This window comes from Peromyscus maniculatus, chromosome 22 (genome assembly GCF_049852395.1).
Source record: "Peromyscus maniculatus bairdii isolate BWxNUB_F1_BW_parent chromosome 22, HU_Pman_BW_mat_3.1, whole genome shotgun sequence".
Classification (NCBI taxonomy): Eukaryota; Metazoa; Chordata; class Mammalia; order Rodentia; family Cricetidae; genus Peromyscus; species Peromyscus maniculatus.
The window spans coordinates 5642655-5714743 of NC_134873.1; the positions used below are offsets into that span (position 1 = coordinate 5642655).

Genomic DNA, 72089 nt, shown 5'->3' on the forward strand with positions numbered 1-72089 from the left:
GGATTCTGATTCTTACAGAGGTCCCTATGCATTTGCAGCTCCCCAACAAAAGACTGAGCTCTATTACAACACCTATTCCCTTGTCTTATGCTCCTTCTCACTGACCTGCATAACTGTATTCCCAGCACTGGATGACACAATCAATTTTAGGTATTCAAAGCAATTCTTAATGTCATAGTACAAGGCACATTTGGCATAATGTGCTAGATTGTTACCAACTTGATATAGACTGACATCATCTGAGAAGAGGGAACCTCAATTGAGAAAATGCCTATAAACATTGAGGTGTAAGCTGGAGTTTAAGGCTATTTATTAAATAGTGACTGATGGGGGAGAGACCAGCTTATTGTAAGTGGGTCCAACCCAAGGGTCAGTGGTCCTGGGTTCTACATGAAAACAGGCTGGGCAAGCCATGGAGAACACCAGAGTAAGCAGCACTCTTCCATGACCTCTGCATCAACTCCTGGCTGCAGGTTCCTACCCTATTTGAATTCTTGTCCTTATTTCCTTTGATGATGAAAAGTAATAAGGAAGTGTAATCCAAATAAATTGTTTCCTCCCCAACTCATGTTTGGTCATTGTGTTTCATCACAGCAATAGAAACCAAAACTAAGACACCTTGCTCTAAAAATAAATACAAAACCAACCATGTATAAAAAAATCAAAATTCTTAATGATTGGGAGACAATGGGGAATAGAAGTAAACAGATTAGTTATCTATGTAAAAAAAAAATACAACAGAAAAAGGTGATACTATAGTATCTGAATGAGAAAGGCCCCCAGAGTCCATGTTTTAATACTTACTCATCCTGGAGTGATACTACTAAGGAGTTAGGAGGTGTGGCATGGCTGAAGAAGGTGTGGCCTAACTGGAGCGAGTGTAGCACTGGGGATAGGCTTGGAGGTTTCAAGAGCACAAGCCAGGCACAGTGCCTTTCTCTCCTCCTACTGCCTGCAGATCTGGATGTAAAACTATCAGCCATCATGTCTGCCTGTGTGCTGCCATGATCCTCACAATGATGATAATAGAATAAATATATGAAACTATAAATAAATGCTTTTTTAAAAAATACTTGCTCTAGTAATGTTGTCTCTTTACAGCTATAGAACACTGGACAAGAAAGAAGGTGGTGCCAGGGAACAGGGTACTGCTGGGGCGGGCCCGACCATGCTACTTGGTAGAATGTGATCTTTGAGGCTTTGGATTAGAAAAGTAGTTGAACACTTCATGTGGGACTTAATAGGTCATACTAGGAATATTAGGAATGTGGAAGTCAGTGGTACTGAGTGAAATGTAGATTATAATGGACCTGCTCAAAGGTTTTAGAGGAGAGTATTAGTAAGTGGCCTAGAGATACTTTGGCCAAGTATTTCCTGTGATACTTTGGCAAAGAATGTGGCTGCTTTCTGCCCTGATTCTGAAGGAGGGTAAATTTAAGAGGTTTAGATTAATTGCATTGTCAAGATAGCCTAATATTGACATGTCTTGTGGATTTTAGTGGGCCCTCTTGTGCAGATTTATAATGAAAGGCAGCAATCTGATCAAGGGAAAAAATTGTACATCTTGAGCAGCAAAGGAGAGACAGGAAGTATAATAGAGCTAGGTCTGATGCACAAAGAGATAAAAACTTTAAATAAGTCTGATGATAAATGGTCCAAAGGGAGTGGTGACCTCACAGCAAGAACTCACTTAGCTAGGCTTCCAAACTGTGAAAAGGGATTAAAGAGAAGCTTAAGCAGGGAAGGCAAACATCAATGGAAAGCTGGTGCAAATGTAACTGAAGGAGGAGGCCAAGTCCAGCCCTAGCAAGCAGCAGAACTTGGCAGATTTGGCTTTGGTTCTGGCTTTAAAGTCAAGGATATTGGAAAGGTGTTGTGGAATCTCCCTCTGAAACTGACAGCTGTGTCTGGGGTGTCTGTCCATGAAAGCCCACAGAAACCATCTCCTGAAGCTGTGAAGGTGGAGCTTGTATTGTGTTGGAGACTCCAAGAAGCTGGAGAAGCCAGAGTCATTAGATACCTGCCAAGGAAACCTGCTAACAGGATGTGGAACCAGTCCAAGGCAGAGAAGAGTGTTACTGTCAACAAAGCTGAAAGGAATTGGAGAGGTGAAGAGTGTTTGACATCAGACATGGAGATACAGAATGTGTTGTCTGCCAAGTTGATTTTTTGCCTTACTTTGTTCCAGTATTTCCTTACTGTGCTTCCATTCCACACTTTTGTTGTTGTTGTTGTTGTTTTTAAGAAAAAACAAATTATTCATTTTACATACCAATTACAGATCCCCCTCTACCCTCTTCCTGCCCCTCCATCCCCCCCCAACCCATCTCCCATTCTCTCCTACAACAAGGTAAGGCCTCCCATGGGAAGTCAGCAGAGCTTGGCACATTCAGTAGAGGCAGGCCCAAGCCCCTTCCCCTGCCTCCGTCCCACCATAGGTAGTGGGCTCCAAAAAGCCTGATCATTCACCAAGGATGGATCCTGATCCTGCTGCCAGGGGGCCCCTTAAACAGATCAAGCTATGGGCTGGTGAAGCTGGGTGAGGGACGGAGTGGGAGAGCCATGAAGGAAACAAGCCATAATGGAAGGAAACATCATGGGGATGGGGAGAGACTGGGTGCTAGGTAAGTTCAAGGAATCCACATGGATGACCCCAGATTAGACTGCTAGCAATAGTGGAGAGGGTGCCTGAACTGGCTTACCCCAGTGATCTGATCAGTGAATACCCTGTCATCATAGAGTCTTTCTCCAGAACTGATGGGAGCAGATGCAGAGATCCACAGCCAAACACCAGGCTGGGCTCCAGGAGTCCAGTCAGAGAGAGAAGAGGGATTCTATGAGCAAGGGGCATCAAGATCATGATGGGGAAACCTAGAGAGACAACTAAACCAAACTAGTGGGAACTCATGAAATTTAGACCAATACCTGTGGAGCCTCCATGGGACTGAGCTAGGCCATCTGTATAAGTGAGACAGTTGTATAACTTTCTAGATATAACATTAGTAGCACAGACACTGAGAACAACAATTAATAAATGGTACCTCCTGAAACTGAGAAGCTTCTGCAAGGCAAAGGACACGGGAAATAAGACAAAACGATAGCCTATAGAATGGGAGATCTTCACCAACCCCACATCTGACAGATCTCCAAAATATATAAAGAACTCAAGAAACTAAACATCAAAATACCGAACAATCCAATTAAAAAAAATGGACTACAGAGCTAACCAGAAAATTCTCAACAGAAAAATCTCAAATGGCCAAAAGACATTTAAGGAATTGCTTAAGTCTTAGTCATCAGGGAAATGCAAATCAAAACAACTCTGAGATACCATCTTACACCTGTCAGATGACTAAGATAAAAAACACTGAAAACAGGTTATGCTGGAGAGAATGTAGAACAAGGGGAACACTCCTCCACTGTTGGTGGAAGTACAAACTTGTACAGCCACTTTGAAAATCAGTATGGCGGTTTCTCAGAAAATTGGGAATCAATCTTCCTTAAGACCCAGCTATGCCACTCTTGGGCATATACCCAAGAAATGCTCAATCATGCCACAAGAACACATGCACAACTATGTTCATAGCAGCATTATTTGTAATAGCCAAAACCTGGAAACAACCTAGATGCCCCTCAACCAAAGAATGGATTAAGAAAATGTGGTACATATACACTATTCAGCAGTTAAAAAAACAATGACATCATGAAATTTGCAGGCAAATGAATGGAACTAGAAAATATCATCCTGAGTGAGGTAACCCAGACTCAGAAGGACAAACATGGTATGTATTCACTCATATGTGGATACTAGATGTAAAGCAAAGGATAACCAGAATACAACCCATAGCTCCAGAGATGCTAGCTAACAAGGAGGACCCAAAGAGGGACACATGGACCACCCTGGGAAGGGAAAATAGATGAGATCTCCATGAGTGAATTGGGGATGAGGAGCAGCAATGGCAGGTAGGGCATGGGAGATGAGAACATTCCATCCTTTTGTAATGGTAATGTTTATGCTGGGAAACTGCATGTTGGAAGTATGTGATCTGTTTCAGAGTGGCCCCTATAGGACAATATGTTTGCATGTTTAGTCATCATGGAATGCTTTGGAGGGATTAGATGGCATAGTCTTGTAGGCATGGATGTGGTCTTTTTGGAGGAAGTATGTCACTGTAAGTCGGCTTTAAGGTTCAAGTTACCAAGCTAGGTCCAGAACCTTTCTCTTTTTGCTGCTTGTGGATAGGATGTCGATCTTTAATATATCAGTCTGGTTATGTGCTGCCATGCCCCCCATGATGCCAAAATGGACTAAACTTCTGAAACTGTAAGCAAACCCTGTTAAAATGCTTTCTATTATAAGAGTTCCCATGGCCATGGTGACTCTTCACAGCAATAGAACACTGACTAAGACAGACACCAACACCTGGCTTTAAAAGGAGATAACAATAACTAATGCATATTTAGCTGTTGTGGGATATTTGTTCTCTGTGTGAAGATACATTGCTGTGGTTGGTTTAATAAAGGGCTAAATGTCCAATAGCTAAGCAAGAGGTATTGGTGGGGTGTCCAGGCACAGCAAGGACTCTGGGAAGAAGGTGGAGTCACCAGGGGTTACCAGCTAGACTCAGAGGGAGTCAGAGGAGCAGAATGCAGCAAAGGTAAAAAGCCACGTGGTAGAATATAGATTAAAAGATATGGGAAAATTTAAGTTATAAGAGCTAGTTAGGGACAAGCCTAACACAAAGCTGAGCATTCATAATTAAAAAGAAATCTGTGTCATTATTTGGGAACTGGCTAGCAGGACCGAGAAAGACATAAAACACTTAGTAATATCGAATTTGAAAAGAGTATAGCATCTTTTCTGGTAGCAAGAATACTATTAGTAATATAGTGTATGACCCCACCCTGTGTAAACTATTAGCTGGTGAGTGCTATATGCTGACACACAAGCCACAGCGAAATGCCCTGTATCTTAGCCCTCTTACCAGACTGAAGTGAGTCAATCAGGTTTTAACTTACCAATAAGAGAGAGTTGCCCAATTGGAAATTTCACTGGCAAAAGTAATCTCTCCAAACTGTACACCCACCAATTTTGTTTTCCTTCATTCATATGGTATGAATTAATGCATGCTGGGAAAGTACATAGAAAGTAACTGACAATGCTCCATCAGAGCATTCTTTCTAAGAGACTAGTAGAGCTCAATGACTTAATCTCAAACCATTTCTAATCCAGATATTACCTAGACTGTTTCCTCCTGCAGTGTACACAATAAACTATTCCTTCTATTCTGTCTCAAATGAAAACTTACGTTGCACACAAATCATTTTCGAGCTACTGTAATGAACAGCCCATTATGTGACTCAAAAGGGTTCTATTAAAATTGTCTGATGTTACAAACATTTAATACAAGAATTTAGGAAGTTGAGTCAGGAGAACAACAAGGTCAATACCGTTTGTGACTACACATGGGGATAAGGAAATATGAGTCAACATGAGTCATCATAAGAGACCTTGTTTCATAAGTATTTTTCTGAAAGGCTGAATATGAAGCTGTTCTAGATTTAATGAGCCTTCCCAAACACAAACAGCTTAATAAAGAATAGGCTCTTTAACAATAACAGCTCTCCAGAGCTGTATAATGCTCAAGAGGATCTGTCCAGGAACAGATTTGCTAATGCACATCCACCATAGGCTTAGGCTCTGCACACCTGCTATAACCCAGGAGAAATGCTGCTTTCTGCCCTGCTATCGCGACTTACTCAGTTTGCTTTCTTATACAACTCAGGATCACCTGCCCAGTAGGATAGGCCCTATTCCATTAATCATTACTCAAGAAAATACTCTATAGATTTTCCTACATGTCAATTTGTTGTAGGAATTAAGCAGAGTCCCTGTATCTAAGATAAACATTAGAGTGAATAGTTGTTTTTGAGAAGTGCTTTGACCATGAAAAAAATCATTGTGGAAATAATGATTGTTTTCTGTGATCTGTAGAATTGTGTTTCTGAGGGGTCATTACAGCCTGTGCAAATGATTTTGGTCAATAGATACTTCTGGCATACCTGAAGCTCTTGGATTACTGGGTACTGAATCCAGTACACATAATGACTAAAGAAGCAGGAGCATGATCCTTTCCTTTAGAGAAAATATAGATTAGGAACCTTTGTATGAGAAACTCGTGTGTAAGAATCCATAAATATGCCTGTCAATGGTGGTTTCAGGTTGAGTTCATAGATGAATGACATTTCTTTGGCCACACAGGCCTAAAAATTTCATCCTAGAGTGACCTCTTTCTTTTACCAATTCATCCAACCCAGAACACCCAAAATAATTCCAACTCTAGCTTCTATCAACCTACCAAATCCAATAAGCATACCTAGAGAGTCATCTTGACTTCGAAACACAGATTTTTTTAAACAAACATCAACTCTCTTAACACTCACTTTTCAGTGTGTGGATCTGAATGCACACACACAAAATTTTGATAATCTGTCAAATTTGGGACTGTAGAGATGGTTCAGTATTTAAGTCTACTTACTCTTCTCATAGAAGACATGAATTTCATTTCCAACATTAACACTGTGGTACACAATCATGCCTACATCCTGTTGTAGGATCTGATGCCCCTTCTCTTCTATGGGCATCAGACATACAAGGAAGCAAAACACACATAGAGGCAAAATTAAATAAATATAGTAAATTAAAAAACACTCCCATGTTTCCTTTGTCATGATGAACAAAACAGCCAGAAATTACATAGAAATGTTACAAATATCTGTAGGACTATGCTATACCCAAGCACCTCATTGGGGATTCAGGCAGAGGCTTCAGCACTAAGAAATACCAAAAGATTGTCATTGGGTTTTCTAGACAGGGTACTTATCCATGAGCCACAACAATGATCTCGGGTTTCTTTCAAGATTGTACAGCATGCGTGTTTACTGCCATAAGTGAGTTTCAGGTCCAGAAGCTCAAACTGTCTTCTGACCCTACCCGCCAAAATGTTTAGTTTCCCCTAAGGTCTAATAGTATGCCAATAGTTGTTTATAAGGACCCGCAAAGGCCCCTAAAAGCATCCATATCTGACATTAACACTCCACGTATCATTGGTATGCCAGTCCAAGTAGTATAGAAGCCTGCACAGCCGCCAGCACCTGTTGAATAGCCTTCTTCTGTTCCAGGTCCACATAAGCCAAAATAACACGCCCAAGACAGCAATGTGCTATCTCCAGAATCCAAACAGGCACACTAAGTATTGTGCTTCTTTTTCGTTGTGTGAGGGGCAGGTGCAATGACTTACCTTTTACATTAGAAGTAGTATCTCTGTAAAGCAATCATCACTGGACTCCTAAAAATATCAATGAGATTAGACCTTTGAATTTTGGTTGAATTTATGACCCATCCTTGATGGGCATATGTGTTACCAATGAGTTCAAAGTGGTTGCTACCTGCTGCTCACATAATCCAATCAACATAATACCATCAAAATAATTCATCAATGTGATATTTTTGTGAAGAGACAGGTGATTGAGATCCCTTCTAAGTTATGACATTTGGGACAGAAAGGTAATAAATTATTTATTGATGTAAAACTGTGAAGGAAAACAGTCCAGTGCTATCTCTTCTATAGTTTTAAGTAGATTGGTTAGTGCATAATTAGAGGTTAAACATTTTGATTTTGTTGAAATTGCACTTGGAATAACTGTGGTTCATGAAGTTCGGAAGGACAATTGGTAAATGAAGTTAGCTTTTTAACAGACTCTCCTAAGTTCTTATCGAAATGTAGAGAATTCAAGAGCAGATTGATTAGTAAATTACTCAGCTCATGATTCAGGGTCTTTTCCAGAACACAGATATGTCTCTAAAGGAGGCTCCAGTAAGGGAGCTAAGGGAGCTAGCACCTGCATCCATGTCAGTAGTGCTTTGCTCTCGATTTTGCCTGAACAAAAAATTCATCTTTACCTCTTTTACCAATTTTACACTTTTGTCATGAAGTTTATATTCATTCCAAGAACTTGATTTCACCTCTTCATGATTAGTATCCTCCTTAATATTGTGACAACAGTCCAAGTTAAGGACCAAGTGACCCCAAAATCAAAAGGGATCTTTTCCACCTTCTTTATATGTCTTTTCATTTTCCTTCAGAACTCTGTCCCATACTACTTCACCTAAATTGCCTTCTTCTGGAACAGGAGTTAAAAACAATTTGCACACAGTATAATAGTTATGTTTTTAATACTTGTGCTTCTACTTATTTTTAAAATGATGCACGTCCAAAATAAAGCAAAGCCTTCTCTGGTTTCTGCACCATTATTCTCACTCACCTCCTTCTCTGAGAGTGCTTGCTTTTTCATTTCATCAGCCAATTTTTGGTCCCTGTTCAAGAAACACTTGTCACCATTGTAGAGATGGAGAGCCCAGGGATAACTGTGCTGATAAATGAGGGATACTAAAGACTCATCCAAAAACCTACTTTATTAAGAGCCCCAGATAATTTATACTCTGGAGTTTAAGAAAGATTATGTGAGTAAAGTTTGATTATGTGTTCAAACTATACAATGACAAAAGCAATCCACATGGTACAAAAATGTTTTCCCACGAAGGTATATAAAGCATAGTTCAACTGAATAAAAACAAACAATGATGAGTAATGTGAAGTAAGCTCACTCCTGTTATATTGTGAAGAACACGAAAACATATTCCAAGAAAAATTCTGAGTTTTGAAGAAACTGAAGTCACAATTGCCTTGTCCTGTTTTTTTGAAGTGTACACACAAGCACTCAAAATTCTCCTCACATGACTTCATTCCAGGTCAATATTCCAACAAACACATGAACAAAAATAATTTTAACAAAAGAAACATAACATATAAAGATAGATCTTTTTAAATATGGAGTCTCTCTCCTATCACACACACATACACACACACAAATAATGATATGTGTATGTATATGCATATATCTGCCTTTATTCCATTAACATACCTGGTGCCCAAGGAAGGCATAAAAGTGAGTCAGACCTCTGAACCAGGATTTACAGATACTTCTGAGCCACCCGACGTAGGTGCTAGGAACCAAACTTGGATAACCAACAGCAGCGGTGTGATGGGTGATGTTGCTCTGCATGCTGTGAATGTGTTGCTCTGATTGGTTGATAAATAAAATGCTGATTGGCCAGTAGCCAGGTAGAAAGTATAGGCGGGATAAGCAGACAAGGAGAATTCTGGGAAGAGGAAGGCTGAGTAAGGAGTCGCCAGCTAAACACAGAGGAAGCAAGATGTGAAGGCAGAACTGAAAAAAGGTGCCAAGTCATGTGGCTAAATAAAAATAAGAATTATGGGTTAATTTAAGTGTAAGAGCTAGTCAGTAATAAGCTTGAGCTAATGGCCATACAGTTTATAAATAATATAAGCCTTTGTGTGTTTCTTTGGATCCAAGTGGCTGTGGGACCAGCTCGTGAAAGAGATTTGTCCTGACTGCAGGCCAAGTGGGACACAGGAGAAAACTTTCAGCTACAGCAGTACTACTGAGTCAACTCTCCAGGTCCCAAAGATGTCATTATAGTACAAAAAATGAAGATGCTTCTGACCCTTTACCCCTTCTGCCTTCCATCATTTGCAGGTGATGAAAGTCCTTGCTACTTCTTCAGTGAAGATTTCAATCCCTTTGTGAATGGACTCTGCACATTGCTTATTTAAATTGTTAACGCAATTCTCTTGGTGTGAATGACCCCAACAAATGACTTAGCTGAGTAGAAATGAGTCCACATTATGCTAGAGAAAGTTACACTATGTGACAAATACTTTCAAAAATGATTACTTATTTTTCTTTTATATCAAAAAGTGTTTTGACTGAATGTATGCCTGTATGACCTGTTGTATCCCCTAGAACTGGACTTTAAGACAGTTGTGAGCTTCTACGTAAGTGCTGAGAATTGATCCTGAGTCCTGTGGAAATGCAACCATATTTCCAAAACCCTGTTTTGGATTTTTTGAGAAAAGATCTCTATTTATAAAAAGGCCATCCTGGAACACAATATCAGGGAATCAGGCTTACCAGCAATCAAATTTGGTGATAAAATTCTCTGCCATTAATTTTTGTTTCTGAGAATATGATAAGAAAAAGTATTTAGTCCTCAGAATACAGTAACATGATCTAAAAATAATGATTGACAATATAAATATTAGTTTCATTTGAAAATATATTTTATTACTGAAATTATCATGTTTCTGTATTCTTGGAATACAATATGTTAACAACTTGAAAGGGACAATATTTTAACTAAGGAGAGACTCTACTAACTCAAGCACCAGTGAGACAGCTCAGTGGGAAAAACATGTGGACTGCAAGGCTTGACTCACTCATTAGGTTCATGGAGATTTTCACCAGTATGAAATTTTTCATGATTTTGAAGGACAATGCAACATGGCAAGACTTTACCACACTGACTACATTCATTGGGGTTTTGTCGAGAAAAATCTCTTTCAGGATTGTGAAGATAATTGTTCTGTGAAAAGTCTTTACCACATTGATTACCTTCATATGGTTTGTCTCCAATAAAGGTTATTTCCTTTATCTGAAGGGGACTGTTACATGCAAAATCTCTACTGTATTGATTATACCCATAGGGTTTCTCTCCATTATGACATCTTTCATGACTCTGAAGATGGGTTTTACGTGCAAATGCTTTATCACATTGGTTACATTCATAGGGTTTCTCTCCAGTATGACATTTTTCATGCCTATGAAGATTACTGCTACGTGCAAAAGATTTCCCACATTGATTACATTCATAGGGTTTCTCTCCAGTATGAATTCTTTCATGACTGAGAAGATGACTCTTCCTTGCAAAGGCTTTATCACATTGATTACATTCATAGGCTTTCTCTCCTGTATGACTTCTTTTATGAATGAGAAAATTCTCCAGTGTAAAGGCTTTAGCGCTTTGATTACATAGATAGAGTTTCTCTCCAATATGTTTTCTTTCGTGACTAAAAAGATTACTCTTCTGTGCAAAGGCTTTACCACACTGCTTACATTGATACGGTTTCTCTCCAGTATGAATTCTTTGATGACTACGGAGATTACTCTTCTGTGCAAAGGCTTTACTGCATTGATTACATTCATAGGGTTTCTCTCCAGTGTGGATTCTTTCATGACTTCGAAGATCACTCTTCTGTGCAAAGGCTTTACCACATTGATTACAACCATAGGGTTTCTCTCCAGTATGACTTCTTTCATGACTGAGAAGATTACACTTCTCTGCAAAGGCTTTACCACAGTGATTACATTCATAGGGTTTCTCTCCAGTATGAATTCTTTCATGAATGAGAAGCTTATACTTGTGTGCAAAGGCTTTACCACAGTAAGTACATTCATAGGGTTTCTCTCCAGTATGACTTCTTTCATGCCTGTGAAGATGACTCTTCTGTATAAAGGCTTTACCACATTGATTACATTCATAGGGTTTCTCTCCAGTATGAATTCTTTTATGTATTTGAAGATAACTAGAACATGCATAGGCTTTATCACATTGAGTACATCCATAGGGTTTCTCTCCAGTATAAATTTTTTTATATATTTGAAGATAACTGGGACTTGCAAAAGTTTTATCACATTGCTGATATTCATAGTTTTTCACTCCAGAATGAGTTCTATGTATTGGATGAAGACTGTGACATGTTGAGACTTCATCACTTTGATTATATTCATAGGGTTTTTCCTCCAAATGAGTAATTTGGTGTACTTTTATAGAGGAATCATATCTAAAGGTTCTATCATGTTGATTACATTCATAGAGATCCTCTTCATTATTGGTTGTTTTATGTGTTTGCAGATAACTGTGATGGCTAAAGTCATCAGTACATAGCTCATATTTATCACTTCCTCTTCCCATATGAGATTTTTCACATCTTTGAAAAGAACTGGAAGAACTCAGAGTTTTACAACACTGATTGCATGCATAATATTTTTTTATACTGTGAGGCACACTACATGCGCAAAGTGAATCAGTACAGACAGAAGAATTTCCATATTCCTTGTACTCATAAGGGTTTTCTCTAATGTGAGAGTATAAACTTGTATCACAGTCATCATGTCTTCTCACAGTGGGGACTACTACATATCTTCTAATTGTTCCAGGAGAAACAGAGGTATATTGCTTCTTTCCATATCCCTTATGCTCACATGAGTTGTATGAACACTGACAGTTGATATACCTATTAAAGGAAGAACAACAAATAAAAGATTTTCACACTACATTCATACAGTCTAACATTTTGTGCCTCAGAGATGTGGTATATGGATTCATGTTTCTACACCACAATTAATTCCTTGTCTCTCATAAAGTTCTCCTCTCACTAAACTACAGTAAGTCACTCACTACAAATGTATGAGGAACACTAGCTTTAATATGGAAGCTTTGCTTATAAAATGTCTTAGACATACACTAAGCCCCTTATCAATGTATATACCTTATGTGATGATTGAACGGCATGACAATTCTACACCATGCCTCTCATATGGCTATGATTAAAATTGTGACATTTGTTATAGCATTGTTTCCTTGTCTTATCCTTAATGGAATGCTTTCCACACAGTGATTGGCTACCTGACATTGGAGTACATGGTGTCGTGAGAATTTAATAAACATCACATAGCTGTGCTAATTTACACTGTTGCTTTTCTTTAAAAGTTTAGGGTACATTAACATTTCTTCCAAGGTACATATGTATTAGATTGCACATGAAAATTACCTTCCATGTCTTCTAGAACCTTGATAATATTCTTCAATATTGTAGTCTTCCCATTTGTAACCTAAAATACAGAACCAGAAAATATATGTGATATATTACTGGAAATTAGACACAACTGAAATTACTATCTTTCATGAATCTTTGAACAATGCCTGATTTATTCACTAGATCCTTCCTCTTTCACATTTGAAATGACAGAAGAGCAACAATCTCCAAGAAATGCTTATGTCCTTAAGTTAAAAAGTGACAGAATGCTCACATTCTTACCTATAGAAGTAAGGTTCCAGTAGGTTTCCAACATCACATCTTTGTACAGACTCTTCTGGGAAGGATCCAGCAAAGCCCACTCTTCATGAGTGAAGTTAACATGCACATCCTCATAGGTCACTGCATCCTAAAGGATCCCATATATGCACATAATAAAAATGATGAGACTGACTGCATTGCAAATATACATTTCATTGAAAATATATTTACATAATTCATTCTGCTCGTTATATTCTATCTCATAGGTCATAAAATATCAAATGCAGTCACCATCACATTTTAAAAGGAAACAGAAAAGGTTAATCATGCCTTCCATTTGTGCCCTCAAAACAGAATAGAGCATTGCATAAGAAATGCTTAGTAATATATACAGAGAGACATGCAAACAGATTAACACTATGTAGTATACATTAACAAAGTATTATCAAAATTATTAACTTCAAAAAACAATAGACAATATGGGTGTGGTGGTGTCAATCTTTAATCTCAAAACTCAGGAGGCAAAGGCAGGTAATATTTCTGATTTCCAAGCCAGCTGGTCTGTGTAGAGATTTCCAGGACAGCCAGAGGTACATAGTAAGATCCTGTCTCAAACAAACAAACAGAATGCACTCAGAGGCTCACTTGAAATTCCTCCATAGCGTTAAAACATTCACTACAATTCTGTACTTCTCAAACATAAACTGGAGTAACCCCTGATAAACTGCAAGGCTAACAATTCCTAGGAAGGAATGCAGTTTCAGTAAGTTACTGGCAGATCAAAGAGGTCTCAAAAACATTAGTAAAGTAAATGCTGATCTTAAAAAAAGTAATAAAAAATGATAGATGTGTCAACAGATAAGATTGTCTGTTGCTTTTAAAGAGGTCCTAGATCAGTTCTCAGCACTCACTTGTGATTGCCAACTATTACTACCATTAGTCCAAGAGAATTCAATGCTATCTTCTAACTCCAGTAAATACCAGGCAGACAAGTGATAGTCACTCACAACCAACTGTAACTACAGCCCTAGGGGGATCTGGCTCTTTCTGGTCTCCATGGGCACCAGGCAAACACAGTATACACAAGCATATAAGTAGGCAAAACAGTCATACATAGCAAAATTATAGTTTATATCCTAACAAATCAAAAAGAATAAAGGGGCTGAAGATGTAACTCAGTTGGTAGCATTCTTGCCTAGCATAGATGAATCTCTCAGTTCAATTCATGTTTCATAAAGGGGACAAGCCTGGGATGCTTGTAACCAAAGCTCTTGAGAGGTGGAGGTAGCAGCATCAGAAATTGAAGGTCATTCTTTGGGGACATAGGAAGTTTGAAGGCAGCCTGGGCTATATGACACCCCGCCTTAAGAAACAAAAACACAAAAAGAATCACAAAAGAATGTCCCAGGAGAAAGAAGAAAAAAAGCATATGGGACACAAGTTACTAGAGAGTTATGAAAGGCCACAAAGCTGGAATAGGCATTGACTTCAGTCATAGTCAGCAGAAATGGCAACCTGGGTGTAGGAACTGAACTCTTTCTCCTGCAAACTTCATAGGCACACTTCCACTGAGCCATCTTTCCAGTATCTAGAAACTGTTTATGCACAATATAGCTTCAGTTTCTGACTTTTATTACCAGCAGAAGACATATTTATCTTGGAAGAAGACTTTTATTTGCCCCATCAATAGCTATATCTAAAGGAAACAGGAATTTACTGCTCATAAGCAAGAACTCATAGGACGAAATGAACAGTCATTGTTTGTCAAGTAATAACCATCACATCCTGATATAATTATGTATGGCTCTGAAAATAAAATATTGAAATTTAGGCTAATGACTGAAGCCTACAGAAGAGGTCTCCATAAAACTAAGTCTGGAGTAAAAGGTCTTTTTCAGATAGGCACGAAGGCCTGACACCGCTGGTCTCACCAACTGGGAGGTAGAAGCAAGAACATCAAGGCCAGTCTTAATCCCATGAGGTCCTAAGTAAAAAAAAGAAGGAGGAGGAGGAGGAGGAGGAGGGGGGGGAGGAGGAGGAGGAGGAGGAGGAGGAGGAGGAGGAGGAGGAGGAGGAGGAGGAGGAGGAGAAGAAGAAGAAGAAGAAGAAGAAGAAGAAGAAGAAGAAGAAGAAGAAGAAGAAGAAGAAGAAGAAGAAGAAGAAGAAGGTGAAAAAACAAAGTTTAAGGAGACACATAAAGGTCAAGATCATATACTCACAGTATACCACAGCATGGTCCAGGCCCTCCTCTGAGGAGCACCAAAACATTGACTATCTAATGCTTGTCTGACCAAGCACCAGGCCCTACTTACTGGCTCACCCAAGTCTAATTTGAGAAACCCACCACCATCAATTCAGCCATCCTCATGCTTGATGACATAGATGCTCATCCATGAGTGTCAGGAGATGTAAATGAAACCAGGTATCTTGGAGCATCAGCACTTCCATTAACTGAAATAATCTGGGCCATCTACAGAGATTTAGCCCCTGTGAGATTATTCTTGAGAAACTTCCCCTACTGCTTCCGAGGCTCAGAGACAAACAACTGGCAAAAGTGTCTAATCCTTATTTTCTCAAGGCACTAGAGGCACTCTAGTTCTCCATAATGGCTATTCATTGGACTACTCAAGAGACCCAGCTGACCTCCGAGTCTACCACCAATTTCCCCTCATTCCAGTCCAATGATACTGTCTGGTCAAGAGAGTAGGCAAGGACACCAGATCTAACCTGGAAAGGACCCTAAAACGTGATTCTCTCTACTCTATGGCAGTGAAGATAGCTGGCATTGTATCACGGACACACCACACCCAGGTCAAGAATGCAGAGGTCACAGATGCTGCTAAATGGAGTGTCTCTGCACAATGGACTCATTAAAATTAATGTTTCATTGGGTCCCCAAGCCCTTCCACTCCATATCCCTCTAACTCCTCCTGAGTCTTATATTTTGCATGAATACAGGGTCATGCTCCAACTCCCACAGCTCTTAGGCCTGAACCTGGGAACTAAAAAAGACAGACAGAGGAAGGTTTTATCTAATTTAACTATAGACCAGCAACTCTTATTCATTTTGATCTTTGCTCACTGAAGCCCATTTTAAATGTCTAGTTATATTTAGAGAAAGAAAAAGTATGGAGGTTTATCTTTTGATATAGATATATATAGTCTATAATTCTATGAATGCCCTGTGGCTGGGTGCCCTGATTTCCAGAAACAAGGGAATTTCCATTACAAAAAAAAATGGATTTGTGAAACTGAATCCTCCAGAAAAGTTCACAAAAAAGATTCTAGATTTTGTGAATCATACTCTATGCCACAGGAAGGAGCCCTGGGGATGGAATTAATCAGTCCAAACCAGAAATTGACCAGAATTGCTGGTTAAGCTTAACACCTGGCCCCTGTCATACTACACAGGAATAGGAACTACCCAGACTATCAGTCCATTGACTGATGAAACTCACTGTGACTGGGGGCAGCCCAAAATTAATGTCCTGCTTTATGAGTTAATTCATCAGGATAACAATATTGCTGAATCCCAGAGATGGTTTGGTTTGCATGTAGCAATGGTTTCACTATATGTGCCTCTTCCAAACCAAGTAGACAGGTTGATCAGGACAAGATGGTATTGAAAGTTTCCATTTCTGAATTAAAACAACAGTTAGATTCCCTTACAAAAAAATACATTACAAAATCAAAAAGACTTAGACTTACTTCTCATGAGATAAAGGAAAATATGTATAGCTTTGGAAGAAACCTGCTGTTCCAATAATAATTGATCAGGAGTAATTTTTAAAAAGTCATGTTTAAGGAAATAATTGATACCAGTCTCTGTTCTCTTGGTCCCTCTGGCTAACTACTCTGCTATCAGTACTGACTGGGCCTATAATTCTCATTCTGATTGGATTAATGGCAGGGGGCTCTGCATATTAAACAAAAACAGGATGAGTCCATGATTTGATTTATTCATTTAGTCCAGGGGTGAATGTAACAGGCCCCAGAACTCAGTAGGCCCAAGATCTTAGAACAATTGACTCAATAATGGAGGTGGCATTCTGGCTGCAATACTCAGCAGTTAAAAAACACCATCTGCCAAAAATATAAACAAAGGCCTATTCCATCCAAGTCTGTATTTGTGGGAATTCTCTAAATGTACTAACCTTGCTTTTTCGTCTGTAGTTCTGCTTCTGGTTAACTGTTCTTGTTAACTGAGCTATGTCGCCCCAGAACATGATTTTTATGCTTAAAAGCTCATCCTGAAAAAGGCGAGGAATAAACTGAAATCCAGAACACGAAGTGTAGTAGCAGGCCAGCTAATAAAAACTTTCTATTGGCTTAAATCCATGTTCCAGAAGTCTACTCTGTTGACTACCTACAATAGGTACCTCATGGAACTCTATGTGAACACTAGGTTGAACAGGCTCCCATCATTTGGATTCTGCCACTGAGTCTTGGTATTACATTTGTCCATCACCACCCACAGATGTTTTTGTTTTGGAGTGACAGGGTGTCAAGTAGTCCAGGTTGACCTCAAGTTTAGTAAATTACTGAGGTTAGCCTTGCATCTGCCACATAGTGACATTTTAATAGCAAACACTGAGGCTAGGAATAATCATATGCACTTTGAATATCAGCACTGAAGGCTATAACAACAGACATGGAGGAAATCTAGATAATCATAAGGGCATGCTTTAAAAACTATAATCATCCAAATTGTGAAAGCTAAAAGAAATGGCTAATTTTCTCAATAGGTACCATTTACTAAAGTTAAATGAAGATTATATATATATATATATTAAAAAAAAAGGCCTATAATACCTAAGAAAATGAAAGGAGTAATTAAGAGTCTGTAAACTAAAAAAGTCTAAGGCAAGATGCTTTTATGGCACAATTTTACCAGACTTTCATAAAAGAGTTACTGCTAATACCACTCAAATTATTTCACAAAAAGAAACAGAAGAAACATTGTCTAATTCATTTTATAAGGCCACAATTACCCTGAAACCCAAACCATATAAAGATGCAAAAAAGAAAATTACAAATCTTTTCTCCTTATGAACCAAGATGTAAAACTTGTCAATAAAATACTACCAAACTAAATATAAGATCATATCAAAAATATCATCCACCATGTTCAGGTAGGCTTCCTTCAAGAGATGCTGGGATGGGTCAATATACAAAAATCAAGAAATGTAATCCACCATATAAACAAATGGAAAAAAATACATGCTTAGCTCATTGGATGCAGAAAAGGCCTTTGACAAAATCCAACACCCCTTTATGATAAAAGTTCTGCAGAGAAAAGGGATAGAAGGAACACATCTAATCAAAATAAAGGCAATTTCCAGCAAGCCTGCAGCGTGGTAAATGGAAACAAACTCAGAGTTATTCACCTAAAGTCAGGCTGCTATATGGCCACCAACTTGGGTTTCCTTTATTCATACTGTATTAAATAACAAATAGTGGGAAAGTAGACAGGAAGATATCCCCCTGCCCCATCAGATCCTTCTTTATGTCAGAGACACGTGCAGCTCAATGACATAAACAACCTCTAATCTAGCTATTGCCTAGAGTGTTTGCCCCCGAAGTGTACACAAGATTCTCTCACCATATCTATTCAATATAGAGCTGGAAGTCTAAGCTAGGAGGATAAAACAACCGAGAGAGATCAAGGGAATACAAATGGAAAAGGAAGAAGTCAAAGTATTTTTATTTGCAGATGATGTGATACTATATGAAAGTGACCCTACAAATTACACAGAGGAGCTCCTATGGCTAAAACAAATCACTTTCAACAAAGTGGCTGGATACACAATTAACTCACAAAAATCAGTAGCTCTCCTATGAACAAATGATTAAAGGACTACTCAATAGAAGGAAAGCAGGGGAATGACCACTTTCAAAATAGTATCAAATTATACAAAATATCTTGGGGTAACCCTAACCAAGGAAGCAAGACTTGAATGATAAAAACATCAAGTCTTTGAAGACAGAAATTGAAGACGAGAGAAGATAAAAAGATCTCCATGCTCATGGATTAGTAGGACTAACATAATAAAAATGACCATCCTACTAAAAGTAACTACATATTCAATGCAAAGTCCCCATCAAAGTCTGAATACAGTTCTTTACAGATGTTGAAAGGACAATTGTTGACTTCAAATGTAAAAACAAAAAATCTAGGACAGCAATGCAATCCTGAACAATAAAAGAACAGCTGAAGGTCTCATCATTCCAGACTCCATGTTGTACTCCAGAGGAATAGAAATAAAAATCATGTGGTATTGGAATAAAAGTATTATTTTTTAATTAATTAAGAAAATAATTTTAAACACACATATGCCTACTCAGAATAAATGAAGATAAATACATACATACATACATACATACATACATACATACATGAATGTAAAAATATCACGTTCTTAGCCTGGAGCAGCCCATGGAGTGACGTCATTCAGAGACTGCTGGCTCCAGCATGGATACAGGAGTAGCAGGAACAACACCATGTGTCAAGAGACCTCACGGGGCCTCAAGGGGCAACAGGGGACCACTAGGACATGTTGTGATCTCATAGGACCAAAGGCACCTCAAGGGACTTTATCGGGTGTGAAATCCCACTGCCAATTCCCACAGCCCTGGGAGGGTCACACACTGACTCCCATGGCTCCTCCCCATGTGGGGACAACAGTCCCTCCCACACCATAGTATGGATTCCTAGCTCGATCTGCTCTCCTCACAAGAAAACCCAAAGAACCAAGAGAGCCTCATAGTGCCAGAACCAGGCCTGAAGCATGGTGGAGTGGAAGTGTCCTCCCTATCCTGACTGGTGGTCTGTCTGGAGGCCCTCATGGGCCAATGAGAACTGAGTGACAGGAGCAGCACCCTTAGAGACAGAGTGCCATGAAGGGACATAGCACAGTGGTTCCCAGCCCTGGCTCCCACCCGAGGCACAGAACTGTCCCAGGCCTGCAGAGCTTAGCATTGCAGCAGAACCTGGACTGCAAAGTCTTCCTTGAACTATCTCTGCACTCAATAGGCACTTCCCATTCTTCCTCCTGGACACAAAAAAACAGGGAGTTTTGCATACAGCAATCGTTACTCAATGTGCAGTGGAGTAATCCCCCTGCCTCACAGATGAAGAGGCTCCCAGCCCATTCAGATCAAGTTTGAAACACATGATGGATATTTACCAGACATCAGCAATTTCAGTAAGGCATGCCTAAGATTGCTCACACCTCTCAGCTGCACATTGGTACCCTAAACATTAATACTTTCCAGCCTTTTAGCCGGCCGGTGGTGGTGCACACCTTTAATCCCAGCACTCAGGAGGCAGAGCCAGGTGGATCTATGTGAGTTTGAGGCCAGCCTGGTTTACAGAGCAAGATCCAGGACAGGTACCAAAAGCACATGGAGAAACTCTGTCTTGAAAAACCAAAAAAAAGAACAAACAAGCAAACAAAAAACCTTTCCAGCCTTCTGTGTAAGGATTGGAGTACTTTTACTTCAGATTACTCATTACTGCTTGCTGCTGTTACTTAAGTAACTATATATGCCTCTACTGAAACACATGTTTTCCATGTCTGGATTGTCCTGGGCACTGTATATGGTTTTAATTTACTCATCCTTCAGTTTAAATTGTCTGGGGCTATGAATAAAGTTGGCTATTGAGTGAGATTTTAGTCTACCTCATTCATCTGCTCCTTTCTCCCAGGTTTCATTGCCTCTAATGGGGCCACAGGGGTGTGCCAACACAGCCTCCAAACTTTTGTTTTTAAAGACAAGGTCTCCCATGATCCAGTGCTTTTGGAATTAGAGCAGTCATGGCTACGTAAAGTAGTGTCAATGCTGAACCAAACCGATTAAAACACCAAATTTCACTTGTGTGAATTATGTATCAAGAAGGTAGAAACACTATAATGAGTGTCTGACTTGACTATTTTTTCATTGAAACTGATTGCTTATGAACGCCAAGAAAAGAAGAAATTTGAGTCTTAACTCCTGTGCCAGCAAGACTGCTTAAAGGTAACTACAGCCAAGTCTAATGAACTGAGTTCATATCTAGGAATCCATATAGTACCAATTCATGGACACTGTCATCTGAACTCCACATGTAAACTGTTGCATATACAGCCACTTCCCAACCTGCTGCATGTGTGCACACACATGTGTCCTCCCAGAACAAAGAAAAATTCATATATACATACATACATGAATGTAAAAATATCAAGTTTTTAGCTATGTGTTCACCTAAGGCAATGCTCTTTCTTACTCAGGCAGTATCAATGGTCTTGACAGCAACCCCAAGTCACCAAGATAAAACAAATTCTGAGCTCACTGTTCAGAAAGGCTAGACTCTTTCCATTTTCTCCATTTGTTCATTTATTATTAGTTCACAGGATATTACACTGTAGTCTAAACCAGCCTGGATGCACAATGTACTACTGACTGGGCTGTACTTCAGGAAACCATCTGCCTCAGCATTCTAAGTGAAAGCACAAGCATGAGCCAAGATGCCCAGTTTCCACATCTTAAAAACAATGAACTAATAGCTGAGGTAGGACTACTTCCACATATTTTCAATTATGTATTTCCTGAAAAGAACTCAGAATGTCATTGACAAATTTGTCGTGACAAATGGCCAAGTGTGGTACATTAACATTATGTGAAGAATATGGGGATATGTGGAGAAAGGCATTAAGACTAACATATGAAAGAAGCCAGGGGATGGGGCTGAGACTGTTCGGCTAGGATGCTCCCAGTGAAGGACTCTAACAGGCCAGACTATGCAAAACACAGGTCAGAGTATACCAAATATGGTGCCTACAGAATTTACCTTTCTACACCCTGCAAAATTATCACATATTCCTAAAGCTAACCACCAAAGTCTATTCCTTTTTTGGCCACTGACTCCTTTCTGTGACTGATCACCAAAGTCCAACTATTAAAACATCAATGTCCCATGATAAAAATTCATTATTTTGACTAACCTAATTAAAATACCCAAATAGAACTTACCATTGTATCCTAGTTTATTCTAACACATATTTCTTTTCTCTTAAAACAAACACTTGCAAAGACACTGCACTGTTTCTGCCCAATTTAGATTCAGCCACCTGTCACTTTGCCTTCCTTAATAAAGAATCTCTGCATTTGTTTTGTGTTTGGAAACTGGTGTTTGAGTGTGGTCTGTGCCTAGTCTAGGGTCCAGAGGAGAGCACCCTGCATTACATGGTTCCCTTCCCAGAGCCCTAGGTTCCATCATCAGTATGGCCAAAGCAGGCATAACAACTCATGACTGTCATCCCAGCACTCAGGAGGCAGCAGCGGGAGATTGCAATTTGGAGTTATCCTCAGCTACAAAGAAGACTTTCATTTTCACATCACAGTAGCAGAGGGATGACTTTGAATTCTGGCTGCTTCTTCCATTTACAGGTTGGAACTTAAGCCCTGAGAACCACACCTGGGTTCAATTTCCATCCCTATTCTTTACCTTTTCTAGTCTCTTCCATTTGTATATGGTGGACCCTTAGCAGAGCCTAGCCAGCTGGGCCTACCTAGGTCACACTTTTCTTCTGAAAACCTTGGTAACAACAGCTGAACATTTCTCTCCAGCTGAGTTATTTTAGTAGTCAGACTATTAGCCCTGGGTTACATCAGATCTTGTCAGGAAAAAAAAAAAAAAAAGGAAGGAAGGAAGGAAGGAAGGAAGGATGAAAGGGAGGAAGGGAGGGAGGGAGGGAGAGAGAAGGAAGGAAGGATAGGAAAGTCAGTTGTCAGAGAAAGACTGGGAACCTTTTTCTACCTGCACTCCATGTAACAAATGATATGCATAAGAAAAGCCTAGGATGGAGTGGAAATGCTGGGTATTATGTAAATAACCTAAAAAGATAAGGAGCTGGGAGAATGGCTCACAGGGAAAAGCACACTTACTGTGCAAAGCATGACTGAGTTCAGCATTGTATCCACTGAGTGGATCCTGGCCCAGTCAGTCCCTGTGTCCTATCTCCCTGTGATGGCTATTCTTGGTTGTCCACTTAATCACATTTGGAATGAACTAAAATACAAAAATGGAGGGCACACCTGTGAGGGTTTTCTTTTCTTGATTTAAAGTAGGTAGGTACACTCATAATATGAATCTGCAAGGTAGAAACACATAGGCCTTTAACCTGCATCCTGAAGCCAGAAGACACATCATTATTCTGGGTCACACCTTCAGAAGCTTTCACTCTTTGCCCTCTTTCCCTCACCTTTGTATTAAGTCTGTTTCGTCACTGGCATTGCAGCATACTTCTTCCAGATTGAAGGGTTTACTGAAGACCAGCAGATTCATAGACACTCATGGACTGAGCAACTTCTGCATTCCTAGAATTTCCAATCACAGCCAGCCATTGTTAGATTCATTTCCTGCTGCCTAAAAGTCATTCCAATAAATCCCCTTTCTCTGTGTGTGTGTATACATATATGTATGTATAATCCTCCTGTAAGATTTGTTACTCTAAAGAACTGAGACTAATACAGATTTGATATTAGACATCTCCCAACCACTGAATATTTTAATGGACTCTGTATAATGTGCTCAAACAATTCCTCTATTAGAAACTGCAAGACTTGAAACCAACCACAATACTAGTGTTATTTTACAACAATTTGTCTCTCTTCAGACATCTATACAAAAACAAATTCAGCATTTTTTTCATAACTCATTCTTGCTCATTCTTATTTGCAAGGTCCATTAACATCTGCCAATGCCTAAGCCAAGGGACTGGCCTCTTCCTCGCCCCAAGTTCTTTCTTCTCAGGCCACTCAAAAAAAATCTCACAAATTTTTTCAGCAAAATGTAAAATCATTACAAGTACAATTCTCTTTGCCTTGTGAGCAAGCTCAGAAAATTATCAGGACCTGTCCTTGTTCTTCCTTTACTCTGTTGTCATCTGCCAGCAGAATTAATCATCAGAAGTTAAAATCCAACAAGGTTTGGTGAACAGATAATACTCATATCTCAGAATTTGACCATTTAAAATATGTTCACCTAGCAGTAGATACCTATTCAAATAAGATTATTACTTCTGCTCACAAAGGCAAAATGACCTCAAATACCATTAGTCATTTATTATACACCTTTTCCTTTTTAGGATTACTATGGTGATATTTTATTTGTGCTTTAATAAACAAAGCTTGCCTGAAGATCAGAGGAAAAGCCATCCACAACACAGAAGTCAAGCAATGTTAGCACACGCTTTTACCCCTATCACTTGGCAGGCAGGATCTCTGTGTGTTCAAGGCCACACTGGAAACAGAGCCAGGTGTGGTAGCACATGCCTTAAATTTCAAAACTAGTTAACTATGAAGCTCTGGAGGTCTGTACAGACAGGAAGTGCAGGAAGAGGAAGTGATGTAGATGAATAGAGAGAACAAATCAGAAGGCAGAACAGCAAGGCATATAGACCTGGGTAGACAGGAAGTAACTCATATTTGGATGCTGCAGAGTTGATGAGGTAAGGTTGGCTGGTGGCTTTCCCTATTTCCTTGATCTCTCTAAGGTTGTCACCCTGTAATTGGGTCCGTGTTTTTTATTTAATAAAACCATTTACAAATTCATCTATAATTGGCACCCAATGAATGTGGCAAGAATTCATTAAAAAGCTGCTTACGGGCTTACAGGGCCGCTGGCTCAGGCCCGATTACACGCTCAGGCTGGAGCATGTGGCTGGACTGTCTTTGGCTTTCTTTTTCCTGGTGGGTGGTGGGCTCCCTTCAGATTCCCATCTCAGACTGCCACCACACTAAGTAGCTGCTTTGAAATGCCCTCGGACTTCTATGGTTCTTTGCAGCTGACAGATTTGGTAAGTCAAGTAAGATATCTTAAAGGATGAAATTAAAAAGTGGGAAACACTTTTACAATGGAAGGAATTTGGTCTCTGTTTGATAACACATTAGGCAGTCTGAAAATGGAACAATTAAATGAGAAGATAATTGATGTTGATGGGATATGCATAACATCAATTATGAATATTATTTGCCTGATCATTTTTATTTAGTATTAACAAGGTTGGTCAATTTAAGTGCCGAGATAAAAGCTTTAGAAAAACCTGTTAAAATGAATCATAGAGAAATTCAGACTCAGACACAATAATATAAAGGTGAAATTATCTCAGGATTGAATTATACAGTTACAAAGAGGCAGCCTGTTTTCAAACAACCAAATTTAATCTATCCAGTAACCTTACAGGAACTTCCAAATGCTCATGTATAAGCTAACTGGACTCCAGTGGAAATGTTAGATTTAAGGAGATTTAAAGAAGTTATAGTATCTATAATATATATATATATATATATATATATATTATAGATACTATATAGTATTTAAGGAAGTACAGTATAGTATGGCATGCATTGTCCATTTGTAAAGCACATGTTAAACTCATGGTCAACTTGTAATAGAATTATCCCTCAGGACTGGAAAGAATTAATTACAGCTGTCCTAGAGGCCAGTCCATAGTTACAGTGGAGAACCTGGTTTAAAGAGGAGGCTAAAACGATAGAACAACAATGTAGGACTAGAGGTGTGGAAATTTCTCAGGATCAGCTTCTTGAAGAGAATGATTATGCTTATATACAAAGACAATGTTTATGATAACTAAACCCTAATTCTATGCCACATGGCAGCCATGAATGTGTGGGACAGAATTGAGGAAGAAGGAAAAAAAGTTGAGTCATTTACAAAGGTTATACAATACCCCAGAGAATCCTTCACAGATTTCTTACAAAGGATGTCTTCAGCATTAAATAGAATAATACAAAATTTGGAACTGAACCCCATCTTAATTCTTTGCTTTCCCATTTGGTGTGAGCAGAACCTACATGGCTCCGATCTCTGGCACTACCATAGGATATATTAATAAAACTGTGAACCTCTGGTCCTCTGCATTATTCCCAATGTATCTATTCACTTAACTCTGAGACAACAGCAGTGTTGCAAGGGAGAAAATGAGGTGGAATGAAATGATCGGTAGTATTATTCCCTTTAAACCCTTTAGCTACTAAAATGAACATGGTCTTCTTCACTTCATTTTTTGTTCCCTAGAACTATCCCCTAGATATGATTTTCACACAGTGAACTTCATACCCAATAAAGATAGGAAGTGCATCCCCATATCATAAGATGAAATCAAATCTAAGCCCTCTTTATTGGGGAACAAAGGACCTCTACTGTCACCAGGTCCTGGAATCTAATTAGTCAGTATAAATTGGAATACTGGGATCCTACCAGTGCACTACTGGGTTTAAGGGAGGGTTAGGAATAGAAGTCCAGTAAGAAAAATTCTTTGCTTTACTTACTTGAGCAGTGGTGACTGCTAACAGGGACAAGAACAAGGATTCAAGTGTTTATTTTACCCCATATAAGAACCATCTCTTCTCCTTCATTGGCTAATTTTTTCATCTGCCCTCAGGTAGGAAAGGTACAATTCTCTGTGGAAGGGGATAGTTTGGTAATTGTTTTGGGAGTTTGACTCAAAGTTATATGAGCCATTTGTCCGGTAGGCAAGTAAAGGTAACTAGCTGTGGCCACTTACTCATCTCTCAATTTCAGCAGTCTAAAAATCTAACCATTACCTGTATCTATGGAAGCATAAGGATACCCTTTCCCCTCATTTATAACATTTCTTTTTTCCAATGTAAAGATTCTTCCTCTTTATACCAAATAGGTTGTAGTACAACACCCTCAATATTTTCCCCAATAATACATTAATAATGAATTTTAGCAGGCAGATGATAATTATCATTACAATTCAAAAAAGTTAAAGTAAATAATGAGTAGAATAGGATGTTGGCAAAATTAAGGGCTTCCCCCCTTTTAGTTTAATTAACATGCTTTAATGTTCTGTTGATCTTTCAATGATGGCCTGTCCTTAAGGAATATAAGATGTCAGTAATATGTTTAATATTTCAAGGTTGTAAAAAATTTTTTGAAATTTTAGTGACATATAAATTGGAACATTTTCCATCTAATTTGTTGATGAATACCCATGATATTAAAAGCTTTGTAAAAATGTAATATAACAGATGAAACATTTTTATTACTTAATGCAGTGGCCAAATGAAATGTAGAAAATCTATCAATACAATGATGTATGTATTGCAACCTATCAAAATCTTCCTTTTTCAAGACAGGATTTCTCTATGTAGCTCTGGCTGTACTGGAACTCAGTTGAAGACCAGGCTGCCCTTGAACTCAGAAATCTACTGCCCCTGCCTCCCTAGTGCTAGGACTAAAGGCGGTGGCCACCACCACCCAGCTACCAAAATATTTTCATGTGCATTACATCCATTTGCTATATCTCATTCAATATATTACCTCTGGGGTATTTATCAGAAGACAATCAAGACCTATGAAAAGTTTGACAATTTTCACAATGTGAAATTTTGCCATTTTTTGAGTTAATGGAAATTTTCTTTTTTAAGGCACTCCATTTAGCATGTGATTCTGTATGAAATTTAATAGCTTTAGGTAAAAAGGTACAATGATATATTTGATATGCATTGATTAATAAATCTATGAATTAATTAACATCGGCCATAAGACTGGAAGATTAGTGAGTGCTATGATAAGAATATCAAAATGCCGTCTGCCACCAAGTATACAGCAATAACCTCATGGAGGTGGGCAGGGTGTGGGGTGTGGGGCATGGGGCAAGGGGCTGGAGGCTGGAATAGAGGCTGGGTGTGGCTGAAGCTTTGGAAGCAGAGAGATGGGAGTAAAATCCATGGAGGGCAGGCACAGTGAAGGGGAGGGGCCATTATCAAGGTGAATGGAGCCAGTGCTGGAAGGGGTGGGGGGAGGTCAGGGTGGAAAGAGACATAGCATAGGAAGAGGCAGCTTAGGAGGTGAGCAAGAGAAAGCAATGGGAAGGACCAGGGCAAGGTAGGTGGAGCCCAAACCATTGGGCGTGGCTTGATACATGATACTTGGGGTGAAGCCTTCTTCAGTGCCAGACCTACCTAGACATGCAAGAGCTTCACACAGGCACCATAGTACATCCACAACCCCCCTGCCACACCAGCCTCCTATAAATCCACACACCCATGCTTCTCCAAACACACACACACACACACACACACACACACACACACACACACACACACACACTGATGACAGCCAAGCTGATACAGGCATCATGCATGCCTCACACATATAAATGTACACACAGGCTACTCCCACAAACATACACTCATAAATTTCTCAAAATGTATAAATAGAGTCAGGGAGATGGATCAGCTGAGAAAACGGCTTGATGCCAACACTACTGACCTGAATTTGCTTCCCACATGATGAAAACCAATTCTCAAGCTGTCCTTTGACTGCCCCCTCTGCACAGTGGCATGTGTGCATCACAGTCGGAATGTTTGGTCAAGAAACCATTCCATTACTCTTTCATTCAGTCTCACTCAATTTCAAAGGACATGCACAGATACAGAGAGATAATACGACAAAATATTAATCACTCTGGACCAGGTTAGTCTTGAACTTCTGCATTTGCCTCAAAAGTATTAGGATGACAGGTGTTAGGCCTCATGCTCAACTAATTAAATGTACTGATCAAATCAAAGTACAATAGAGAGATATATGGCAACTTCCTGAAGAATGGGGAAAAAATAAAATGACAGTAATTTTAAAATCTTTGAACTCTCACACATGGAAAATCTAACCACACAACAGGCATCACAACTTGGTCTCCTATAGGCTTACGAAACCTTTGCATTTTATGCAATGACACACTGTAGAATGTCCACAGCTTATACCTTGGTGAGATCTCAGTTTTGTGTTTTTGTAGCAAGGTCTCATTCTCTGCTCATTCTGGGAAGGCCTCAAGCTACTGGTGATGCTGCTCCTTCAGCTTTTCAAGTGTTGGGATTCCAGGTGTGAGTCACCATGACTGGATGAAGGAAATTCTGGATAAAAGCTGACCTAGTGTCAAATTATTTGCCTATCATGTGTGAGGTGCTTGAGTTTGATCCCTAGTCCTGGGGGAAAAAAACACAATAACTAGTGTGGCCTCATTGCTCATACAGTATGCCATAAACATATGAAATGTATGGGAAGTGGCTCTTCAAACCAAAATTAATTAAAAGATATGGGGAAGGGAATACATATTCATCAATGGAAAAATCTACCAAGACTACATTTCAATTCTTAACATCTATTCCCCAAACAAAAGGGCATCCTCGTTTGTAAAAGAAACACTACTACAGCTTAAATTACATATTGACCCTCACAAAGTAATAGTGGGAGATGTAAATACCCCATTTTCACTAATAGACAGGTCATCTAGGCAAAAACTAAACAGAAATATCAGAGCTAAAAGACATTATACGGACCTAGCAGATATTTACAGAACATTTCACCCAAATAAAAAAGAATACACCTTCTCAACACCTCATGGAACTTTCTCCAAGATTGGCTACAAATTCAGATACAAAGCTAGTCTCAACAGATACAAAAAAAAAATTGAAATAAGTTCCTGCATCCTATCAAACTACCACAAATTAAAGCTGGCTATCAACATCAGCAGGAGCATCAGAAAGCTTACAAACTCGTGGAATCTCAACACCTCTCTACTGAATGAATAATGGGTCAATATAGAAATAAAGTTCAGAAATTAAAGACTTTCTAGAAATTACCATACTGCAGATGAAATGTTTGGTCAGGAAATCAGTCCATTACACTTCCATTGAGCCTTATTCAACCTCACAGGACATGGACAGGATACATAGAGATAATACACCAAAATATTACACAAATAACGTGTCTCACTGACTCTTCCATTGCTGCGAAGAAGCACTATGACCAAGGCAACTCTTATAATGAAAGGCTTTTAATTTTGGGATTGATTGCAGTAACAGAGGGTTAGCCCATTATCACCTTGAAAGGGAGCTTCAGAGGGCAGGCATGGGGCTGAGTGTTACATCCTGATACCACAGGCAGGCAGGCAGGATGAAAGAAACACTTGCCTTGAACTGGTATTGTGAAATCTCAAAGCCCACCTACACTGACACACCTATACAAACAAGACACACCTACTCCAAAAGGGCACACGTCCTAATTTTACACAATTAGTTCCACTTAGTGGGGACCAAGAATTTGGAGATAGGAGCCTGAGGGTGTTGAGCAAATACAAAGCCTGTCAGGAACACAACCTAAGAAGAAAGGGCTCTAAAGTAAAAGTGTGAAAGTTATTGAGGGAAACAGAGAGAGAAAGGGACGGAACAGAGGAGAGAGAAAGGGACAGAGGGAGGGAAGGAGAAAGAGAGATAGAAAGAGAGAGAGAGGGAAGAAATAGTTCTTCCAAATGGGGAGAGAGCCAACTACTCCGGCTGGTTACAGGATTCCTTAATAAAACATTTCGCACCCCATCTACAAAGAGATTGAACAATTTGAGACCTCCAAACTCAAGTTTACATCTCTATCATTTCTCTTAGTGCATGGCATTATACCTTGTTTCTCTCTCTACCCAGTTCTTTCATAGAACCTGGGAAACTTTAGATCAGGTCTGGTGGAAACAAAAGACGAAGTCTCTCGGTGTGGTTAAGTGTGTCTGTTGTATATGATACCATCTGGAAGCTGCATTTGTAACTGGGTAGAAATGTCTCACAAGGCTACTGTGGATTTAAATTTCATTTTACTATTTTAACAAATTGAAATCTGAAAGTCTTCAATTCCAGCCAACATGGAGATTCAAAAATCTGTGTGGTCACAGCAGAGACCATAAATCAAAATGGGATAAAATAAGGCCAAGCAACATCTTGTGTCTGGGTACTAAGAAGAATATGAAAGATCTGGATGACAATGCTTGGCTTCCACAGTACAATATGTGTGGTAAGACACAGGGATGGACCCAACTGTCTCTGCTTGAGGCCATGGGATACTTCCCTCTGTTCCTTAGCTGTGTGGGGTCTACCTGCCAAGAATGTGAGTAGCATCCCCTCCTACATTCATGCTAACCTCACAATGGTGTTTTCTTAAAGAAAATGGTGTGACAGTTCATATTTAACCTTTGACAAGAGTGGATCCCACTTGGACCTATAGCTGATGGAGGATGGGATCGTCTCAGCTACCCTTGAGTAGAAAGCAACCTTGTGGTTTGCTGCCATCTTGACTATTAGGTCAACAGTATATTACCCCAATACAGAATTTAGTTATCCTTTCAGCACTGTCCAATAAAATGTCTAACAATTTATTCTTCCAAGAACAGAAAACTGATGACTAAAGTCATCCTGAATAAAAACATGATGAACACAAGACTGAATAAATAGCACACACAGTACACCATCTGACTTTAAAACTTAGCATACAACTGCGATAAAGACTGTATTATCTGGGAAAGAACAAAGAGATCATCAGAACATGAGAGGAAACAAAAAAAAAAAAGAGTCCAGTTTTACAAATAAGGCAAGGAAACCCAGTAAGACTGATCTTACTAACCCGGAAGATAGAACCACTGTAGCCTCTACATGCAATTGTGTTCATATTGACGCCCTGCACAGAATTAACTGCAGATGGACCCTACACCTGAATGTTCAGTGCCAAGTGAAGAACTTCAAGAAGATACTAGACAAACTAGAGTTCAGCTAGTTAGCAAATCTCCTTTCCCTTGGGACAGTAAAAGCAGCTGAGGCTCATTGCATGTTAATGTCAGCAACAAGGATGTTTCTACTAAAGAGTTTCTGCTTCCCATGCTCTGCAAACTGCAACAAGTGAAACTAAGTCACTCAGAGGCCCAATTTCCTACTAGGAGCTGAAGACCTCAGGGAACCAAACAGTATGGCACCAGACATGAAGTCTGGCCACAGGTTCCCATCAGCACTCCCCTATCCTGGACAAATTCTACATGGGCTCTGGTGGCTCCTCCCCTTGTAGGGACTGTGGCCCTTAACTCACTATGGTGTGGATTCCAAGTTCGCCCCACTCTCCTTACAGTTCTCAGCAGCAGATCACAGGTAAACATACAGGAATACCAGAGCCTCCCACAGCCGCTAGACCTCTTAGCCTGAAGCATGGAAGACTAGAAATGCCATCCCCATTCTGAATGTGGGTTGACCTAGTGGCCCTGACAGGAGGCCAATTAGCTAGTAAGGTCTGAGTGACAGGAGCACCTCCCTTAGGAACATGGTGCCATGAAGAGATACAGCACAGTAGATCCAAGCCCTGGCTTCCACTCCAGGCACAAAATTGTCCTGGATTTGCAGAGATTGCATTGCAGTAGAATTTGTACCTGGTCTCTAAAACTTAACCCTACACTTACTTACTCCTGCACTCAGTAAGCACCTCAGCAACTCTAAGAAGGCTCATCTATATTTTCTCACATCTCTCTCAGGTACACATTGTTAACCAAAACAATAACGCTTTACCAACCTTCAGTGGTGGTACTTAAGATGTACAACTCTGATACACTACTGTTGGTAGAGAATGAGACACTCAGTGGGTAGAAAATTTAGCAATGTTGGAAAAAGCATCACAGGATACCTCAGACTGAGCTCACAGTGGTCATGAAGAGCCTGGTTCCCTTGACTCCTTCATGATGCTCACTCAAGCATTGGACCAGACCGTCCAAAGTCTGCCCTTGGGCAAGACACAAAAGTAGTGTCTTGGTGCTTTCATCATGGCATCTGAGAAAACCTTGAACAGGCCAGGCTCCCAAAAGGCCCAACTTCAACCTACACAAACAAAAACACATATGAAAATGGAAACATGGGGATTAACACAGGGAAAGGGGGGCTTAGGAAAAAACACTAGTAGAGATTGGAGGAGGAATCCATATAACAGGGAATAAAAAAATATTAATGACACCAAAAGGTGGTTTTAAAAACTGTAATTGATATACCTTTAACTGAAATACTTTTGAAAGAAAACAGATTCAGATTGTTAATTCCCCACATGAATTTAGAGCTGGGAATGCTGGTGCTATCCTGGAATGCCACCATATGGAAGGATGAGGCAGAAGCATCACAAGTTTAAGGCCTGTTGTTGTGGCTGCTAAGTTGACAAAAAAACTTGGGCAACTTTATCAGATCCTGCCTCAAAATAACTTTTTGTTTATAACTCTGTGGAGAGAGGCTGACCAAGCATGGGAGAGCTCTAGAATGAGTACCCAGTCTTCTCTACCCCAAAAGTGACAACAGAGCGACTACACCAATACACTGAAATGGGTGGGTTAGAAGGGAGTGCTCTGGCAGGAACCAGCTGGTCGGCTGAGCGAGTAAAGACACCTGCAACCAAGTCTGAGGGCCTGAGGTCGATACCCAAGAGAGAACCCACATCTCCAACTTGTCCTCCAACCTTCACAAATGTGTGTTCATATGTTTCTCAATGGCCTGAATTCAGAATTTTTAAAAAGAAAATTAAAAACAAGAAGAACAAAAATGCACCAAAACTAAAACATCCAGCAAAATGGCTAGCTATGCTGTCTGTAGCGCAACCACTGACCAAAACAGAACTCCTTCAGAATAGGGCCAGGATGGCAATAGGGAGCAAAGCACTCACAGTTCACTCCCTATCAAGTTATGACTGCAGAGCTCCCTTAGGGTGAAATAGGAACAAATAGTGTTTCACAGCATTACTTTTCTTCTATGTACTTTCTTTTGGATTAAACAACTAACTCTACTCCAAGTTTGTAAAGAAAAAAAAAAAGAAAGAAAGAAAGACAGATGGAAAGCAAGGAAATTCATAATAGGAATGATGAATGCAGGGGCTGTCAAATCACACCCTTAGCAGGATGCACCCAGGTCTGTCTCTGTGGTATGGACTTTGCCTCACCCCTGCTCAGACGGTGATTTCACAGCATCCAGACTGGATGCTGGATCGTGTATGAATCTTCCTCACTGCTGTCCTGGGCCTATGCCACTTACAGATGGCACTGGGATTTCCACACAGATGCAGAGAGGTGACAACCACACAGGGTCATCCTCTAACTGTACTGCTGTATAGATGTGGAACAGGAGCAAGAGGCCTTGCCTGCATCCCATCCATCTGAGAGACCCCACTCTGCAGTCCTGAGAGTCACTGACAAGCATCATCATCATGCTGTGCTATCTAACAGCCTCCATATCCTGCACTGTTAACACCGAGGACAGGCCACCCTTTCTGAGGGCTATGCAGGTAAGCCACACTGGGATATCTCTTACCTGGCAGGGGAAGTGATACTTTGCTCCCTTCCCCAGCCCTGCTGTGCTGCTAGATGGTTTCTTTGACATCTGGGAAGGAAGGTAGTGAGTGGTAGAAGGAACTGTGGTTTTAAATTTTATTATACATGTATGGGTGCTTTGCTTACATGTATGTATGTTTGTCCTCCACATCTGGGAAGGGTCCTCAGAGATTAGAAGAGACGTGGTGGATCCCCTGGGACCCAAATTATAGACAGTTGTTGTTCACCATGTGGGTGCTGGGAATTGAACCCAAATCCTCAGGAAGAACAATCGGTATGGTGGTATTCTATTTGTACTGAAATGTGATTTTAATTGTATGTTAATAAATAAAGTTGCCCGAGGGTCAGAGCTATTAGAGCCATAGAAAGAGCGTGGCAGTGGTGGCACATGCCTTTAATCCCATAGATCTCTGTGTGTTCAGGAATACAGCCAGCATTGGAGACACACGCCTTTAAGACCTGGAGAGCTGTTCTTTCAGGCCGTGACGAGGCAGTCATGTGTTTGGGTTTACAACCAATGAGAAGGCAGAACAGAAAGACTATTTAAAGACATACACACAGGAAGTAGATCTCTCTTTCAGGAAACTAGGAGCACCGCAGGAGGAAGGGTAAGATTTTAGCTCTCAGCTCTGACCTCTCAGCTTTCTCTTTTACATTGGTTCTGTGTTTCTTATTTAATAAGACGGTTGGTTACATCTACAAATCAGTGCTCTTAACTGTGGAGACATCTCTCTAGCCCAGGCAGAATTAAGTTTTCAAAGTAGTCTACAATCAAAGGTTTTAACCTACTGTGACTCTCCTAAGTTGCTTCTGGAAATAGAAATACAGTAGTGCATATCCGAATAAAGGGCTGGAAAGATGCTTCATTACTTTCAGACCACTGGATGCTCTTGAAGAGGATCAAATTTCAATTCATTACATCCACAGGCCAGCTCAAAACCATTTGTATCTACAGTCCCAGAGGAACTGACACAATCTTCTAGGTTCTTCAGGGCACTGAATGCATGTGGTGCACACACATACATGTAGGAATAATACCCATCCACATAAATAAAATTTAATATCTTAAGAACAGAAACACAGGATCTTCTGAATATGTGGTGCAGAGACATACACCCCAACTCATCACAAGGCCTATCTAAGCTACAGAAAGGATGCTAGGCTAGGTTGTGCCACTTTAAAATACTTTGTTATTGTGTTTCTGTGATGGGTGGGGAGGAGGTATGGTATATGCATACTGTGGTGCTTATGGGGCTCAAAAGACAACTCTGTGATGTCTCTCGTTACATCTTTTACATGGGCTTTGGGGACTGAATTCAGGCAATCATATGCTTCATATGCACACAAACACCTTTGCTCACTAAGCCATCTCCTTGGCCCAGCCTATAAAATTACATGCAACCTTTTTTCTTTGTTCTTTGGTTGTGTGGTTGAGACAGTACCACACTGTGTATTCTTGCTGGCATGAAACTCACCATTAGACCAGGGTATCCTGGAACTCAGAGGAATGTGACTCTGCCTCCAGAGCACTGGATTAAAGGGATGATGTTAACAACACTGGGCTGTAAAGAAAAGAATTTACAGGATGAACTTGACACTTTGGTATCCTTAACCAAAAGTGGCCACAAGTAAAACCTGAACTGAGAGGACGGTGTCAAGACACTGGTACCCACTGTCTTGTTATCTTAGTGTCATGAGAAGCTATTACAAGGGTAAAATCTGGAAGATTCAAGGATTCAATCTGTGTTTGTAAAACTATAATGCTATAGAATAAATTGGGAGTTGGAGAGTGTCAAAGGAAATCTAGACACTGGGTAAAATATTAAGACACATCTTACTATACAATTGACATGGGAAAAAGAATCCATTGGGACTGAACTTAGCCTGGAACTGTAGAGGTGACTGACTAAATATAGTAAGGGTATGACGGCTGAGCAAATTCAGAAACTGAAAATGTGTGAAAACGTGGTTAAAGGAAGATGGGCTTTGTGTCCTCAGACTTGATCTTCCTACCCAGTTTCCTGATGGCTGGGAATTCCAATTTCATTTGATCCCCAGGACCCATATAGTGGAAAGAGAGAAGAAATTCATACAAGTTGTTATCAGGGATCCACATGGGGACCATGACATGGGCATGTCCCTCCCCATACAAGCTAGTAAACAAATAATTATCATTTTAAAAATTAAAATATATCTACATTTTCATAAACAAAGCCATTCATCCCCTCAAACTTGGCAAAGATCCAGCTTCAGTTTCCTTCCCCAGTGCTGTCATCAAAGGTGTGCCCCACACTCCTCCACCCCTACCATACAATTCACTTTTTTGATCATCTGTCTCATTCAAAGCACCCAATTCCTGAAACAGGAACTCAAGCCCACTGAAATACAGTTCATCAGTAACTATTTCAGGGGTAGTATAGGATTGACCACTTATTAGACCATTGTCTACTTGTATTTGTTTACATCATCATACATAGTAAAAGTGCTCTACTCCTGACCTACATCCCCAGCACCCTGGTTTCCATGCCAGTTGCCCTGAAACCAAACCACATAAAGATGCAACAACAAGAATCAAAGGCCTTTTCCTCTTACGAACACAGAATCAAAACTTGTCCACATTCAAAAACCAAATCCAAGAACACATCAGAACAATCATCTACCCATGCTCAAATAGGCTTCATCCAAGACATTCAGGGATGGGTCAAGATGCAAAAATCAAGAAATGTAATCCATCATATAAGCAATCAGAAAGAACGGAAAAAAACTACATTATCACCACATTAGATAGAGAAAAGGCCTTTGACAAAAATCCAACTTCCCAAATAAAATCCCTTCATGATAAAAGTTCTTCAGATAAGGGATACAAGGAATACCTAATGAGAATAAAGCAATTTCCAATAAGCCTATAGCCAAGTTCAAATTAAATGGAAACTCAGTTATTCACCTAAAATCAGGAACAAAACTGCCTTTCTACCCTCACCATGTCTATTCAATATAGAACTGGAAGTCTTAGCTAGAGCAATAAAACAACTGAAGGAGATCAAGGGGGCAAAATTGGAAAGGAAGAAATCAAAGTATTTTTATTTGCAGATGATGTGATAGGGTACCTACGTGGCCCTAAAAATTTCATAGAACTCCTATGGCTGAAAAACACTTTGAGCAAAGTAGTTTGGATACATAATTAACTCAAAAAAATCAGTAGCTCTCCTATGTACAAATGATGAAAGAAATAAGAAAGAAAGCAGGAAAATAACACCTTTCAAAATAGCCCAAAATTACATTTAAAATTTCTCACCATAACTCTAACCTAGTGGCAAAAGACTTATGTGATAAAAACTTCAAGTAGCCGGGCAGTGGTGGCGCACGCCTTTAATCCCAGCACTCAGGAGGCAGAGCCAGGTGGATCTCTGTGAGTTCGAGGCCAGCCTGGACTACCAAGTGAGTCCCAGGAAAGGCGCAAAGCTACACAGAGAAACCCTGTCTCGAAAAACCAAAAAAAAAAAAAAAACTTCAAGTCTTTGAAGACAGAAACTGAAGAAGATATGAGAAAATAGAAAGAACTCCCACACTCATGGATTGGTAGGACTAACATAATAAAAATGGCAATACTACCAAAAGCAATCTACAGATTCAATGCAGTCCCCATCAATATCCCATAAGGGAACTGCTGAGGTTCACACCATTCCAGACTGCATGCTGTACTGCAGAAGTATAGTAATAAAAACCACATAGTATTGGCATAAAAACAGACACATCAGTCAATGGAATAAAACTGAAAACCAAGACATGAACCCACACCGCTATGGACATCTGGTTTTTGATAGAGATGCCAGAAATACACACAGGAAAACAGACAGCATCTTCAACAAATGGTGCTAGACAAAACTTGATGTCTGCATTTAGAAAAATGCAAATAGATCTATACTCATCATCCTGCACAGAACTCAACTCCACATTATAGGAGGCTGTGTGACCCTGCCCTGTGTGAAATGTTAGCTGCTGAGTGTTGTATGCTACACACAAGCCACAGCCAAATGCCCAGTGTCTCAATGATCTCACCTGACTAAAGTGAAACAGATTTGCAGTTACTACCATGAGAGAGTTGCCGAATTGGAAATTTGAGTGGCTCAGGCTAACCTCCCCAAACTGTACACCCACCAATTTGGTTTGCCCTCATTCACATGGTATGAATTAATAAATACTGGGAAAGTACACAGAAAGGCACTCACCTGCCCAATCATGTCCTTTTTTATGACAGACACCTACAAGTCAATGACTTAAACAACCTCTAATCTAGCTATTGCCTAGCCTGCTTCCCTGCAGTGTACACAATAATCTAATTTCCTTCTGTTCTGGTCTCAATGGAGAAGCTATGTCCCACACATTAATGCACAGCCCATTCTGTGATTCAAGTGGGTTAGTATTAGAAGTGTGTGTTCCTACAAACCTTTCAACTTTCTACAAGAATTAAGGAGATTGAGTCAGGATGATAGCAGAGTCAATGCCCTGTGGGCCTAAACACTGGGATCAAGGCAAAAAAAGTCAACATAATGAACCTTGTCTCAAAATATTTTTTCTGAAAGCTGGAAGGTGTAACTGTTCTGGAATTAATGTGCCATCACAATGAGAAATCATGTCACACACTTAGAGATTAATTCAGAAAAAAAATCTCCAGCTCTACCAAATACACAGAGGAGGGGACAAAGAATATATTGGCTAATTATATACACCATAGGCTTATGCACTCCACATATGCTGTCAACCTGGATAAATGCTGTTTACTGCCCTCCTACTATCATGGCTTGCTCAGTTGATTCCTTATAGGATTCAGGACCACCTGCCCAGGACAGCTCCACCTACAGTGGGATGGGCCCTATTACATCAATCACTAATCAAGAAAATACCCTTATAGGTTTACCTACAGACCAGTGCGACTCTAGCTTGTGTCAAGCTGACCAAATCTAACCAGCATATCTACTGAGTCATCTCTCAAACTCCAAGGAAACCTCAACTCTCTTAACATTTGCTATTCAGCATATACGTGTGTGTGTGTGTGTGTGTGTGTGTGTGTGTGTGTGTGTGTGTGTGTGTGTCTCGTACACACACACACACACACACACACACACACACACACACACACAGTTTTGAAAATCTGTTGAGTTTAGGACTGGAGAGATGGCTCAGCATTTACCACCACTTTTTGGTCTTGTAGAAGTCCTGGGTTTGGTTCTCAACACTAACATGGTGGTACAGAATCATCCCTAGATGCTGTTACAGAAGATCTGATGCCTCCTTTTGTTTTCTATGGGCACAAAACATACATGTGGTGATCAGACACATATGCAAGCAAATCACTCTTACACATGAAATAAAATAACATAGAAAAATAAAAAAAATATACCCTCATATCTCATATAGGTCATCATAGATAAATAAGCCAGAAATATACAGAAATGTGACAAATATCTGTAGCCAAAACTATAACTTTGTAATTAAAGAATTCAAGAAACTTGATCAAAGGAGAGAAATTCCATAATTGTACACAGGAAGCCTAAATATAATTTCAGAACAGACTTTGAGCTATAGATTCAGCAACAGTCCAATAAAAAGTCTAGCAACTTTTACTACCTACAACAGAAAAATGACGACAAAGGTCATCATGAATGAAAAAAAAAAAAGATCAACACAAGATTAGGTAAATAGCACACATTCTGATACCATCTGACTTTAAAACTTCCCATACAACTGCAATGAAGATTGCACTGTCTGGGAAATAATAAACATATCAAAAACTTAGAAACAAAATCACAATTAAAACAGTGTTGATTTGAACACAGGAGGCTGGGAAACCCAGTAATTCTGGCCTTCCTAACACACATGACTGAACCACCCTGGAATCTACATGCAAATGTGTTAATGACACAGAATTTACACCCTGCACAGAATTAACTGCAGGCAGATCCTACACCTGAATGTTCAGTGCCAAGTGCAGAACTTTTAGAAGACACTAGAGAAAGTGGAGCTGTCATTTAGCAAATCTGCTTTTCAAGCCGATGATGATAGCGGGGCATGCGCACACAGTGCATGGTGAGGTCACAATAAGGAACTAGTCACACAAAGTACCCACATCCCTGTGTTCTTTGCAGCCGTAGCCGCAATACGCAGATGGAAGTTATTCAGAGGCCGGGAGTTGTAGGGACAGCATGGATCTCACGGACCTCACGGGGCGAGGATCCGCCAGCGATTCTCACAGCCCTGGGACCCACACCGGCTCCCGCGGCTCCTCCCCGCGTGGGGACGGCGGTCCCTCACTCACCATGGTGGATTCCGAGCTCGCCCCGCTCTCCTCACAGCTCCCGGCAGCCGGTCACAGCGCAGCACACGGAACCCAAGCGTCTTTCTGGGCCTAGAGCCTCGGAGTAGGCTGCTTGGCTGACCGGAAGTGCCCTCCCTTATTCTGACTGACAGTCGGCTTGAGAGCCCTAATTGGTTAGCGCGTCCTGAGTGACAGAAGCAACTCCCTTTGGGACAGAATGTTGTGAAGGAACACAGTACAGCATTTCCCTCCTCTGGCTTCCACTCCTGGCACAGAACTGTCCAAGACCTGCAGAGACTGGCATTGCAGCAGAACTTTAGCCGGACCTGCAAAGTCGTCCCTGCACTCAGTAGGCACTGCACCTTCCTCCTCCTGGGAACAGGATGTAAGGTTTCAAACCTGGAATTAAAGGTTAGGGTGCATATTTCACTTATAAAAGACACTAGCTGTCAGGTTCTCACTGCCTCCCTCAGTGCCTACCTATGGCAGGATATGGCTGCCATGCACTGCCCCCTACCTTGAACTTCTCCAGCCCTTCCCTGTATAATCCAACCATTCTGATAACCCGGTTTCTTTTTGTTGTTGTTTTTGTTTTTTTCCAATCTACCCTTCTTCCTGACCTCTTGGTTTGCCTCTCCCCGTCTCTCCCTACCTCCTCTTTTCACATGGCTCAGGCTCATGTCCACTTTGGACTCTCCCAGATGTCCCTGTCTCTCCCTAGACTCTTTTATCAATAACAGACTTTCTCCTCTACCACACCTAGGAGCAGTCATGTCCTTTCCTTTTATAGCTTTTTGTTTTTGTTTTTGATTTTGTTTTCCACTCTGCTGCCTGAACCCGGAACCAGTCATGTCTTTCCTTTTTTTTTTAAAATTCTTTCTTTTTTTTTTTTTTTCCTTTTTTCATTCACAGCATCCTAGGCATACACAAATCATTACTTAATGTATAGGGCAGTGATTACCCTGACTCACAAGAGAAATGACGCCCAGCCCATCTAGGTGAAGTTTAAACAACCTGATTGACATTCAGCAGGCATCAACAATTTCAGTAAGGCTCACCTAGGACTGCTCACACTTCTCTCAGTGGCACACTGTTGGCCAAATATGAAATCTTTACCGGCCTTATGTGGTGGCACTGGTGTTTTATGACAGCATTGGAAGCAAGTGGAAGCAAGACATCAAAACTTTAAACCAGCTCAACCTGTGTGACACAAAACAAAAATTTAGATCCCGAAGGGGAGGTGACTAGGGAGGTATCAGTAGGTCTTGCATAAGCTGATGGCTCATACTAAGAAAGTTTATTAATAACTACAGCTCTGATACACTATTTGTAGGGGCAGAACGGAATAGTCGCAGAAAGCTAATTAAGCCACATTGTCAAGAGACACAGAATACCTCAGACTCAGCTCACAGTGGGTGTGAGACACAGAACCACTGTTCCCTTGGAGCATTTGTCAGGACATCTGAGAAAGCCTTGGGCTCTCAAAAGACCCATCTCCAACCTAAATAAAAACACATATGAAAATGGAAACAAAGGGATCAATGCATGGAAAGATAGGGCTTACAAAGAAAGACTAGTAGAGATTAGAGATTAAATGGGCATAATAGCTAATAAGAAAATATTAATAACACCACCAAAAGTTAATTTTAAAAACTGTAATTGATACACCTTAAGATACATTACTTTTAAAAGAAGACGGATTCAAATTGCTGGTTTCCCACATGAATTTGGAGCTGAGAGTGGTGGTGGTGCCCTGGAATCCCACCACATGGAAGGATGAGGCATGAGCATCACAAGCTTAAGGCCTGGAATGGCTACAGACTAAGCTGACAAAACTTAGGCAACTTAACCAGACCCTGCCTCAAAATAACTTTTTGCTTAAACCTCAGTGAATAGATGCTTGCCAAGCATGGGAGAGCTCTAGAATGAGTATCCAGTCTTCTCTACCCAAAAATGACAACAGAGCAACTACACCGATACTCTGAAATGGGTGGGTTAGAAGGCAGGAACCAGCTGGTTGGCTCAGTGAGGAAAGGCACTTCCAACCAAGTGTGAAGTCTGAGATCAACTGAGGAGAGAATCCATATCTCCAACTTGTCCTCTGACCCTCATACATGTGCTGTGGCATGTGTGTCCACACATGTCTAACTGGCTCAAATTCAGAATTTTTTAAAAAGAAAACTGAAAACATGAAAGACAAAAATGCACCAAAACTAAAAAATCCAGAAAAAAATAGCTAGCTAGCTACATGGTACTTCAGCCATTGACCAAAATAGAAGTCCTGCAGAACACTTCCATAGTGTCTGGACTGGCCACTGTCCAGCCACCTGCCCCTAAGCCCTTTGTAGCACTGTGGCCGACTACAGAGTGAGGTGATAGGCTCCCACCATCCCAGAGAAAACAAAAAGTGTTTGGACCTTTGCTGGGACCAGCCAGCTACTGGGTCAGACTTCAACTCTGGGAGTTGAAGAATCGTTTCTGGAGCACTAGTCAGGTTTGCTATGAAACTGAGAAAGGACAAAGAGAACCAGCCATTACCATGGACAGCCATACCTCTGGCCAGCTATGAAAAATGTTCTCGTTTTTGTAAAAAAATAAATTAATTAAAAAAAAATAAAAAAAAGTCTGATTAAAAATATGCACCAAAAATCAGCAATCTCTCCAACAATTATTATGTAGAAAAAAAACCCATCAATGTAAATACAGAATTTTACTCAACTAAACCCTACAGGGTCAAAGTATTTTTACTTAATTGTAGCTAGAGTTTTCCTGCCTTGCCCACAGTCAGAACAAATCTTTGTCATCCGCCAGTCCCACAGCCACTCAGACCCAACCAAGTAAACACAGAGACATATTGCTTATAAACTGTATGGCCATGGCAGGCTTCTTGCTAACTGTTCTTATAGCTTAAATTAATCCATTTTCATAAATCTATACCTTGCCACGTGGCTCGTGGCTTACCGGCATCTTCACATGCTGCTTGTCATGGTGGCGGCTGGCAGTCTCCTTCCGCCTTCCTGTTCTTTCTTTTCTCCTCTCTGTTAGTCCCACCTATACTTCCTGCCTAGCCACTAGCCAATCAGTGTTTTATTTATTGACCAATCAGAGCACTTAATCACTTCACATTTACTATAGAGACTCTTAATATTCTGATGAATATACATATTTTACTGCCCACTTCATATGTGAGTCTACATATTTATTTTTCTCCCAATTTGGCATCATTAGTAAAAATTAAGTAAGCCACATTAAAAATAAGTATTTTTACATCATGATCCTATTGTTTCATTTTCACTTTGTAGCCCTGGCTGGTTGAGAACTCATTATGCAGACCTGATCAATTTTCCTCTGCTGCACAGTCAGTGCTAAGATTAAAGGCCTGCACCACCTTGCCTGACTTGTATTAATTCTGCACATTTACTCATTAAATAAACAGAAGCTAGGTGTGACACACAATTGTACTCTGTACTGAGCACACTGTGACAGAAGGATCACTGTGAAATTTAGGCAGTCCTGGGTTATACATGAGACCATGTCTCAAAAGAGCAAATGGCAAAGTATGTGCAGGCCCTGCCACTCCAGCTTTGGACCATTAGTGTAATCTTTGTCCTAGAGTACACTTGAATCTATGGCACCCTGGCCTTTGCCCCCAAGTCCACTGTTCACTTTTTGACACCTCTGTCTGTCTGGAACTTGTGACGGTGCTGAAGCAGCAGCCAGCAGCAGTGGCAATGGCATGAAGAATCCCTGTCCAGCTGCTTTACTGCTGTGCTCCACTGCTCTGTGGAGGAATTTTATCCTGTGTCCTGCCTGCAGGCCTTCAGGTAAGAATTCTTTAAAGTCACACTAACACTTGACTAGAATGTTCAGTCTGGCATACTATTATCATTTCTGGCTCAGATAATTTACATTCCCAGGGCTATTCATTTGTACCTGAACTTGGAAACAAGCAGGTGGAGTCCCATACTAACGGTGATTACCAAAGAGTTGGACAGTCATTGATAGCTTCTGAATAGGCCCGAGGTGCATGTGGTACTATTGTCACAATTTATAAACAATTGGTACAAAGACTAGCAAAGAGGTGATGGGAGGCTGATAACACTACTGAGGTCAAATATCTTCAAATTTCAGCACACCAAACATCTGGAAATTTCAAAGCATAAAGCTTATGTTTATTTACACCATTTTACTTGTGAACATGAAGACAGCCATGATGACCATGACCAAGAATTTTACACTGACACTTGATCTTTTTGAGGGTGCATTGAGTAGGTATGCTTTGGCTCTTTATTGTTAGAAAAGAAAAGTTAAGTAAAACCATCTTCCAAGGATACGGGCTCACCCGGTTCAGAAACCCACGGTGCCTGCAGAGAAGGCTCAGCTGCCAACAGTGTGTGATGCTGGTGCCAAGGACCTGAGCTTTGTTCTCAACACCAGGTTGGTTGACTTACATGCCTATAACCAAAACGTCAAGGGATCTGACCACTCTTCTGTCTTCTGAGAGAACTAGGCATGCAAATACATACATTCAGGCATGCACAAAACACACATAAAGTAAACAAATAAACCTCAATAAGAAAGTGAAACAAAACCTATGAGGGAAGGTCCAGACAATGTTAAAAAAGAACTATGCTGTGTACACAGTATATTTACTTGAGATCTAGAGGCATTTTCCCCTTATTTACCTCTCAGCTTGTAATATTTTGCATCAAGATTATACATGTGGTCCAGTATGATGACTTGTGCCTTAATACTAACCTTTGTGTGGCAGAGGCAGATGGATCTGTGACTTCAAGGCCAGGCAGAACCACACAGTACAACCTGGTTTCAAAAAATAAAAATAAGTATGAAAGGAACAGAGGTACCAAATAGAAAATTTTTGTTCTGGGAAGACTACTCTCTTGAATTTAATTCCTGAGCATCACTAGTGTATCATGTGGAGCTATTTTTCTCATGCAAATGATCCTAATAATTATTTTAATTATTTTATCTTGATGAAAGAATCAACTTTTAAATGTCTGAAAAAGTAAACCTTTTGATTTAAAATTAAATTAATGAGATTTAAAACTTATATATTTAGCTGGAGATAAGGCTCAGCTGGTAGGAACACAAATTGCTGTTACAGGGAACTCAAGTTGCACAAGAGTGCAACTATATCAGGTAGTTACATGAGGAGACTTGAATCAAACTTTAATTAAAAATAAACATTAATGCATTTACAGTTTTTATTTTATAAACAGATTTTCTTCTCTCTCTGTAGTGTTGACCATTGAACTTGCTCTGTGGACCAGGCTGGTGTTGAACTATAGAGATCAACCTCCCTTAGCCTATCAAGTGCTGGGATTAAAGGCTTTTATTGATCCAGGTCCTCCAGAGATGTGACAAGTGATCTTCCTAGTAGCACCAGCTTTATATACGCTATCTTTTTGGTTGTTGCTGTTTTTGTTTCATTTTCTTAAGATCACCATTTAATTTATGGAAGATTTGAGAACTGTTTGATCTGTCAGTCAGTAACTTATTAAAAATGCATTCCTTCTTAGGAATATCATATCTGCTTTACACTTTAAACATGGTTACTACAGTTTTCTGATAAACTATTACAAACCTGGAGTGGAAGTTTAACATTTTGGAGTAATTTTGATTGAGTCAGAGTGCTTTCTATCTTTTCTCATCGGTTTGTATCAGACAGGGTCTCATATGTACCTTTGGATATCCTAGAAATGAAATGCATGCCAGCCTGGATACGAGAGTGTTTCAACTGCCTCTGCTCCTTAAGGTACAAGTTGTGAGCTACCATACCCATCTTGTCCATCCTTCTTTGAAGCTAGTTTTTTTTTTATATAATTTTGCTGATGTATACTCAGTAGTGTTGCTCTGTTTGCACATCTTTCTGTATATGTTAATAGGCATTTCTTCTGAAATGCCATATCCTATTCAGTGGGCATAGAAATGAGAGGCATGATCCCCCTTCTCTGTTTTCTTCTGAAATGAGTCGGGGACTACATTTGAAATTGTGTGACATGGAAGTAGTATATCCAGTACACAGAATTATGTAAATATATTCTCACTGAAACATACATTTACAATGCTGTCTCACCATTTCTATTATTTACATATATGAGATATTTTAGCATGTAGTGACCTATGAGGATGGTAAAGCTTTAAGTCTTTCTAGTTCTCTTCAATGATGTGAAAAAAAAAAACATATGGGAGCAATAAAGTTGAGCCATGAATTAAAATCTTTAACCATCACAGGTATCTTCATAGACAAAACCCAATCAATAATGAAGTGTATCTCTATGAGTACAATGATTATAATAAAGGCTTTAGATCTTATTCCTCTTCACAATTACACAAAAGAACTTATTTGGAAGTAAAACCCTATGAATATGATAAAAGTGATAAAGTCTTTTCATGTGACAGTCATCATCAAGTACATAGAACTCATACTAGAGAGACAAGTTATCAATATCATCAATGTGGTAAAGCCTTTGCATATAAAACTTATCTGCAAATACATGAAAGAAGTCATACTGCAAAGAACCCTTATGAATGTAATCAATGTTGTAAAGCTTTTGCAAATCTCAATCATCTTCAAAGACATGAAAGACGTCATACTAGAGAGACACTCTATGAATGTAATCTATGTGGTAAAGCCTTTGCATCTAATAGTGATTCTAAAAAGAAATGAAAGAAAGACTGTAGAGAAACCACATGAATGTAAACATAGTGGCAAATTCTTTCCATTTCACAATAATCTTCAAATTCATGAATGAATTCATACTGGAGAGAAATCAATGTGGTAAAGCCTATGCACAAAAAAATAGCCTTCAAAATAATGGAAGAATTCATACTAGTGAAAAATTCCATGAATGTAATAAATGAATTAATGCCTTGGACACCACACATTTTCCCACTGAGCTTTCTCACTAGGCTCAAGGTTAGTAAAACCATTCTATCATAAAATACTGTGTCCTCAAATTGTAAACACATTGCCATCCAATAATATGGGAACACAGGACAATTTGAATAATAAACCTTTTTGTAAATGAAAATAATATTGCTACTGCCATCCATTTTATTTCGACTGCCAGTTCATTCTGAAGACTAAATGCTTGTTCTTAACACTTTCTCAGAAATACCAATGAATGGCAGAGAATTTTCTCAGTGGGTAAAGGTAATTGCTGTTAACCTTGATTATTTGAATTTAGTCTCTGTGAAGACCCACACTAATCACACAAATTTTTTCTTGATTATTACACTTAGGCTGATGCGTAGGTACACCCACACACCTGCACATATGTGAATACTTTTGAAACTGAAATAAGTGTCAATGAGTTCACTTGTCTGCCTCAGTTTGATCTCTGGTACTAAAATGGAGGAAGTAGAGAATAGACAATTGTAAGCTGTTTTCTGACTGGCACATGCACACCATGTTACAGGTGTGTACACACAGTTAAAATTTTTTTATAGAGTTGAAATTAATAAACTACAGAAATTATTCAAGTATTTAGAACATGGGACATGTTTTACCAGATGAAATTAATATACCATAGAATACAAGAAGTATCACGATTCATTCAACCAATGATGGTTCTCCCATGAATCTTACAATATAATTTCATCTCCGATTCAAAGATAGGTCATTTTAAAAACATCTCAGCTGGGTGTAATGGGGCATACTTGTAATCCCAGCACTTGGGAGACAGAGGCAGGTAGATTAGATTTAGGCCAGCCCAATCACACAGATTTTAGAGCCTGTGAGGCAGTCCTTCTCTCAGGGTAATATTATTTTTTATGTAGTAATATATCCTGTTAGCCACTTCCAAAGAGATACAATCCATGTATGACATGACTCAGGACATGCTACATAAAATGGGATAATTATAGCACTGAAAAGTTACAAAGATTAGACACTGTACAATATTTGGGATAGTTGGTTGTTAGGATAACTGATAAATCACAAACGAAAAATGTCCAATAAATAAGACTATTTAAAATCACATAATGACATTCAGAAATTCTTAGGGCATATTAATTGGCTGCATCATACTTTAGGAATACCTACTTTTACACTAACCATTTTATTTCAAAGTGTAGAGAGTCAACATTGGATCATCCTCAATGGTGCCTAGAGAGACAAAGTAACAACCACAACTATTTTAATCCAGACTAAAAGAGTCACTTCTGTAGCATGTTGATCCTGCCTTTACTTATTTCCCTTACTAACATGTCCCCTACATTTATTATAGCACAAGAGGATAAACCTTTGGGATGGATTTGTTTACACCATAATGGTCAGAAAATACGAACTGCTTTCCTTACTCTTCTTGTTCAATTAGTAAATCAGGACAGGACCCTATATTAGCAATTGCATGGATTCAATTGTTGCTGTATTACATTACCCTTAACTAACTGTGCTTAAGCACATTAAAGAACTCTACGGACTTTCAAATAATATACAAATTACAATGGATTGATAGGAAATAATTATCCAGCTGGCAAACTATGGGAGTTTCTTATGCAAACTGAATTTAATATTTACAAAAATTGTGCAACCTTCTCCTATTCCACAGACTGATACTTATCTTATTGGTAGCTCTTCTAATGGATTAGGAGGATTCATGGTCCAGAGATTCATACATCTCTTATTACTTGTTTTTCTTTTCTGGGCTCAACAGGTGAAATTGGCTGTTTTGATTCATATATTACAGTTAATTTGTCAACCTTTAAATATTGCTTCAGATTCTGCTTGTATCATAGGAATAATTTTCAGCCATAGAAACTGCTCTAATTATATTCATATCCTGTTATTCTCCCAATACTACAGGAACTACAATGTCTGGTAGAAAACCACAACTATCCTTTGTTTACTACTCATACTTGACTTGTCCACACTCTAACCTCCCTGTAAAGAGTGGACTGTTATTCATATAATAGGCATTCTATATAGTCTTCACCTCTGGGGCACAGATGAATGTGCACATAAAACATTAAAACAACAATTATTAAAAAAAATTTAAAAGGGCGGGGCATTGGTGGCACACGCCTTTAATTCCAGCACTCGGGAGGCAGAGGCAGGCAAACCTCTGTGAGTTTGAGGGCAGCCTGGGCTACAGAGTGAGTTCTAGGAAAGGTGCAAAGCTACACAGAGAAACCCTATCTTGAAAAAAATTAAAAATGGGGAGCATCAAGAGCTATTCTTGTATTTTCCTCATTTACTCTTAAGTATTAAATTTTGCCTCAAGGTGATATATGTTCAAGCGCACAAAAACATTCCTCTACAGAGCATTCTGTATTGCCTTTAGATAGGCCTGTGTGGTTTAAACACGTTGATATATTGAATTCCAGTTGAATAAAGATTTGGGAAGGGATACACTTCTGCCATTGTAGGGAGATCCACTGAATCATTATGGATTTCTCTTCAGCTCTTCCAGTATGGGACAATCAAGGACAATTGTACACAGCAAAGAGACAGTGTAAGTGACAAGAAAGACAACAACCTTCTAGCTAAAGGACAAAAGGAGATAACGAGCATATCGTCAATTTCCAATTGGCCCACTGGTGGTCAAGGTAAAAACCTATACATCAAGGGAGAAAATATGAACCACAGAGTCCTAGGTCACCTGAGAATTTTTTTCATCAAGTTTTAGCTGCTTTGACCCATGCATCTGCAGTGAGTGCCACTGAGTATGTGTATTGGGCTAACATAAATCAGCCTTTGTTACACAGCTTCTGTAATTAATACTAATGCTTCTGTGTTTATGACTGGATCTTGAGACTGTATTAGAATCGTTCATTCATCTTAAGAAGGGAGTGCATTTGCTTTGTCCCTGGGATTTGAATCACTTCACATTTGCATTTATATTTCATAACATCATAACATTTATATTTCTATTATCAGGTCAAATTATAAGGTCAAAGTAGAATAAGTTCCAAGAGATACCAGAACTTATTGTCATATAGGTCTCTTTTCAATCTATTCCCTAGATTTTTGTGACCATCATGATAATGCAACCAATAACACTGTTCATAATTTTATTCTTATTTTTGGTTGCAGGAAATGTTTCTAATTTGCTTGCTTATAATATACTCATACATTAAATGACAATAAATTTTATCTACATCTGAAATCTAAACCTCTCAGGATATCCTGCATTTTAAAAAAAATTTTTAAAAGGGGGATGAATAGTAGAACATGGACAAGGACTGCAGTCATGTAAGGAGAATTCTGGGTGCTTGTAAGAACACTTCAAGAAAACAAGACAGGATTCTTGTGATCTCAGATTCTTCAAACTATGGCATTATTATTGGAATTTATTTTTGTGCTACTCTCAGGTATAGCAAACAGAAATGAGTTTACCTCAAATTTCTCATTATTGTTTATTATTGTTGTTCAATTAAATGTTTAAACTATCCTTTAAATATCCCTGTAGAAAATCATGATTTCCAAGTCCGGCATGTCTTGTGATGGTATACAGCTTAAATTCTGGCTACCAGCTGTGTATCCCATGACATGTAGTCAAGCCTCTCTGTGCTTTCCTTTACTCATTTGATCTTCCTTAACCCATAGAGTAGGAACTATCTGGGGCTCTTAATAAGTTCGGCAATTTCATGAAACTGTATTTACCACATTTACAGGCTCCATTCTCTCAGTTCCACAGCCTATACAGGAGAGACAAGAGTGTGCCGTCACAATCTGCAAACTTATTGTTTTTTAAAGATAGGGTATCATATAGTCCAATGTTTTTGGAACAGTAATGGCTATAAAATGTCATATCAATGGTGAACCAAATACTCTAAAATGGTGATTTTCACTTGTTGGAACTTTACTTCAATTAGGTAAAATCACTATAATGAACTCTGACTTTATTACTTTATTTCAATAAAACCCTTTGCTTATAAATGCCAAGAAAAGAAGACATGTTAAAGGCCAATTTCTGTGTCACAAAGATTGTCGAAAGGTACTTGCAGCTTAGCCTAATGACTAGAGTTCAAATCTTACAATAAAAAGGGTATCAACTCCTGAACACTCTGCTCTTGCCTCTATATATGTACTCTTACATATACAGGTGAACTTGAACTCATCACCCACCTGCCTCCACCTACAAATTCCTGGGATGACAAGTTCCATGAACAATCTTTCTTTACACAGAGGCCTGGTGCGTGCTAGGACATCTTCCTATGCGTTGAGATTCATCTGAGCTTGAAAACATTGATATAGTAGACTTGCTGATGAATAGCTGCACATTGAACCTCTCAAAAATAAAACAAAACAAAATGCAAACAAACCAAAAATTCACTACAATTGAGTCTCTCTCTCTCTCTCTCTCTCTCTCTCTCTCTCTCTCTCTCTCTCTCTCTCTCTCTCTCTCGTGTGTGTGTGTGTGTGTGTGTGTGTGTGTGTGTGTGTGTGTTGTGTTGTGTTGATACAAGGTCTCTCTCAGTTGCCTGTGCTGCATTTGAACTCACACTGGAGCCCTTGGACTCCTCAGCCTCCTGCACCAGCTTCTAAGTTTCTGGATAACAAGCCTTCACCACCAAGTGAGGAAGGTAGGACACAGAGAGGCTTCACTACCTGTCACAGGATACATAGCCAGTAGCCAGAGGTGCATAGCAGGACTAGAATATTCCTTGGGTCAAGTGGGAATCCAGAACCATCCTTGAAGTAGAAAGCCAACTGCTCTGCATAGAAGGGTAGGAAGAGCACCAGGATCCAAGCCTCTTTTATTTCAGATGTTCAGAGAATCATGGATGGTCTAAGGCCACAGTGCAGGAGCCTAAGAAGAGTCATAGGCATGTGGCCCAGGTCCAGGTGGCCACAGCCCAGGAGCAGCATTGTGGGCTTTTTACAGAGTTCAAAAGGGCATCCCAGCCCAAAACCATGCACAAGAATTCCTGCAAAGGCCAAAGATAAGGACAATAATATAAGTACCTTCCTTGTTCACTATCATGGCCCATGAAGCTGAGGTTACACAGAACAGATCCTCAAAGCTGGAAAGGTCTTACAAAATCAGACCATCTCTACTAGGGTAATCTGGGGCATAGAGAACGAAGTGATTCATGGATGCAGCCATTCTGCATGTGGATGGTCCAACTGGTAATTGTAACCATGGTAACAGAGTTTAGGCCTTACTGCTCTCTCTAACTATCCCTATTTGAAATAACAGGCACAGAGTGCTGAAGCCACTCAAACAAGGTCACACAGTTACAAAACCGATCATTTGTCAGGATTTGAACCCATGACCACCTACCTTTTTGATGTTCTTTAAATTACATGTATTTAATAATGTGTGGGACAGGGCAGGCATATATGGAGGAAAGAGTGCAACTTGCCTGAATGATTTTTCTCCTTCTACCATGGAATCAAACTCGGGGTTACAAATAAAGGTATTTCCTTGGATTTTCCCCCCAAATATATCAGGAATGCTTTTAACCCCTGGGCTATAACAATAAAGTTCCCAGTAAGCTTGGGAACTGGCCCGAATTAATGACCCTATACCAAGCTGCCCAGAAGAGGTTCAGAGGCTGCTGCCTGGATAACTGTGGCCATACGCAGGGGCCTTTCCCACACGATATCACAGAAGTGTCCAAAGGTATCTTCATCCTGAGGGGGGCAATAAGTTGGAGCAGGCCTTCCAAGAAAGCTTCAAGGAGGAGGAAGCTCTGTATGGCCAGGTGACAGCATTGCATCAGGTGACTGAGGTACTGGCTCTATGGATCATGGGATCAGGTGATGGGAGCCACAGGCAGAGCAGTCAGGATGAAGACAGGGATGGCTGGCAGGATCCAGACTGGACAATACACCTTAGGGTCACATTCCTGAGTCAGTAACCAGTGGCCACTGACCATTAGGTTCTTGCTTCAGGTACAGAGGTGTGTGGAGTGTGTCTGGCTATGGATGGAACTCCCCTTCCTCAGCGCCTCCTCTCCTTCCTTCCACCCCTGCTTCCTTTTGTTTTGAGACAGGGTCTTATGTGACACTGACTGACCTCAAATTCACTGTGTAGCCAGGAATGACCTTGAAACTGTGATCCCTCTGCCTCCTCTTCCCCTCACCCTACAGATGGAGCCCTGAAGCACGGTGCTATGGTGGCTTTATGCAGCAGCCATCTCCTGTATGTCATTTGGGTGAGTTCCCTGACTCCTGACTCCATCTAGGAGTCCACACTCTCCTTCAGCATTCCTCTGTCATTCCCTGGGCCTCGGTTTCCCCTTCTGTTCTAGGACAGGCTTGTGACTTCAGGGAACATCCCTGTCCACAGACCAAACTCATGGAGTATTAACAAACTTTGATTTGAGTGGGGGAAAATGCAGGGGTCAGCGGAGTACCCAACATGTGCACCAGGCTGTACATCTGCCTTTCTGCCTTACCATCTCACTACAGGGACAAATGAATGAGGGCATGCAGTTCATTCTCAGGCAGATCCTGTAGATGCAGCAGTTAATGAGGACACAGCTCAGGTAATCAATGTACATTCTTTACTTCTGCAAGCTGAAGCCTCAGGGACAACCTTCTCTAGGCCACAGGGTGATGAACAGGACTCATAAGACATCAGAAGGCAAGCCTGGTGCTTTATCAATGATGCCCAGCTGACCCCATCACCCTACACTATCAGCTCCCTTTCCTCAGGCCATCAGATTCCCATCATTCCTTATCTGATATGACTCCTCATATGACACCTACATCAGAACTGTCTACCTAGGAATATAAGCCTACTGCAAAAGGGAGAAATAACCAGTGTCAGGTGAGGACAGTGGGGTCCAGAAGAAAGTCTGATCTTCTGGACCCAAAACACAGCTATGGTAATAAACACAAGTTCAGTGCAATATGTATAGAAACCTAGTTATGGAATTGTGGCTAAGGGGTAGAAACCCTGCCTATGACACCCCACTAAATGGCTGGAGGCATTCGTTAGGGGTGGAGCCTCTGCCTAGAATCCCCTTTGAGGGTGGGGGTCATGGTCAGATGGGAGCCTTTCCCTAGAATCTACAAGGGAGGGCCTAGAGGCCTGGTCCAATGTGGATCCATATCACATCTGTAGTGTAAATGGTACCTGGGACAATGGAGCCAGAATTGAGGCAGACTAAAGTCACATGCAATAGCCAAATTCATTCACCTCAACAGACAATATACTCTGAGGTATAAGAAAAGTCACATGAGTAAATTCTCCTGAGTTCAAGCAGTATACAATCACTAGGACAAGCAATATGTAGCAGAAGCATGTTTTTCCATACCTTGGAGAAGCAAAAAAAAAATTCCACAAACAATTCTGTGTTTCCAAGAAACTGAGGTCACTATTTTTGTCTGGTTTTCTTGAAGTGTTCTCAAAAGCTCTGAAATTCTCACATGACCATGTTGCTGCATTGTGTCCTGTCAAGCATAAACCAACAGCTTATACGAGACCTACTAGTTCCAATCTTCTATCTTTAACTTCCTAAACCAGGTCCTCACCCTGGGCACCTCTACTTTGGAGACCCTGATTTCTTTTGGTTTTGATCATAGAATGGCTTAGTGTTCCAATCCTGAGGGAGAGGCCAAAGACTTAGACTCTATTCCAATTTAGACTAAATGAATTTATGCTTATTGCTAGCAGAAGAAAGGCAGCCTTAGAGACAAGACAACATGGTGTGTGGAAGGGGGTAAGGTGGGATTTTTAAGCAGACATCAGAAAGATGAGTATTACAACTATCCATGGAATCCACAGCAGGACGGAAAAAATGTTTTACTTCCTTCAGTTATTTATTCCTTTCCTGCTAGACAGCAATAAAAAGATCAGTTCATCATTCCCCATAGCAATAAGGAAGTTTTACAGAAGCAAAGGCAACTATTCATACCTCACAGATATTATCCCATTATTATTTCACCTGCAAGCTACTAGGAGCCAGAGCAAAATGTCAATGGTCCTTATGTCATGCCTAGCTACACAGTAAGTTTCTTTAGCTATCACAGAGGACCCGTGTAAATTATTACTCTAGTCTGAGTACTCTAGTGACTTAGGTCAGTTCATTTCTGGGCAGGGATAAACACTGCTATCATTTTATGGCTGGCTGACATGGCCTCACAAGGCCAAACTGGATTAAATTTTGGTGTTCTGCTTCCACCTCCAAATTGCTGGCATGATGGACCAGTGCCACCACAGAAGGCCGGAGAAGTGTTACAGACTTGGCTAAAATTGTGCAGCTAAGAGAGGTGTGGGCAATTCTAGGTGTGACTTATTGAAATTGTTGATACCTGTTGATGTATATCCTGTGACATTATATGTTGGACGTATGTGATCTGCTTTTTGATTTTGATTTTATAGGGGATTGCATTTAAGAGATTGAATGACTCACAGAAGAGACTTTGAACTTTGGACTTTATTACATTGTTGAGACTGTGATAAACTGTGGGGACTTTTGAATTGGGACTAAATGCATTTTGCACTATGCCATTATTACAAGCTTATGGGGATCAGGGAGTAAAATACGGTGGTTGGAATGTAATTGCCCTTGTTATCACAAAGGAAGACCCAAAGTTAAACAGGGGTATTTCCCCTTCTTTATATGCCTTTTCAATATTCTTTTTTTAATTTTATAATTTAATTTAATTTTACATATCAGCCACGGATTCCCCCATCTCCCCTCCTCCCACCCCTTCCTGCCCTACCCCCAACGAGCCCCCCATTCCCATCTCCTCCAGGGCAAGGACTCCCCTGGGGATTCAGCTCAGCCTGGTAGATTCAGTTGAGGCAGTTCCAGTCCCCTCCTCCCTTCACCCAGGCTGAGCAAAGTGTCCCTCCATAGGCCCAGGTTCCAAACAGTCAGCTCATGCACTAAGGACAGGTCCTGGTCCCACTGCCTGGGGGCCTCCCAAACAGTTCAAGCTAATCGACTGTCTCACTTATCCAGAGGGCCTGATCCAGTTGGGGGCTCCTCAGCTATTGGTTCATAGTTCATGTGTTTCCACTAGATTGGCTGGTTGTCCCTGTGCTTTTTCCAATCATGATCTTAACAACTCTCGCTCATACAATCCCTCCTCTTTCTTGCCGATGAGACTCCCGGAGCTCCTCCTGCGGCCTGGATGTGGATCTCTGCATCCGCATCTCTGCATCCGCTTCCATCAGTCACTGGATGAAAGTTCTACCACAATAGTTAGAGTGTTTGGCCATCTGATCACCAGAGTAGGTCAGCTCGGGCTTTCTCTCAACCATTGCCAGTAGTCTATTGTGGAGGCATCTTTATGGATTTCTGTGGACCTCTCTAGCACTTTGCTTCTTCCTATTTCCATGGGGTCTTCATTTCTCATGGTCTCTCTTTCCTTGTTCTCCCTCTCGGTTCTTGATCCAGCTGGGATCTCCCGCTCCCCTAAGCTCTCTTTTCCTCGACCCTTGTGCTTCATTAACCCCACCCCATGTCCAGTTTGCTCATGTAGATCTCATCCATTTCTCTGTCGCTGGGTGATCCCTGTGTCTTTCTTAGGGTCCTCTTTACTAGATAGCCTCCCTGGAGTTGTTAGTAGCAGTCTAGTCATCCTTTGAAATCAATATTCTTTCAGAATATGTCTCATACCTCCTCATCTAAAGTTCTAAGGATTAAAATCATAAATCTGAAATAAATATAATAGTTGTTATTTTAATATCTGTGTTGATCCTTTTAAAAATGATATACAAGCTTGTGGTAGCTTGAATATAATTGGCTCCCACAATTTCATAGGGAGTAGCATGATTAGGAGGTTTGGCCTTGTTGGAGTAGTTATTGCCTTGTTGGAGGAAGTGGGTCAATGTGATGGGGGAGGCTTTTAGGTTTTTATGCTCATACTACCCAGTGTCTCAGTTGATTTCCTGTTGCCTGAAAGATGTAGGATTCTCAGTTACTTCTCCAGCATCATGTCTGCCTGCACAGACTGCCATGCTCCCCACCATGATGATAAAGTACTGACCTTTTAAACTGTAAACAATGCACCCAAGTTAAATCTTTTCCTTTATAAGATTTGCGGATGTCATGGTGTGTCTTTACAGCAATAGAAATTCCACAGCAAAGCTGTCATATGGCAAAGGCTTCCTTGGCTTCTGTCCTATAGTACTCATACACCTCCTTCTGGGAGGATCCCTTCTCTCTTATCTCATAGTCAACTTGAAGTCCTTGTTCTGGGTGACACTTTTTTCTGCTCTAGATGGGCATGGAAATGGGAAAATGAAGCCTAAATATGAGACAGAGTAAAGTCTCATGTAATAGCCAATTTCATCCAGAGCAACAGACAATTTATTCTCTAAAGGTTAAGAAAAGTCATATGAGTAAACTTATGAGTTAAGGATGCATATAATTACAAGGAGAAACTGTCTGTGGAAAACTATGCTTTTCCATAGAGCCATATAATATATTGTTTAAAGGTTTAATTGAATAACAAGCAAGCAATAATGAGTAATCAGAAATAAACTCACTACTATCTGCTATACCTTGAAAGAAGCATAAAAATACATTCCAAAAACAATCCTATGGTTTGAAGAAATTGAGGTGACAAGACTGTAACACAAATTGCTAAATGGTCTTATTAATAAAAAAAAAACCAGAGCTACATATTGGGGTGAAAGCTGAAAGACCAGAGAAACAGAACAAGCCAGCCATGTTCTTACCTCTACAAAATCCTCAACCTCAAGAGAGAGAGAATTCCTGTTTCCTCATGACTTATATACCTTTCTCTGCCCAGACATCACTTCCTGGGATTAAAGGCAGATCTCAAGTGCTGGGATTAAAGGTATGTGCCACCACTGCTTGGCTCTGTTTCTCTCATGTAGCCCAGTGTGGCCTTGCACTTACAGAGATCAAGACGGTTCTCTTCCTCCTGAGTGATAGGATTAAGGATGTGTGCCATCACAGTCTGGCCTCTAATGTCTAATCTAGTGGCTGGCTGTGTCCTCTGATCCTCAGCCACGCTTTATTAGGGTGCACAATATATCACTACATAAGACACTTGGGCTGTTGTCTTGGAGTGTTATCATAAGCTCTCAGAATTCTCATACTACTACATTCCTTGACCTTTTTTCAACTACACAATTTAGTTAAATTAATTTAAGATATAACATATAAATGAAGAAAGCCCTTTTTACAATATGGAGGCACACACACACACACACACACACCACAAACACAAACCCAATCATGCCATTCCACCATGTGAACCCCTGGTACCCAAGAAAGACAGAAGTGTACCATGTCTTCCTGATTAGGAATTATAGGGAGTTCTGAGCCATCTGATGTATATGCTAGGAACCAAACTTTTGTCATCAACAGCAGCAGTACTATGGAACAGACTCTCCATCCCATGAATGTTTCACTATGATACAGAAGATGAAGTGAAAATACTCCATCATTCTTCTATCTTCTACCACTGGGAAATGAGGAAAGTCCATGCTACATGGTCATCAAAGGAATGAATGGATTTCTATCCCTCTGTAAATGGAATCTTCACATTGCTTCATATTGTCATTGTTTTTTATTAATTTATTTTTTATTTTTATTTTTTTACATTTTATAAAATCTTTATTGACAAATAATTCATGTAGTATACAATTTGCCTGTTTGCACAATTTGATAAACTTTAGTCCAGCATCCTTATAGGCCCATGACACCATTATCACTTTCTATTTTAGAACATTGCTGTCTTTAATTTCATATACACATATAATGTATGATGATTTCATTCCATCTTATTTTTTAAATGAAAATAATATTTGCAATTGTAACTATTTTTTAGTTCACATTTCAGTGGCATGAATTACATTCAAGATATTAATTACACTCATGATATTCATTAATTACACTCATGATATTAATTACATTTGTATATTCATTGATTACATTCACAGTATTCATTCAATAACTATATTCATTACATTAATTGTATTGATTAATTACATTCATGATATTATGTTGTGATACTACTGTCCATTTGTGGGGCTTTTCCATCACACAAAACAGAAACTCTGTACTTAGGAAATCATTGCTCTATATTCTTTTCTTCTCCAGCTTGAGATAACGTCTAATCTTTCTGTCTCTATGAATTTGTATATTCTATATCATATTGTCATTGTTAAGACACTCCTCTTGATGTGAAGGAAGACAACAAAAGCTTTAGTTGAAAATAGATGAGTCCAGATTATATTAGAAAAATTTCTATAATGTGATATTTATTTATTTGTTTGTTTTGTGGGTTTTTTTTGGTTTTTTTATTTAGAGCCAGGATCACTCTATATAGCATGACAGTCCTGGAACTCACTATGTGAACTACGCTGACCTCAAACTCACAGAGATTTGCCTGCTCAGCTTCATGACTACGCTCAGCTGAGATATCTTTCTAAATGACCTATCTTTGAATCAGAGTATTAAAGTGTAATACAAGATTTAAACAGGAACCACCATTGTTTTGATGAACAGTAATACTTCTTGGAATTCTACAATGTATTAATTTTAATTGGTAAACCATTTCCCATGTTCTCCATATTTTTGTTATTTTATTTGTTTATTTCATCTTTTTCAAAAATTTAACACTGTGTATACACCTATGCCATGGTTTACATGTGCCAATCAGAGGACCAATTACATGTATCCATTCTCTATGTACTACAGATTAAACTGAGACAGTCAAGTTTGCCAACACATTCCTTAAAATGGTGAATGCCCTCACTGGCCATTATTTTGGTTTGAAAGTATTTATGTACATGCTTGTGTGGAGATGTTCATATGCCACAGTCCACATGAACTACTCTGAGGAAAACTTGTTTGAATAACTTGGGGCTCCAAGAAAATGAACTCAGGTTACCAGGCTTAATATCAACCACCTTTGCCCACTGAGACAATTCTCTAGTATTCATTTGTGTTCCTGAGAAAGTAGTAAGAACAAGTGTTTAGTCCTCAGAATAAACTAATTTGACAAAAATTGATGGCAGTATTAATATCACTTTCATTTTAAATTATGTTCATTATTTAAATTGTACTGTGTTCTTCTATACTGTGATGAAAATATGGTTACAATTGAAAAATGAGACAATGTTGTATTGATGGAGTGTTTCTAGTAATCCTACTTGAGCACCAGTGAGATGATTCAGTGTGAAAAATGAATGTTATAAAAGGTTTTACTGCATTTATTACATTCGTGGATCATCTTTCCAGTATGAGGTTTTTCCTGCCTTTGAAGAGACAGTGACCAGCAAATGCTTTACCACATTAACTATATTCACAGGATTTCTCTTCAATACGACTGATGTGCAAAAGCTTTACTGCATCAAATACATCAATTTAGTGTCTCACCCATATGATTATCTCCATGATTACAATGACTACTTTAATGTACAAAAGAATCAGAGACTGGGTGAAGGGAATCCCAGCCCAGTCCCTGGGATGAAGAGTTCAGGGTAGATGGCAAGGGTATGCCTGGTACTCCTGATGTGCAGAAACATTGGCAGCCATTGCCTGTTTTTTTATGTTAATGGAAACTCAATCTATTTGTCACAAATTTGAGGTCTAAATAAAATCTTAAAAATTATTTTAAAGCATTAAATCAAGCTTTATAGCCTCATGTGCTCAAGGGAGTAGCATTTTTATTGGAGCATACCAAGGATTAATCACACCTTTCCTCCTCTAGCTGTACATTTTCAGTCAGAAAAATAACAAGCCAGTTAATCAGAGTCACACCAACTCATTCAGCACTTTTGTTCTGTTTGAACTAGTGCAACAACAGTAAATAGGAAGTAAAGAACAGTAAAGAAGGAAATTCACTTGTTCATCCAAATTCTTTGCAGTCCTGGTCTGTGGGCATCCCAAAATTATTTATGCAGATATTTTAATCACCTAAAGCTGATTATCTGACTAAAAACTGAAAATCCCAAATGCAGACAACTTTAGACTTTTCAACCTCCTTCCTGACATTTCCTTTTCTCTACTGTGGGTATACCAGCTTACAAGTGGACAAGGGACTCTCTTACAGAGACCTCTGAGCATTTGCAACTCCCCACCAAAAGACTGGGCTCCATTAGGACACCCATTTCCTTGTATTATTCTCTTTCTAGCTGACCTGCATAACTACATTCCCAGCACTGGATGGCACAGGCAGTTTTAGGTGTTCAAAGCAATTCCCAATGGCATAGTAACAAGGCATGTCTGGCATAATGTGCTTGATTGTTTGTTGTCAACTTGAAAGAGGCTGAAATCATTTGAGAAGAGGGAACCTCAACTGAGAAAAATGCCTCTACAAGCTGGAGTGTAAGGCATTCTCTTAATTAGTGATGAGGGAGGGCCCCGATTATTGTAAGTGGGTCCAATCCAAGCATCAGTGGTACTGGCTTCTATATGGAACAGGCTGGGCAAGCCCTGGAGAGCAATAGAGTGGGTACTCAGCACTCCTCCATGGCCTCTGCATCAACTTCCTCCTCCAGGTTCCTGCTCTGTTTGAGTTCCTCTTCTCACTTCCATTGAGATGAAAAATGATATGGAAGTGTAAGCCAAATAAACTGTTTCCTCCCTGATTCATGTGTGGTTGTGGTGTTTCACTGCAGCAATAAAAACCAAAACCCAGACACCTACCAGACACCTTGCTCTAAAAACAAATAAATACATAGTCATGTTTGAAAAATCAAATAAAATTCTTAATGACTTGGAGACATTGGGGAATAGAAGCAAGTACAGATTAGAGTAGTGATCTATGTAAAAAGAAAACAAAATAAAAAGGTGAATGAGAATGGCCTCCATATGTTTTAATACTTAGTCATCAGGGAGTAGTGCTACTAAGGAGGGACTAGGAGGTGTGGCATTGTTCAAATAAGTATGGCCTTATTGGAGCAAGTGTGTCACTGGACATAGGCTTTGAGGTTTCCAAGGCCCCAGCCTTCCTCTCCTCCTATTGCCTACAGATCTGGTTGTCTGCCTGTGTGCTGCCATGCTCCTCACAATGATGACAATAAAATAAATATGCAGAGTTACAATTTAATGATTTTCTTTAAAATATTTGCTCTTTTCATGTTTTCTCTTTTCAGCAAAAGAACACTGTTTTAGACTGAAGTTGGTGCCAGGGAGCAGGGGACTGCTGGGACGGGCCAGACCATGCTGCCTGTTGGTGGAATGCGGTCTTTGTGGCTTTGGATTAGGAAAGCGCTTGAATGCTTTGAATGGGCCTTAATAAGACATACTAAAAGGAATGTGAGAGACAGTGGGGCTGAGAGAAATGTAGATTATGATGGTTCTGCTCCAGAGGTTTTAGAGGAGAGTAAGTAGGCTAGAAGACGTTCCTGTGATATTTTGGCAAAGAACGTGGCTGATTTCTGCCCTGTTTTCGAAAGCGGGATAAATTTAAGAGGTTTAAAATAATTGCATTGGCAGAAGTGGTGTCGAGACAGCCAGATATTGACTCTGTCCTGTGGTTTTCAGTGGTCCCTCTTGTGCAGAGTAATAATGAAAGTCAGGAATCTGAGCAAGGAAAATAATGTCCATTTTTTAACTCAAAAGGAGATCCAGGAAGTATAATGGAGCCAAGTCTGGTGCATGAAGAGAAAAAAAGTTTAAAGAAAAGCCGGGTGATGCATTGAAGGGAGTAGTGGCCTCACAGTAAGAACCCACTTCGTAGGCTTTCAAACAGTGAGAAAGAATTAAAGGACAGCCTAAGCAGGGAAGGCAAACATCAGCAATGGAAAGCTGGTGTAAGTGTAATTTAAGGAGGTTTCCAAGTCCTGCCCCAGCAAGTAGCAGAACTTGGCAGATTTGACCTTTGTTTTGGCTTTTTGGTCAAGGATACTAGAAGGGTGTTGAGACTAAGAACAGCCAATGAGGCCAGGCAATTGTCAAGGATTTCTCTCCATGGAAGCCTAGAGAAACCATTGCATGAAGCTGTGAAGGTGAAGCTTAGATTGTGTTGGAGACCCCAAGATGCTGGAGATCCCAAAGTCATTAGATACCTGCCAAGGAAACCTGCTAACAGGATGTGGAACCAGCCCAAGGCAGAGAATAGTGTTGCAGTCAACAAGGCTGAAAGGAATTGGAGATCTGAAGAGTGTTTGACATCAGATATGGAGATACAGAATTTGTAGTATGCCAAGCTGCTTTTTTATCTTACTTTTTTCCAGTATTTCCTTACTGTGCTTCCATTCCAACTTTTTTTAATGGTAATGCTGGTAAACTGCATGTTAGTAGTATGTGATCTGTTGCAGAGCGGTCCCCATAGGCCAATATGTTTGAATATTTAGTCATCATGAAATGCTTTGGATGGATTAGGAGGTGTGGCCTTGTAGGCATAGATGTAGTCTTTTTGGAGGAAGTATGCCACCCTGAGTGGGCTTCCATGTTTCAAGGTCCCAAACTAGTCCTAGAGCCTTTCTCTCTTCCTGCCACCCATGGATGTGGATGTAGAAGTCTTAGACACTATGGCTGGTTATGTGCTGCCATGATCCCAGTAATGACAATAATGGACTAATCTTCTGAAATTGTAAGCAAGCCCTCATTAAATACTTTCCATTATAAGAGTTCCCATGGTCATGGTGACTCTTCACAGCAATAGAACACAGATAGACAGATGCCAGCACTTAGCTTTAAAATGAGATTAAAAAAAAAATAACTAAAGAACACTTAACTGCTGTAGGATATTTGCATGCTATGTGAAAATATGTTGTTGTTATTGTTTAATAAAGAGTTACATGGCCAGTAGCTAGGCAGGAGGTATAGGTGGGACTTCTGGGCATAGAGATGGCTCTGGGAAAAAGAAGGCAGAGTCGCCAGGGGTCTCCCGGTAGTTTTGAAGGGAGTTGGAGGTTCAGAATGAAGGAGAGGTAAAAGTCCATGTGGTGAAATGTCGATTAAAAGATATGGGTTAATGTAAGTTATAAGAGCTAGTTTGGAATAAGTGTAACCTAAGGCTGAGAATTCATAATTAAGAAGTCTCTGTGTCATTATTTGGAAACTGGCTGGTGGGACAGGGAAAGACTCATTATCCTTAGCAATATTGATCTTTAAAAGAGAGGAGAATCTTTCCTGGTATGAAGAATACCATTAATAAGAGGTTGCATGGCCCAACCATGCATAAACTGTTAGCTGGTGAGTGCAATATGCTGACACACAAGCCACAGCCAAATGCCCTGTGTCTCAGTCCTCTCACAAGACTCAAGTGAACCAATCAGGTTTGCACTTACCAATATGAGAGAGTTACCCAACTGGAAATTTCATTGGTTCAAGCTAACCTCTCCAAATTATGCAAGCATCAATTTAGTTTTTCTTCATTCATTTAGTATGAATTAGCATGTGCTGGGAAAGTACAGAGAAAGGCACTTGTTCTTCCCCAGTAGGACATCCTTTATAACAGAGACTGGTAGAGCTCACTGACTTAATCTGAAACAACTTCTAATCTAGCTATTGCCTAGGCTGTTTCCTCTTGCAGTATATATAAACTATTCCTTCTATTCTGGTCTCAAATGAGAAGTTGTGCTGCACACACATTCTTCTCCAGTTTTTTGTGTGATATTTTAATCACATTCTGGCAATAAAGTTTGCTTTGAGCCAGAGGGCACAGCTAGCCACTAGCTGATCAAAATTAATCATAGAGGTCCTGGAAGACTGAGGGCAAATAGGAGACAGGAAGTGGCAAGAGAGAGGATCTCAGCCTTTTGGATTGAGGAATGGAAGAGAGAAGAGGTCACTGGTGGCTTCTCCATCACTTCTCTGATCTTTCAGTTCTTACTCTAATATCTGACTCCCAATTTTTTATTGATAAAGAATAATTAGATAAACTCTTGATCTGGCATCCAACTCGGGGCATGAAATCATAAGATAGCTGTTTGTCCCTGGCTTTGCAGCCACCACAGCTGCCGCCTGCAAGTGCAGCCACCACCATATTCACAGCCACCAGAATTGGCTGGCTTTTCCCTCCTTTCCCCAATCCCTCTGAGCAAGTGTGGGATTTTCCTATTGCAGCCTCTCTACAACAATCCCCAGCTTTGGCCCAAACACCACAGGCCCCAAACTCCACAGGTTCCTGAGCTCCAAACACAGGAGTTAGCTGCCTACCACTGGCCAGCTCTGCCACCAGGTAACGCCTGACACATAAGCTTCTTCTATACATTCCCGTGTGTGGTTTTCAGATGGCTGGCTCCTTCGCTCCTCCCCATGGGTTTCAGGTTCCCTTGGACCCCTTTCGCAGGCTGCTGGCACTCTAAGTTAGCCACATCCGCACCTTCTCAGGCTTCTATTGTTGTAAAAACCACCACACAGTCTCAGCTCACAGCTATACACGAGCAGCTGCAGCTGCCCTCAGCCAGGCTGTGCATCATCTGTGTTCTCTGCCCAACTATGCTATGTAGGCACAGCCAGCCTCATGCTTCACTGTCATCAGCAGCGGATTTGGTGAGACAACTGGGAATTCTTAACGAGGAGAATTATTTAAACAAGAGGTTTTTTTATTGTTAAAATGGGAAACAATATTACAATGAATAGAGGTAGGCCTCTGTATGATTCCACAATGGATGGTTTGAAAATGGAACAATTAAATGAAGGGATAATTAACATAGCTGATATTTATATAATGTCGATTATAATCATTACTAGTTTGGTAATTCTTGTTTTATCCCTAAAAAGTTGATTGATATCAGTGCCAAATATGAAAAATTGACTGATAAGATAAAATCCTTAGAAAGACAGACTAATGGGACAAATAATATTCATTCACAGTCAGCAGAGTTTAGAGCAGAAGTTAGCACACCATTGCATTATGAAACTGAAGAGGAGTGGCCCAAGATTATTAGAAAACCACCCTTAATTTATCTAGTTACCATTCAAGAATGACCACCAGATGATAGGCATCCCCAAGGCTGTTTAGAAGTAAAATGGGATCCTGCAGAAATGTTAAGATTTGAAGAGATTTAAGGACTCAATAGTTTCATATGGTATGCATTCACCTTTTGTGAAGCAGATGTTAAACATGAGTTATTTGGAATAGAATTACTCCATGAAACTGGAAAGATTTAGTTGCAGAAGTATTGAAAGCGTGTCCTCAGTTACAGTGTAGAACCTAGTGTAGAGATGAAGCTAGGGCCAGTGGACAGTGAGGTATGGTTAGATGTTATGAGATCAAATCCTTGGTAAGGGCCATTATGCTGATGTGGAAAGACAGATTACATTTGATTATCACACCTTATCCCTGTGCCATACAGCAGCTTTGAATGCTTTGGACAAAATTAAAGAATTAGGAAAGAAGACTGAGATATTTACTAAAATTATATAAGGCTCCAAAGAAGCCTTCACTGATTTTTTACAGAGATTGACTTCAGCTGTAAATAGAATGATATAAGATCAAGAAGTTGGATAAATATTAATTGAATCTTTAGCTTTTGAAAATGCTAATCCAGAATTTAAAAGGGTGATCAGGCTTTTAAAGGTGAGATCCAAATCCATAGATGAATGGATTAGGATTATCCCTGATATTGGATCTAATATTTATGATGATATTTAGATAGAAGTGACTTCTTAAAATTAAGAAAAATCAAAAGGTTAGATGTTTTAATTGTGGTAAACCAGGTCATCTGAAAAGGGATTGTAGGCAAGGCATTCCTAGGAACAATGTTTTTTCTAGAGAGAATCTAAACATAAGGCCCCAGCCTTCTGGAATATGCAGAAGGTGTGGTAAAGGCTGACATTGGACTACTGAATGCAGATCAACATGGGACAGACAAGGTAATCCTTTGCCATCAGGAAACACAACAGGGGCCTCTAGCAGGCTCCCATATCAAATTCGACTCAATCATTTCCTGTCAGCATTGGGGAAACTCTTCCACAGAGCAATTAAAAGACTTAATGCCTATTATGCAAAATTATACTGTTCTGAATGACAGGATAGCTTTTAGAAGATAAAATAAAATTTTCAGGAGAAACTATAAAGCAAATATTTTGGCAAACTTTTATAAATGATCAAAGATCAAAGTTAAAAATGTGAATATATGGCATTGTAACTGAGGGTTTGCTAGACACATAATTGAACCAAAACCTTGGCATCCAAATTGGCCTCTTCAGGAGGTAAATGTTTAGGTTTAGGGATTGCAACTTTATCTCAGGTAAAACAAGTGTGAAATGGATCAAATGTTTAGGACTGGAAGGACAGGAAGGAAAAATTAAAACCATATGTGGTTAATATAGCAATGAATTTATAGGGATGTGGTTTGTTACAGCAATAGGATACCAGATTAACATTCCTCCAATTTCAGAAACAAACCATAAATTAATGTATGTTTCTTGAAAAAATATTAAAAGGTATTGGCAAGAACAGTCAATGACCGTCTGAGTTGTACATGAACAGGGCACATAGTTGCTGATCTTTCAAAGGTACCAACAGCCCTAGCTTTAACATGGTTGACTGACAAACCTGTCTGGGTAGAAGAATGGCCTTTGACATCAGAAAAATTACATGCCTTAGAACAGTTGGTACAGAAGCAGCTAACTGCTCAACATATCAAAGAATCAAACAGTCCTAGGAATTCTCCTACATTTGTCATTAAAAAGAAATATGGAATATGTAGAATGGTAACAGATCTAAGCTATTAATAACCAGACTCAACCGTCTGGAATTTCCTTGCCTTCTCTATTACCTAAAGAGGGTCTATTATACTAATTGATTTAAAAGACTCTTTTTAAGAATAGGATAGAGAAAAATTTGCCTTTACAATGAATAGAGTAGTTCCCAGCCTGTTAAAAGATATCAGTGGAAAATTCTTCCACAAGGAATATTAAACAGCCCTACATTGTGTCAATATTTTGCACAACAGTCATTGGAAATAACTCATAATCAGTATCATCAATGTATAATTTACCATTATATGGATGACATCTTACAAGCTGATTCAGATGTAGATACCTTAGAGGAAATGTTTGAAGAAGTAGAGAAAAAAAAATGCCTTGGGAATTATAAATTGCTCCTGAAAAAAAAATACAAAAAGGATATTCTATTAATTACCTAGGATATAAGACAGGTTTACAAAAATTCAACCACAGAATGTACAAATCAGGAGAGATCAATTAAAAACTCTTAATGATTTTCAAAAATTGCTGGGAGATATTAACTGGTTATGGCCCACAAATAAATTGACAACTCAAGAACTAAATAGTTTATTTCAAACCTTACAAGATGATAACAACTTAAATATACAAGAAAATTATCTGCTTAGGCTGAGAACGAATTGGTGTTGGTAGAAAGAAATTACAAAATGCACATGTGTATCGTTTGGATCCACAGCTTGATTGAATTCTGTTTTGTTTTGTTGTTTTGTTTTGTTTTTACCTTCTATGCATTCTCCTACTGGAATTCTAATCCAAAGAGAAGGTAATAACTTAGAATGGTTATTTTTACCATACAAATAGAGTAAAAATGTAAAGACCTATGTAGAAAAGATTTCTGAATTGATCCTGAAAGGAAAATTAAAACTTCATCAATTAGCAGGAATTGACCCAGTGGAAATTGTGGTACCTTTTACTAATGTTGAAATTTCCTCATTATGGGCAGAAAATGAACATTGGCTAAGAGCTTGCAGTAATTTTTTGGAAGAGATTAGCAAGAAGTATCCCAAAAGCAAAAGACTTCAGTTTACAAAGAGAACTAATTGTATCCTCCCTGACATTGTACAGGGAACACCAACTTCTGGAGCATCTACATTTATACTGATGCAAACAAATCAAGAAAGGCAGGTTATAAGTTAGGAAATTTAAGTAAAGTGGCTCAAAGCCCTTATGATTCTGTTCAAAAGTCAGATGATATGCTATTCTAATGGAATTATTAGATTTTCTAGAACATCTTAATATGATTACTGACTCTCAATATGAAGGAAACATTGTTTTACATATTGAAACTGTTAAAATGATTCCAGATGATTTAGAATTAACTTTGTTATGTACTCAATTACAAGATATAATCAAAGCCAGGCAATGGTGGCATATGCCTTTAATCCCAGCACTCACGAGGCAGAGGCAGGTGGATCTCTATGAATTCGAGGTCAGCCTGATCTACAAAGTGAGTTACAGAACAGGTTCCAATAGCTACACACAGATCCTGCCCCGGACTTCCCTTCTGGATCAGAGGCGAGTGTCCAGGCTCAGCCCAGACCCCATCCCTGGGCACTAGCCACTCCATGGAAACCTGCCCAACTTGGCCCCAGGTTCTGGATACTGCACAGGTTCATTTATAGCCCTACCAGGAAGGATCCCCTTCAACAAGACCTCCAGCAGACCCTGCAATCTCCACACCCTGCCCCCACACCGATCTTCCCGAGACCCCAGACACTTCCTGAGACTTAGAGACTGACCCCCAGCTCCCATCCTGCCCCGGACTTCCCTTCTGGACCAGAAGTGAGTGTCCAGGCTCAGCCTAGACCCCATCCCTGGGCACCAAAAGCTACACAGAAAAACCCTGTCTTGAAAAACCAAAAAAAAAAAAAATAGAAATTATCCATTGTACATGGCACATATCAAATCCTATATGGGTCTACCAGGCACTCATGCACAAAGTAATGTGAAATTGATCAGCTATTTGGTAGTAAATGTGTTAAAAGCCTCAAAATTTCATAAGAGGCACCATGGTAATAGCAAGGGTATGAAAAAAGATTTTTCATCACTTGGCAACAAGCCAAGGAAATTATAAGCAAATGTCCTACTTATTCTTTGTATAACCAAACTGTACTACCTGAAGGAAGTAACCCAAAGTGTACCCAAAGAAATGAATTTTGGCAAATGGATGTGCTTCATTTTGCAGAGTTTGGAAAATTAAAATATGTACACCATACCTTAGATACATATTCAGGATTTCAATAGGCAACTGCTTTGAGTTCTGAAAAGGCTGATTCTGTAATTACACATTTATTAGAAGTTATGGCCATCATGAGTAAACATGTACAAAATTACCACTGATAATACTCCAGCATATGTCTCCAGTAAAATGAAACAGAGTTTTGCATATCACAGCATAAAGTATATTACAGGTATACCATGCAGTCCTATAGGACAAGCACTTATAGACAGATTGAATTGCACTCTAAACAGTATGCTTAATAAACAGAAATGGGCAATAAAGGTTCCCAGACATAGATTGCACAATGCTTTCTTAACATTAAATTTTTTAAATACTTATGAGAAAGGAATGACAGCTATAGAGACATTAGACAATAGAAAACACTGCTGAATTAAATCAGCCTGTAAACTTGAAAGACATGCTGACCTCAGAATGAAAACCAGGATATGTATTACATTGAGGAAGAGGTTTTGCTTTTGTTTCCACGGGAGAATAAAAGCTATGGATACTCTCAAAATTGATAAAGATTAGGTTCAAACAGGAGAGACCTCTTCATTAGAAGTTCATCAGAGGGACCATTTAATATAAAATAGCATTTGTTAAAATGCCTTTAATTTGATCAGATATTACCTGCCAAAAAGGAAACTCACCAAAGTTAGTGTTGTGGCAGGGTTTTGTTTTGTCTTTTGTGGAGAATGAAAGCATCCAACAAAGGAATCTGAAGACTATTGGGAAATGAGACATCTGAAGAAAAAGGATGAATAATCCAGAGAAAGTGTCCCAAGAAAAAGTGTACATTGGCCTAATAGTATATCACAATTCCAACAGGATAAAAGTTCATAATTCTTTCCAAATGTTCGTTTCTGCTGTTCACTACAGACATATAAGGCAAATGGTCTTTTTGTAGTCCAAGTTCAATTAAAAATTAAAACTGTCTTTGGAGTTGGAGATTGGCTCTCTCCTTCTCTAAACCCAAGCATGTTTGTTAAAGAAAAATCCAAAATCTCTGCCTCATGTCACAAAAGCCACCTGATATGGGACAGAAGAAAAACCAAAATTAAGAGATTATTTTATTGCCACTAATATAATAATTCTCTGTTCTTATTTAGACTCTTTAAAATTTTTCATAAGGTATAAATATCTTAAAACTTATAAAATTAATATATACATATATATTACACTTTCATAATATTAATGTTCATATAGGGTACTAACCAATACTAGAAAAAGGCTTCATCTAGCTTCCTCTACATGATTTTGGGTTTGAGTCTCTATCAGGGAACTAGAAATTAAGTTTTTGTACTCTGTATAGACTTAAATTGTGGTCCTTTAATCTTTTTTGAGATCTGCTGCATATAACATTTAAAATGTTTAAATTTTCTGCAATGAACCATGACCATTCCTAACAGCGACCTTTGAAGTCTGCAAAAGGAGGATGGGGCCCTACAACAATTCCACCTGGATTGTGGCAATGTCACTAAGCTGACAAACACCATGTAAAGGTTGGATTCGGACTACAAACTGCTCAGAACAATTTCAATGTGGCTAACTGAGATGGCCCAGCCTCACAGACTAGTAAGGACTTGAGATAAGCCTCGCACTTTCCCATTATACAGAGACTGGACAAATGTTACAGCTAGCTTTACCAGAACTTGATAGTTATCCCAATTTTCTCAGGGTCCCCTAAAGATGCTATCACCCTAGGCAACAGGAAGTAATTTTAAGAACATGATACCCACATTCCCAAGAGGTGGAGTAGGTGGTTTTTAGTCATTCAGTGAGTTATAGGTATT

General features: G+C 39.6%; 1 protein-coding gene across 3 annotated transcripts; it reads right to left on the minus strand.

Moving 5' to 3' along the window:
• Positions 1–8461: 8461 nt before the first annotated feature.
• LOC102928496 (uncharacterized) lies at positions 8462–41613 on the minus strand. 3 transcript variants are annotated; one of them, XM_076559453.1, is made up of 5 exons: positions 41573–41613; positions 23246–23360; positions 13023–13149; positions 12756–12816; positions 8462–12218 (listed from the first exon to the last, which is right to left on the minus strand). In XM_076559453.1, exons 3-5 carry the CDS (start codon positions 13054–13056, stop codon positions 10358–10360), a joined length of 1956 nt encoding a protein of 651 aa, XP_076415568.1. In that variant the 5' UTR covers positions 13057–13149; positions 23246–23360; positions 41573–41613; the 3' UTR covers positions 8462–10357. The 3 variants fall into 3 exon arrangements, with proteins under 3 accessions (XP_076415568.1, XP_006996756.2, XP_042122962.2); XM_006996694.4 differs by lacking the exon at positions 23246–23360 and adding an exon at positions 40515–40913 and having other exon boundaries at positions 41573–41598; XM_042267028.2 differs by lacking the exon at positions 41573–41613 and adding an exon at positions 40515–40618.
• Between the last annotated feature and the right edge of the window lie 30476 nt (positions 41614–72089).

Bases quoted from the DNA above. Each gene is read 5' to 3' on its own strand.
- LOC102928496 (XM_006996694.4), bottom strand. The intron at 12,817-13,022 runs GTAAGAATGTGA...TCTGTATTTTAG, and splicing joins CTGGAACCTTACTTCTATAG to GTTACAAATGGGAAGACTAC. The intron at 12,219-12,755 runs GTAATTTTCATG...TTCCTTTAATAG, and splicing joins GGTTCTAGAAGACATGGAAG to GTATATCAACTGTCAGTGTT.